Raw genomic sequence first — 72,089 nt, 5'->3', positions numbered from 1 at the left:
TGATAAGATATCTAGAGCTTAACTTACAATTTTACAAATTAATATCTTATCATATGATGAATTGCTATGATTGCTATCCTTCACATTTGAAATATAAGACTTGAAAATGGATGTCATGCCTTGACATCATTTTTAGAATTGCTATATCATGATAGGAATCATGATGAGGGTATTGATAAGTTTAAATGAAATTAACTTATCAATATGTCTCTTGAATTCAAATGGTTTGAATTCAAGAATAACTTATCTCAAGTATGACATATAGATAGGGGGAGTTAAGGTTAACTCCATCATCAATTAATTATCATCATCAAAAAGGGGGAGATTGTTGAATCTTGAATCTTGATGATGAAGTCAATTGTCATTTGTTTATCTAATCTATATGTTGAGATAAGTATGCAGGATTAACTACGATGGCAATAAGACATGCAATAGGTGTTGAGCCGGAGTCAAGACCAAGATCAAATTGGGAGTTCAAGAGTTCGTCGGAAGTCCGAACGTTCATCGGAAGTTTTGCGGGAACCATCCGAGAAGTCTTGGAGCTTGCCAAAGAAGCTCGTCGGAACTCACCAAGAAGATCATCGCAAAGTCCAGGAGCTTACCGGGAGTCCGCCAAAGCATCGCCGAGGGTTCGTCGGATGTTTGCCGGAAGCTCGCCAAAAGAAGCGATTAACGCACCGGAACATGAATTACAGTAATGATGTCTTAATTATCATAGTTAGTGTGTAGATTAAGTTAGGATTGGGAGGTAATCCCACTAACTTAATTAGAGGCCAACTGGGCCCTTAACATACCCAAATTGGGCCGAATGGAATAGTCCATTCGGACCCAGAATTCCTAGCCGGTGGTGGCAGTGCCTAGGAGACTCGGTCTCCTAGGAATTCTAGGTGCTAGTACCACCCCTGTCAAGCGGTGGTATTGTCGACAGTTATTACAGCCAACGGTGGTACTGCCCCTATCAAGCGGTGGTACCGCCTGAGCTCGATCTTCGAGCGCTGTCAAGCGATAGTACTGCCCAAACTGAGCGGTGGTACCACTCAGTGATAGATGACAAGCGGTAGTACCGCCCAGTTATGACGGTGGTATTGCCAGGACCCCGAATATCCGGGAATGGACACTTTTAGGCTCCATTTTCAAACTCATTGGGGTCTATATAAACCCCACCATTTCCTGCATGAAAGTAAACCGAAAACTTACTTTAATCTTGAGTCTTTGAGGCCTTAAAGTGTTGTAAACTAGAGTTCTCCTCCTTCTTTCTTCTAAGTGTTGAGATCATCCAAGAGAGGAGTGAAAACTAGTAAGGGTTGTCTCCTAAGCCCGTCAAAAGGAGAAAAGCTGTAAAAGGGTGGTTGTCCTTCGTCTATTGAAGGAAGGCCTCTAGTGGATACCAATGACCTCGTCGAAGGAGGAAGCCAATAGTGGATATAGGTCATGTTGACCGAACCACTCTAAAATCTTAGTTTACATTTACTTTGAGCATCTTTCCTTTATAAGCAAACTGCCTCTCCTCCTTACTATACTTAACTACGTCTACTTACACTTTGACATAAACATTTTTCGAAATCTGTTTTACTTGTACGAAAGCTTTATGAAACTGACATTTTTTTAGTTGTGTGATTTGTGTTGCTGCAAATCACCTTATTCTTCTCTTGGTATTTCCCGAAAAGTTTCAAGTTCAACGTTTATTCAAAAGGATTGAGTTGAAACTGCTTTTGTTAAATTGATCTTAATCGCAATAAGTCTTTTAAATCGTAAAAGTTTTCCGCTGCACTAATTCACCCCCCCCCCCCCCCCCCCCCCCCTCTTAGTGCGCTCTTGATCCTAATATTTACTACTTTTTAGTGCTCCAAGCCTGGATCCACCTAATACATGCTCATGACACTTAGAGCATTCGTTATATCATACTTGGTATATAGCATGACATACATGATAGACCCTATCACTGAGGCATAATGCATCATTAACCATCCAATATTTCGTGAGTGGATCAATTAATGAACTCATTCTCCAATGAGCACTTGTATTGTATCCCTAGTGTTCCTACACGAGCAGCTATGAGACTAGCTGGCTCTATCATATGGATGGGTATATAGTACATCAGTTGTTAGGATCAAGAGGTCGAGGTCGGCACTAAGAGGGGAGGGATTAATTAGTGTAGTGGTAAAAATTACGTCTTCAAAAATCTTCGTTGTGATAAAACCATTTACGTTGAAAACCGATCTTGGAAATATAAATTGAAAGTATTAATTTATGAACTGAAGGAAGTAAGCACTTAAAGAGGTTTGTAGTAAGGTAGTAGCAACAATAGAAAAGCAAACCATATTTTTAGAGTGGTTCGGTCAACATGACCTACATCCACTTTCAGCTTTCTCCTCTAACAAGGTCACCGGCGTCCACTAGAGGCCTTCCTTTAATATACGAAGGCCAATCACCTTTTACACCCCTCTTCTCCTTTTACCGGATTTAGGAGATAACCCTTACAAGCACTCACTCTCCTCTCTTAACAAGAATCTAAGTTTAAGCTAGAGGAGGGAATACACTTATGATCGCAGCAGCATTTTCTCTCTTTTAATCTTTCTGTGCTTGTGTTCTTTAACCAGGGATGAGGGGGGTATTTATAGGCTTCAAGTTGATTCAAACTTGAAGCCTAAAACATTCCCATCCCGGGTTCCCCGGGCACAGGTGGTACCACCGCCCAGTGTTAGTCTGACTGACACTACCCTGGGCGTTACCACCGCCTAGGGGGTAGTGCCGGGCAGTACCACTGCCCAGATTGACAGTACCATTGCCCAAATTGGTGGTACCATTGCCTGGCACCCTGCTAGGGGCGGTATAACTGCTCAGACTAGCTGTACCATTGCCTAACATAGTCTCGAAGATTGTGTCATGATGGTGAGACTTCTTGGGGCACTGTTTGAGCTTCTTATTGGGCCCAACATAGATCTTACATGGGCCTAGCTGGCCCCTAATTGGGTTGGCCCAAATCTAAGCCCAATTACGTGCTAACTACAAAATCCTAAGATATTTGCTAAGCTAAACAAGTCCCTATGTCTATTCTTCCGACGATCTTCCGGCGAACTTCCGACGATCTCTTGGTAATGTTCCGGCGAACTCCCAGCAAGCTCCTAGACTTCACGACGATCTTCTTAGCGAGTTCCGTTGAGCTTCTCTGGCAAGCTCCGAGACTTCTTGGCTGGTTCCTCTAGAACTTCCGACGAATGCTCGGACTTTCGACGAACTCTCAAACTTCCAATGTAATTGCGTCCTTGACTCCGGGACTTCATTTTGCTTCATGCCTTGCTATCGTAGTTAATCCTGCATATGTAAAAACATACTTCGATCTAGACAATTAATACTAATTTGGCATGTCATTGGTCCCTCGACGTTTCGTCCGATTCTTCGGCGCATCGTCCTCTCTTGCAGCCTATTGCCTAATCAGTCAGTTGACTCTACAACTCCGATATCCTTGGCGTAATATTCACTCTTCTTGGCCCGATGCCTGAATCCATGACCCGAAGCCTTCTGTTGATATGTCGACCGATCCACCGGTCCGACGTCCAATCTTATGACATGTTTTCCCTCGGCACACCATGATTTTTCCTGCTTTAATTGTCTCATCTTGATCGAAGCATCCTGCGTCACTCAAAACATAGATTAAAACATAAACACTTATCAATTGGTTTCATCATCAAAATCCGAGATTCAATAATCTCCCCTTTTTTTATGATGATAACCAATCGACGATGGAGTTAATCTTAACTCCTGGAGTTTAAACAAACTCCCCCTATCAATATGCCTTATTGATAGAAACTCTTGGATTCAAAAATCCAAGCAACATGTCATGATCAAGTCATGCATGACATCAACATACTTCTCCCCCTTTGTCATCAACAAAAAGGAGAAGTTCAAACTATCAAGTGTTTGGAATATAAATTCAAATCATTGCTTTCTAATTTTATCATTATGTAAGTTAGCAAAAATTTTGAATTTTGCAAGTTTGTAAATTTTGCTAGATGTGTAAGTTTAGCATTTTTGCTTCTTGGGATAGGCAAGATAACACTTCTCTGTAATATTCAAGATAGCAAGTTCTACATTATGCAAGCTAGCAAATTAGAGATGTTAAAGAAAGCAACTCTTGCTTCTTGAAATATGCAAGTTGAAAGCTAGCAAATTTTTGCTTCCTTTGCAATGTTTGGGCAAGCAATTTTAAAGATGTGCAAGTTGGCATATTTGCTTTTCTTTGCGATAGGCAAGATAGCACTTTTGCTTCTAAAATATGTAAGTTAGCAATCTTTGCTTCTCTTTTTGAGATGAGCGCGCTAAAATATTTTTGCATCTTTTTGACTTGTGCAAGCTAACAAGTTTGCCTCTTTTCATGATGTGCACGCTAGAAACTCTTGCTCCCCTTTTGTCATTGTCAAAAAGAAGGGAAGACCCATTATATCAATTTTTAAATTATAGCAAAGGTAAATAGCATAGATGAAAATTCAAGTCATGAATGTCAAAATAATTATTTTATCATGAATATTTCATCATTGCATGCATCATTATCATAAGTGTTTCATGCATTCATATCATCACATGAAGAATATCAAAAAGAACTTAGTGGTGAGATATACTTCATAGATTCAAAGAATTTTACATAATAAAATCATATCATAAGAGATAAAATATCAAAGATCATGAAGATAAATCATGAGTATCAAGAGACATATAATGATTCTTTTTTTATAACTCAAATAGTTAAAAGAAAGAATCATAGTAGACAATCTTGATTAATAAAAAAATTTTAAAGTCAAAATTCTGAGAAATCAAGAGAAACCGTGATTCATTTTAACAAATCTCCTCTTAAATAAATAACGTATAGAATTCTTAGGAGATCATGAAAAATCTTGATTCATATAAAAGATTTCATGAGAAATTATAATTTCGATAAAAACTCATTCAAATTCATCCAATCATTTTCATAGTCCAAGAGATTTACAAAAGCATAATATACATGGATTAATTAATCTTTTATCAAAAAATCAATAAGATAGAGATGTTTTATCTTAAATTATTGGTTTCATACAAGTATGTGTTTATCTTTTTATTGCAAATAAAAACTTGCATCAACTTTTATGATCGAAAAATGAATTTCATCGTAAAAACCATCAAGACCAATAAATCACAAAAATTATCATGTATAACTTTAAAATCTCATGCATAAAATCGTCAATCATAGTATCAAAACATTTAATATTTCCATTACATCATTTTTAAAACCGAAAAAGCCACTTTCATTACCATAAAAATCGATAGTCCATAAATCGCAAAAATCATCATGCATTATTTCGAAAGATCAACTCATTAAGCATGATTTCATATTTTTAAACAAAATTATTTTGTTTTTTAACATAAAATATATATTTTTCATGATTATTTTTAAAGTCATTGGAAAGGTAAGCATGATCCAATTTTATTTTTGCATTTTCATTAAACATGCAATTTTCATTATCATTTTCAAAATTACTAGCATGATCATAATTTTTACATTTTCATTTTTAAACATGTAATTTTTAAGAAAAATTAATTCTAAACTAAATTAAAAAAAATACATCATGAAAAGCATTATGTAATTTTGAAGTAAATTAAAGGGGTTTCGATTACCTCATCGTCGAAAGTCGTTAAGGCGTAGTTTGCCACCTTGCTTTTCTTGATTTTCTCTTTGTCTTCGGAGGAGCTCAATTCATCCCAATTTTTGTTCTTCTTCTTGCATTCAAAGCAAGTAGTTGTGTTCTTTTTGTTCTTTAATTTTTGTTTTATGAACTTTTTAAATTTCTTAGTATGTTCAAGTTCACCATCACTTGAGCTTATGCTCGAATGGTCTTCAAATGTTCTAAGTTCGAAATTCTTTCTGTTCTTTGGAATGTGGTTTTCGAGTTCTTCACATACATTGCACATCATTTCATATGTCATCAAAGACCCTATTAGTTCTTCGATCAAAAAAGTATTTAAATTTTTTTATTCTTGAATAACGATTACTTTTGAATCCCAAGTTTTAGAAAATAAGTACAAAATCTTGTTAACAAGTTCAAAATTCAAAAAGCTTTTACCAAGAGCTTTTAAACCATTGACGACATCCGTAAAACGGGTGTACATGTCTCTAATGGTTTCGCTTGGTTTCATGTGAAAAAGCTCGAAATTATGTATTAAAAAATTAATTTTTGAATTTTTAACTTTGCTAGTTCCTTTATGTGTGATTTCAAGAGTGCGCCAAATATCGAAAGTCGTTTCGCACAAAGAAACCCAATTAAACTCCGTTTTATTTAAGGCACAAAATAGAGCATTCATAGCTCTAGCATTTAAAAAAAACGTCTTCTTCTCCAAATCATTCTAATCTTTCATTGGAAGAGAAGACATTTCAAATCCGTTTTCGACTATATGCCATAAATTTAAATCAATCGAAACCAAGAAAACTCTCATTCGAGTTTTTCAATAAGTGTAGTTCGTCCCATTGAAAAAGGAAGGACGATTGAGAGAGTGACCCTCTTGAAAGCAAAAAAGAATCATTTCTATTTGGGTGTTAAACCAAATTAGAAAATCATGGCTCTGATACTACTTATTAGGATCAAGAGGTCGGGGTCAGCACTAAGAGGTGGGGGGGTGAATTAGTGTAGCGATAAAAATTACGTCTTCAAAAATCTTCGTTGTGATAAAACCGTTTACGTTGAAAATCGATCTCGGAAATATAACTTAAAAGCATTTGTTTATGAATTGAAGGTAGTAAGCACTTAAAGAGGTTTACAGTAAGGTAGTAGCAACAATAGAAAAGCAAACCAGATTTTTAGAGTGGTTCGGTCAACGTGACCTACATCCACTTTCAGCTTCCTCCTCTGACGAGGTCACCGGTGTCCACTAGAGGCCTTCCTTCAATCGGCGAAGGCCAATCACCTTTTACACCCCTCTTTTCCTTTTACTAGATTTAGGAGATAACCCTTACAAGCACTCACTCTCCTCTCTTAACAGGAATCTAAGTTTAAGCTAGAGGAGGGAATACACTTATGATCGCAGTAGCGTTTTCTCTCTTTTAATCTTTCTATGCTTGTGTTGTTTAACCAAGGATGAGAGGGGTATTCATAGGCTTCAAGTTGATTCAAACTTGGAGCCTAAAACTTTTCTATCCCGGGTTCCTTGGGCACAAGCGGTACCACCACCAGCGTTGGGCGGTACCACTGCCCAAGTCTGATGGTACTACCACCTGGGGGGTAGTGCTGGGTGGTACCACTGCCCAGACTAGCGGTACCACTGCCTGGCACCTTGCCAGGGATGGTATAACTGCCCAGATTGGCGATACCACCACCTAACATAGTCTCGAAGACTATGCCACGACGGTGAGATTTCTTAGGGCACTGTTTGGGCTTCTTATTGAGCCCAACACAGTTCATATATGGGCCAAGCTGGCCCCTAATTGGGTTGGCTCAAATCCAAGCCCAATTACGTGCTAACTACAAAATCCTAAGACATTTGCTAAGCTAAACAAGTCCCTATGTTTATTCTTCCTGTGAGCTTCCGGCGATCTTCCAGCGAACTTCCGACGATCTCTCGGCAATATTCCGACGGACTCCCAGCAAGCTCCTGAATTTCACGATGATCTTCTTAGCGAGTTCCGATGAGCTTCTCTGGCAAGCTCCGAGACTTCTCGGCTGGTTCCTCCAGAACTTCCGACGAACGTCTGGACTTCCGACGAACTCTCGAATTCCCAATGTAATTGCGTCCTTGACTCCAGGGCTTCATTTTGCTTCATGCCTTGCTATCATAGTTAATCCTGCACATGTAAAAATATACTTCAATCTAGACAATTAATACTACGCATTAATCAAGTTGTTTAGCATGTCATTGGTCCCTCGACATTTCGTCCGATTCTTCAGCACATCGTCCTCTCTTGCAGCCTATTGCCCAATCGGCCAGTTGACTATGCAACTCCGATATCCTTAGCGCAATAACCGCTCTTCTTGGCCCGATACCCAAATCCATGACTCAAAGCCTTCTATCGATATATCAACCGATCCACCAGTCCGACGTCTAATCTTCTGACATGTTTTCCCCCGGCACACCATGATTTTTCCTGCTTTAATTGTCTCATCCTGATCGAAGTATCCTACATCACTCAAAATGCAGATTAAAACATAAACACTTATCGATTGGTTTCATCATCAAAATTCGAGATTCAACATCAGCCTATCCAGTTATCTCGATATCCCTCTCAAGTAACCTATGACTGTGATTATTCAGGGTATGTGTTTAAAGGCGAATCGGTCTCATTATCATGATCTCATCACAATATGATTCTCATTGCACAGATCCATGGACATCACCTTACGAGGGTTATTAAGTATCGATAAAGGATAATTTGCTCTCGGTATCATGAGAGGAATATCTCATGTGTTCTTGCTCAAACAAATCCCTAGCCAAGGTCTTTTTAATTGAGAGAGAAAGAGTTCTCTAGGAGAATCCGATTAGAGCGAGACTCGAAGAGAAACCGTATAGGCCTGACAGCACCATGCCCGGTATACGGTCTCTGGGATATTAGATAGATGAGGGACTATAGGTACATGATAATTGAGAATAGACAGGTCCATTAGATTGGATTCCCTTGTATCGTCTAGGGACTACGGGGTAGTGGTCTAGTATGTTCACAGTCGGTGATTCGAGTGAATTATTATGAAGATAATAATTCACTAAGCTAGAAGGAGTTCTAATATGTATAACTTATGGCTAGCTTGATATTTGGCCTAGAGGATCATACACATATGTAGGTGTTGTGACAAATAAAAGATTAGATATAAGATATCCGTCGAAGCCTTTATCTTATTGAATATCTATTAAGCCCTTGATATTATTGGATCCTATAGATAGGATCCAATAAGAGCCAATGAGATATTATTGGATAGAGATCTACTAATATAAAAGGTTTGGGTAGTTGGATGGAGATCCAATACCCAATAAGGTATGATCTATTAGGGCTAAGTTGATAAGGGGCCTCTATAAATAGGAGAAAACTAAATGGTCATATATGGGCTAGGCTTCTTAGTTGTCATCTCCTATTCTCCTCTCCCCTTCTCTTCCTCAGCCAATAAGTGTGGAGACTTGGGCAGCGATTTGAGGAGTGTCTTCGCAGGCTCTATTGTGTGGATCACCGCTAAAGAGAAGGATGTTTAACCTCCTTCATCCTCTCCCACGGATATACAGGAATTCAGGGATATACGATCTCCCTAGGTAACATAACTATCTCATATGTGGTTTTAAGTTTCGTAGGTTTTTTAGCAACAATCTTCGTACGATGACAAACATCTTTTTTTAGAAATTTAGGGTTTTTGTTTTTTGTTCTTCCACTACGCATCTGATGTCGCCCCTAAATTTTCCTACAATAATAAGCAAAAAAAATACATATCATATCACATGTGTCATCACTTACGTGATTGGCTTACAGGGTACCTATGACTAATAGTAACATAATCAAGCGAGGGATGATCAAGGTGCTAAACTGTTAGGGTGAGGCAGACCATGGTGGGAGTGACGACGAGTCCAATGGCAACGTGCAACACCACCAGCAGTCAACCACCCGGGACAAGGGAGAGGAGCGGAAGCGCAACGTCCCCTAAGCCAAATATGAGAAAGAGGATTGGAGAAATATCTCGCAATGGTCGATGAAGACGAGAACACCGACCTAGGTCATCAGCCATACCTAGAAGTTCTTTATCTGCTAGAACCAGAATAATGTTGGTAAGAGCAGAGACACAAAGAGAAAAAGCATCCATGATATCATATAAACGGCTTCACCTAGGTGTTGATTAGTGATTAGAAATCCAAAAAAATACAAGAAAGGGGATCATATTACATTCATGTATTCTTGCTGATACTAAAAGTTTACAAGTAATTAATTTTTTACCCATTTCATTCATGATAAAATTGATAATGTGAGAAAAATTAAGATTAAATATTTAAATTTCGTAAGTACAGGGATCTCGTAATATATAATTACCCCTACAATGTGAACATCATTTGGCTTCCTTTTGCGGTGCTATTTCTTTAAAATTGCTTTCGCTTGTGTTGGGAGTACATCGTGTGTTGTACCATTGTCTTGGTAATGGAATATAATTCTGCACTCCACAGAGAAAGCGAATGTGTTGTACCATTGTCTTGGTAATGGAATATAATTCTGCACTCCACAGAGAAAGGGAACTGGAGCTCATATAGGAGCAAATCAACATGAAGCAGAGCTTCTGATGCTTATCCGAGACAAAAGGCATAAAGAAGAACCTCCAAGGAAATATAAAGAAAACTCAATCCATCAGGTAAGCAGATCAATGTTTGAATCCATACTCGACTTCTCTTTTGTTTTACCATGTTTACTGATCGATTTCTATCTTGTTATTATTTACATTAGTTAATTACATGAGGCTGGAGGAACTGTGTGTGTAATAAATCTACAAATAATAATGTTGGATTGTACCTAATAAATAGCATAAAGTTATTATCTTTCTTCTTCTTTTTTTTTCTATTATACAGGAGCAGAAAGTAGTGAACCACAAATGATTACTTTATTGTATGCAAGGCTTGTTCATGCTTTTAGTATACACACCCAAACAAGCAATCAACAAATGGGTGTATTATATATAAATGTATGATTATCATAACAATGTTTATTATTTGGCATGACAATAATTGAAAAAGGGCAAATTCGATGTTTATTATTTCTCTTTCTCTCTCTCTCTCTCTCTCTCTCTCTCTCTCTCTCTCTCTCTCTCTCTCTCTCTCTCTCTCTCTCTAATGTAGGATCTCTGCATAGCCTTTCCTCTAATGTGTTTGCTTTTTTCATACAGAAAAAGGATTATAGAGGACCAGCAAGAATTGAACCAGAAAATATCAGTTTCTCCAATGCAAATGTTGTCCAATTCTTTATCTCTATGGTTATGCAAGATTTATCCCTGGTTTTAGTTTTAGCATACACAACCAAACAATTCAAGCAATTAACACATTTATACAAATATATGATGACCATACCTCAATGTTTGCTATTTTCTATGACAACATTAGAAAAGGGGCAACCTTTATATATTCTTCTTTCTTCTTAAACAGGATTACATAGGACCACCAAGAATTGAAAGAATTAGTTTATATTATGCAAAGGTTGTCCAAGACTTACCCATGCTAATTGTATACACAACCTAAGTAAATCAAGCAATGGACATATTCTATAGAACATATGAATTTAATGCTCATTATTTACTATGATAAGAATTAAAAATTTAGTGCACGAGGTTTTTACCAATGTAGAATAGGGAGAGGATCACAACCATACAATGATTATATAATCGAATAACGCAAAGAATGATGATCAATATTTAAACTCATATTTTGGGTTTCACCTATATATCCTTAAAAAGTCTGGACGTAACCAATTTTCTTAAAATTATTAATTAAAATAAATATTACTTCAAATACAATGCACTTTCATTCATGTTTATATTGACACTCATCAAAAAAGAAACTCATGCTGAACTACTATTCACTATGATCATCAACTTAGCAGCTGATTGGAATTAAAAAAACTATAGCCATATAAAATATCTTTAGTGTTATTATCACCAAAACGTTCAATTAATAAGAATATTAATACTAATTAGAGTTTCAACATCCCAACTAATAAGAATATTAATACTTCAAATACAATACTGTTTTATTGTATTGCCTATATATATAATATTCTTTTGTCCCAATTCTCTAGTGGATATATATATATATATATATATATATATATATATATATATATATATTGTCAATCCTAATACATTTCTGGTGAATGGAATATTAGGCGGTTCTTTGCAACCTTAAATACATTTCACGGGCAATGCTTTTTATGCGTGCTGAGGTGGTGATGGGCCCGACGCGATTCGTTCGAGACATCTCCTCTCTCTCTCCCATTTGCTCTTTCGCCGACCGACACCGCCGGCAAGTGCTCCTCCTCCCCTTCTCTTTCCCCCGTCACTCGATCCATTCGCGGATTCCTGCTCTCCCCAATCTCCGATCCACAGTACATGACTTATACGGGAGAATCCAATCACGACGAAGAAGAAGTGGAATCAGCAGCAGCAGCAGCAGCAGTCCGGGAGGAAGCGGGGATTGCAGATGGAGGCAGGGGAGAAAAAGTTTGTGATGATGAAGTGGATGATATGGCAGAGATCGATAATAATAATAATAATAAGAAGAAGAAGAAGAAGAAGAAGAAGAAGAAGGTAAAACAGTTGATACTCCTACCCATTAGACGGTTCGAGAAGCTCCTTAACGAGAACAAGGAGAGGAGAAATAGGAGGAAGTTGTTGATGCCCCCCGCCATCCCGTTCCCTTATGCTTATGATGACCCTGCGGTCGCCAGTGGCTGCTGCTTCCGTCGTCCTCCCCCAATCCCAGACGATTTGCCCATCGGGCCGAACCCCAATCCCACAACCAAGCCTTCCCGCGCTTCTTATCACGGTTTCATGAAGTCTATGTTGGAAAAGAACGATTTTTACTCCCAGGAGTCCATCGTCGTCCATCGAGACATCCGGCCACCAAAGTGGCGGCCAGAAGATACATATTGAATGGGAATTTTTGTTCTCCTCAAGCTTGGGTCTAATAGGAATTTAGCCGAATGAAGATTACACCTCGATTTCTTTGTATGATTATATTGGTTTACTTCAGACTGTTGCTGATCAGGAGACTGTGAATCGACATCTCAGATGATTGAGCACACTCTGGTGGTGTTCGACGTTTTGCTTCTTGTATGATTTAGTTCATGCAAATTTGCTTGATCGTCTAGGATGCTTTTATTGTGTGTAGATTAATCTTATGAATGTTATAGACATGAGGCCAGGTTCTTCTTTCTCCGGGAGATTGATTCTTTCTTTTTTTAATTGTATGTCCTATGACATCCTTTGCCGCTATAGTGGATGGAATTCAATGCACATTGTTATTCTTTCCTCTTTTGCATTTGATTTTTCTTATAATTCTTATTTAAAATTTAAGCCGCATCTATCTATCATACTTTTCAGAATCATTTTATAGCTTGCCCTCTTTCTGAAGAAAACAAATATTCCACCATACTCTTCTTAAAAGAGGTGAGAACTAATCCTCATATGTGCTATGTTCAGAAAACATGAGGACGCAGCCCTCACTGTTTTTTCACCTTGACTAGATATTCAAAGGTCAATAGTTATGATAAGTTTTTTTAGATAAGGTCCGACACAAGTTTGATAAGATCTTCACAGTGTGTTGACTTAAAGAGTGGGCAAACTGTACTTTATCAAATTATGGCTACAATAACTAGAACCTAGAAAATAAATATGGATCCTCTTTCTTACTTTTGGTGCAACTCCAAGGAAAAATCAATGATAATAAATATCTTCATGATGTTGTAAATGCTGAGATGAGTCACATATAAGCAAAACTGCAGAAGCAAAATAAGACAATTGTCATGCATGTTCCAGTAATTACACTGACAAACTTGGTATTAAAATGAAATGTGAGTTCATTGAAAGCTCTTTCATATATGGGTAAGTTATTTTAAATGTTGTAATGAAATGCAATTACAGAGTAAGATTGGTATTTCTACTCCCACTATTTCTTAGGCCTTCAGGTAAGCACCACTGTCTGCACTCTTCCACATGGAGTGGCAAAGTCTTAGTAGAGCTAAAATTTATCAGTTAGCTGTTTTTTTTTTTTTCCGCAAGAATTGGAGAAAAAAACGAGTGTTCTTCACTTTGCATTTATATCAGGTGGTATATGCCACAACAATAATAATGACCTTCCATTTTTCTTGCTCTAGCGTCATCCTGCTGCTGCCAACTTCTCATTGTCTTGTGAAGTTTCTCCATCATTCAAAGACCATAATGATAATATCTCATAGTTGGACTTTCTGTTTCCAGAATAAATATCATGGGCTTACTGATTTTCCTTTCATAAAAGGAAAAGCGAAAAACAAAGGATTTTCGTTGCGTTAGTATCTGGTTGTTGTAATTTTGAATATATATGTCTGGTGGTTTTCCTTTCACAAATGGACAAGTAAAAAGCGAATAAATTTCGTTGCATTAATTTCTGGTGGTTTACAAAAACAAAAAGATTTTCGTTGCATTACTATCTGGTTGTTTTATTTTTGAATATATATGTCATGATGATAATGGTAGTGTTCGTTTCTTTGTGATTACATGTTCTTCTGCTGCCTGTGAACTTTTTAACCTTGAAGTGTTTTCCATCATTCACTCATCCCAAATTAGGCCCTGTCTTTATATTTCCTTTCTTGATAATTCTAAAATTAAGGGTTCATAGTCTGGTGCTTGTTGAGATAATTCTCATGCTATCAAAGGAATGGAGGTATTGAAAAATTTTATATGTATAGTTTCTAATATTCCAGATATTTTTGTTTTTCTATTCTAAAATGATATTAAGGTCATTCTACTTGTTATCACTGCTCATTTTTTTTATAAAATTGGTAAGTTACATATTTTTTGTATTCCTATTATGAAATTTTCAAAAGTTTGCCTATAAGGGTTCTTACATCTGAATGGATGAAACCTATTTGTGTTTCACACTGGTACTAGAAAAGCTTTAAGAAGTTTATGACATACATTCAGCATTTTGTTAACCATATTCAGTAAAAGTTTACTCCCATTGTTACTAGTAAGTTAACTGCATGTTAAATTCAGGGAACCAAGCCATTAGACCTCTGATCTATATCCTGATAGTGCCATTATTCATTAATTTTGGCAAGAAAACTACTGTTCATACTATCTTTTCTCTGTAGTTGTGCTGCATTTTGACTTGAATTACTTGTCTGGATCCAAACAAAACAGGCCAAAGTAAACCCTGGTTTTCATGCCCCCTCCTTAATCAATTCTTCCAACATAAAAATTGCAGAATCCAAAGCCACCACCAACTGTGACCTAGAGAAACAATTAATTGTGTCTCAAGGTTGTCTTTTGGCAAAAAAAAAGATTATCTACAATTTAGTCACTAATGAATAGACATTTTTTTCTAATAGTAAACTTCTCGGTTTACAAAGGGAAGGCAAATTGAAGTGCTAAGGCACAACTATATTTGCAGGGGTGAGGCTATATACATTGACTCAGATTCTACATTGGTGAGAGCCTCACAGTTCATTCTTTTCCTATACAAGGCTCCCTGTTTGATCCAGAATCAGTGAATTGCATTGCATGTGTTTGTTAATGATGCCAATGGACTATAGAACACTTTTATATAGACCATGCTTTTTAAATACCGGTCAGTATGGTTTTCATCAATCAGTACTCAATGGTACGACCAATAATCAATACCAGTTGCTATTATTTATTTTTTTTATTTTTTTTCAGATGGTAAAGGGCAGTATACCAGTATTGTCCTGGTTCAATAGATTATAGAAACTAGTATCTGATTGAGATTTTATTCCTTGATATAAACAACATCAAAATTTTCAATCTCAACTCTCATTGCTTCTGATCATATGTTAATCTTTACCAATGTGACTTCTTACCCATGAACATTGCCGTGGTAGCATTATGTGTGCATGTCAAGTATCATAGAAATTTTTTCTAATGTTTTGTGGGAGCAATATTTTGACACACTTGATTGGTGGCTAACCCATATATGACAATATGGGGCTTGGTTTGCCAATGATGATGATATCTCAGATTTTCACCATAGACTGAAGGATTTCAGTCACTTAACGATTAGATTATGATGTTGAACAATACATTACCTTCTGTAAAGTCACTCCCTGTTGAGTAGCCATGGTTAATAATCTCTTTGTGCTGATGAAAAACCTCTGTACTCTTTAGGAGTCTGGGTTGCATAATAGTTTTTTCTGTCTTGTCTCCCTTCTTTGTGATTCTTCACTCATTGTTATGCTCTATTTTCTTGAAATTTTTGTCTTCTTCCTCTTTTGTTATGTACCTCAGTATGTTCCATGGTAGTTTATAAGTTTGTTTTGTCAGGTAAAGAAGCAGCAAAGGAAGTTTTCTTCAGCTCTGGAGAAAACTCTGCATTTGAAGTTCTTGAGGTTTGTGAAGTACATTTTAGAATATGTAATAAAAATATTAAAACTGCCTTTTATTTTCCTTGAATCCAAATATTGGATGGGCTAACAGTTAGTCAGGGAAAGGCGGTGAGCGGCTGCAATCAGAAGCAGGAAAGGTACTACTTTCGACGAGGGTAATATGCTGGCTGAAGAGGTGTGGAAATAGCACCTTGGAAGATACATAAAAAGCTAAACCATCAGAAGGCATTATCCATGAGATAAGTGGCCTCAAGCAACTTAAGATGTGCAACCTATACAGCAATTGTCCAATTGTATGAAAAGGTACTATTTATTAAGTTTCACATAGCAACTTGTATATACAGTATTTCTTAAGTGTGCATTCATAAAGCCGTTTGAGCAGGGCTCCTTCCTGTTTCCCAGGAAAGATACCACAGCATCTGGTTCTGCAGTGACTCCCTTCAGACTGTCAAGCACTCCGAAAGATGCCACGTCTGGTTCTGCACTGAACTTAGTACCCAAGGAGAATTTCATCTGACTGCTCCTACTTATCGCAGTTAGTAAATGCACTAAATGTAGCTTATGGCATGATGATTCGTCTCAAAATATTTTCCTGGTAAATCCCTTCCATCTTTGCAGGTAATGATGTTTCTTGAATGAAATCTCCTTGTTCTTCAGGAAAAAATGTGACACTCAACATGTGATGTCATTGTTATCGTTTAATGGCTATGATGATAGTGCTCAACCAAATATGCTGTATTTGGTGATTTGTGAACCAGTGGCTCGTTAGATCTCATTGTTCACCGTGAAATGGCATGTTTCATATTGAAGATGGGCAATCGAATGATGCTTCCTGGTGTTTGTGTTTGTTAGATTCCAAACAGCAGAAGTAACTCCTTCTATCATCGGTGTATCGGCGTGGGATGCCTGTGCCATCTCAATTAAATTCTTTGCATGGATTACAAAGCACTGGTGGTTGTTGTCATTCATTTGAGGATTTCACTAGGCAGTTCTTGTTGTGTAATAGTTTGGATATTTTTATCATCTCTGGTGCTGATTGTCAGGTTTGTGAGAGGAATCGAGAAAGTCGAGTCCTGCGACATATACCTAAATTCCATGGACCAATGGAGCTTATTGATAGATTTCAAGCATCCGACACAACAAGCATCATCTTTTATTGTAAGATTCCATGCCTCAGCTTTATATCAGTCAATTCTATCCACCAAGAGTCATTTGGCAGAACCTAAGCATTGATTCCATGCCTCAGCTTTATATCAGTCAATTCTTTCCACCAAGTCATTTGGCCGACCTAAGCATTGATTCCATGAGATCATGTTGCGTTAGCTCCATTATCTTCACATCACAGTAAAACCATGTAGAGCGATCTTGATGGGCATGAATTGATTCCATGAGATCATCTTGATATGGCTGCATTATCTTTCAATCATAGTAAAACTAATATAGAGCAATCTTTAGATTAGCCAACTCTTTTCCATCGAGTCATTTGCCAGACCTATGCATTGATTCCATTAGATCATGTTTCTATAGCAGCATTCATTATCTTTCAATCAACTCACTTATGTCAAACTATCAAATTTATTGATGAAATTGGAGTTTAAGTACAATGAAAAGAATGAAATTGATGAATATACTACTCACTACGTTCTTTCATGTATGAGCACGGAGACGAAAAGCTTAATTTGTTTTCAATATGCTTGTGTTGAATGCGTTTAAAAGAAAAAACAAGCCTTCTCTGATTGATGTTTTTTTCCTTTTCAGGTACGTGATAAAAAATTTTATTTTTGTAGAATCTCTGAATAACATTAATATCTTGTAAGAAAAATCATGATTCTCGTCCAAAATAAAAATAAAATAATATTTTTATTATTCTTGTAGAACCTCCGACATATTTATAATACATAATAAGACTTATGTTAAAAGTGTTAGGAAAAGAGTCAGCACTAAGAGGGGGAGTGAATTTGTGCAGCGGTAAAAATTATGTTTCTAAAAATTCTTCGTACGTTGATTCCGAAAATATGCTTTGATTGAAAGCATACGGAAGAGCGTAGCAGAAGGCAGTTTGCAGTTCAAAGTAAATTGCTCAAAGTAAAGGCAAACCAGATTTTTATAATGGTTTGTCATCGTGACCTACATCCACTCCACCGATTCCTCTTCCGTCAAGGCCACCGGCATCCACTATCAGTCTTCCTTTAATAGGCGAAGACCAACCACCTTTTACCGGGTTTAGAAGATAACCCTTACACCCCCACTTACTCCTCTCTCAAACTATTTTAACACTTGAAACTTTTGAGAGGAGTTTACATAAGATTGCAGCAGTGTTTCTTTTTCTTTTTACTCTCAAGTCTTGTATAGTTTAACTAGGGATGAGAGGGGTATTTATAAGCCTCAAGTTGATTCAAACTTGGAGCCTAAAAACATCTCATCCCGGGTTTCCTGGATTCGGGTGGTACCACTGCTTTGTGTTGGGTGGTACCACTGCTAGTGTCAATTTGACACTGACACTGCACTAGGCGGTACCACCGCCCAGTCTAGCGATACCACCGCCTAACATAGTCTCGAAGACTGTGCCACGACGGTGTCACTTCTTGGGTCATTATTTGGGCCTTTCATTAAGCCCAACACAATCCTTACATAGGCCCAACTGGCCCATAATTGGGTTGGCCCAAATCTAATCCTAATTATGTACTAACTGTTGGGAAATCATAGGGGGGCGACATCATATGCGCAGCGGAAGAACAAGAAAACAAAAATCCCCGATTCCCAAAAAGATGTTCGTCGTCGTGCGAAGATTGGTGCGCAAAAATCCGCAAAACACAAAACTGCGTATAGAGATTGTGTTACCTAGGGAGATCGTATATCCCTGTTTCCTTGCAGATCCTTAGGAGAGGGTGAAGGAGGTCAAGCGTCCTCCTCTCTAGCGGTGATCCACACAGCAGGGTTGCGACGACGCTCCTCAAAACTCCAAGCCTACTCTGAGGTGGAGAGGGAGAGGAGAATAGGAAGGGCAAGCAAAGACTCTAGCCTATGAGGCTGTGAATCCCTCCTATTTATAGAGATCCCGTGTCAAAACCCTAATGAGTCCTTTCCCTAGTGGGTATTGGATCTGCATCCAATAAGACAAGGGCTCCGTCGGATATCTCATATCCGAACCTCTACTCATCGCAATGCCTGCTAGTCATAGGTGCCCAGCAAGCCAATCACGTGAGTGATGGCACGTGTGACTTGATACAGAATCTTTTTGCTTATTATATTTTGGCGTATATCACTTTATAACTATTGCATAAATGCATATATATTGTGATGTCCTTGGATTTGTGCAATGGGAATCGGATCGTGATGAGATCACGATAATGAGATCGATTCACCTTTAAACACATATCCTAAATAATCCCGGTCATAGGTTACTCGAGAGGGACATCGTGATAACCGGATAGACTGGTGTGCTGTATACCCGTCCATATGATGGATGCAGTTGGTCTCATAGCTGCTCGTGTAGGGACACTAGGGATACAGTACAGGTGCTCATTGGAGAATGAGTTCACTGATTGATCCGCTTACGGAATGCTGGATGGTTGATGATGCCTTATTGTCAGACAACGATTCCGTAGTCCTAGTGGTGTATCTGGTTCTTAGACTTGAGACACCAAGGATGTCCTGTATGAGTGCTCCACTCTTTGATACCAGACTTATAGGTTTGGCTGTTCCCAGATCTAGTACAGCTGGTCATTGGGAGTGGTAGTCGACCTTACGAGGGCTATTGAGTGTCGATAGAGGATCATCCACTCTCGGTATCATGAGAGGAATATCCCATGTGATCTTGCTCAGACAAATCCCTCGCCAGGGTCATTCGGGTTGAGAGAGAAAGAGTTCTCCGGGAGAATCCGATTAGAGCGAGACTCGAGTAGAAACCGTATGGGTCTGACAGCACCATGCTCGATATACGGTCTCTGGGATATTAGATGGATGAGGGACTATAGGTACATGGTAACTGAGGACAGACAGGTCCAATGGATTGGATTCCCCTGTATCGTCTGGGGACTACGGCGTAGTGGCCTAGTACTTCCGTAGTCGATGAGTCGAGTGAATTATTACAGAGATAATAATTCACTCAGTCAGAAGGAGTTCTGACAGGTATGACTCACGGCCAGCTCGATATTGGGCCTAGAGGGTCACACACATATGGTAGGCATTGCGATGAGTAGAGGTTCGGATATGAGATATCCGACGGAGCCCTGTCTTATTGGATGCAGATCCAATACCCACTAGGGAAAGGACCCATTAGGGTTTTGACACTGGATCTCTATAAATAGGAGGGATTCACAGCCTCATAGGCTAGAGTCTTTGCTTGCCCTTCCTATTCTCCTCTCCCTCTCTACCTCAGAGTAGGCCTGGAGTTTTGAGGAGCGTCGTCGCAACCCTGCTGTGTGGATCACCGCTAGAGAGGAGGACGCTTGACCTCCTTCACCCTCTCCTAAGGATCTGCAAGGAAACAGGGATATACGATCTCCCTAGGTAACACAATCTCTATACGCAGTTTTGTGTTTTGCGGATTTTTGCGCACCAATCTTCGCACGACGACGAACATCTTTTTGGGAATCGGGGATTTTTGTTTTCTTGTTCTTCCGCTGCGCATATGATGTCGCCCCCCCTATGATTTCCCAACAGTGGTATCAGAGCCAGGTTGTTCGTGCGAATGATTGGTTTTGAACTGCGTGTATTGTGTTTAGGAAGAATATTGACGTCAAAATCGTTGACGCAAAAGCGAGGAAGGGCAGCAACAGTTGCTGCCCTCGATCTGCATGCCTGCAGCCACCTGCAGCGGCAGCCGCAGTCGCAGCCAGGCAGCACAGCGCCGGCGCATGCGCAAGCGCTGTGCCTGCAGCAGCCGGCCGGCGGCCTGCTTGCAGCAGGCTTGCGGCCGGCGGGGCTGGCAGCGCGGGCTGAGGCACCGCAGGGCAGCGCCGCGGGCAGAGGCGCCGCGGGGCAGCAGCGCGGGCTGAGGCACAATATCGAGCTGGCCGTGAGTCATACCTGTCAGAACTCCTTCTGACTGAGTGAATTATTATCTCTGTAATAATTCACTCGACTCATCGACTACGGAAGTACTAGGCCACTACGCCGTAGTCCCCAGACGATACAGGGGAATCCAATCCATTGGACCTGTCTGTCCTCAGTTACCATGTACCTATAGTCCCTCATCCATCTAATATCCCAGAGACCGTATATCGAGCATGGTGCTGTCAGACCCATACGGTTTCTACTCGAGTCTCGCTCTAATCGGATTCTCCCGGAGAACTCTTTCTCTCTCAACCCGAATGACCCTGGCCAGGGATTTGTCTGAGCAAGATCACATGGGATATTCCTCTCATGATACCGAGAGTGGATGATCCTCTATCGACACTCAATAGCCCTCGTAAGGTCGACTACCACTCCCAATGACCAGCTGTACTAGATCTGGGAACAGCCAAACCTATAAGTCTGGTATCAAAGAGTGGAGCACTCATACAGGACATCCTTGGTGTCTCAAGTCTAAGAACCAGATACACCACTAGGACTACGGAATCGTTGTCTGACAATAAGGCATCATCAACCATCCAGCATTCCGTAAGCGGATCAATCAGTGAACTCATTCTCCAATGAGCACCTGTACTGTATCCCTAGTGTCCCTACACGAGCAGCTATGAGACCAGCTGCATCCATCATATGGACGGGTATACAGCACACCAGTCTGTCCGGTTATCACGATGTCCCTCTCGAGTAACCTATGACCGGGATTATTTAGGATATGTGTTTAAAGGTGAATCGATCTCATTATCGTGATCTCATCACGATCCGATTCCCATTGCACAAATCCAAGGACATCACAGTATATATGCATTTATGCAATAGTTATAAAGTGATATACGCCAAAATATAATAAGCAAAAAGATTCTGTATCAAGTCACACGTGCCATCACTCACGTGATTGGCTTGCTGGGCACCTATGACTAGCAATCTCCTACTTGACCTAAAGCCAATCACCTATGTGTCTGATCCCTATCAGACCCTTGTGACGCTCAAAGACAATCTGAGACAACGGCTTTGTTAGTGGATCTGCAATGTTATCTTCGGATGGAACTCTTTCCACTGCTATCTGTATCGACTCCCAAATCTGTGATGAACTTCTTCACCCAGACTCCCTCCTTTGCTGCATCTAATGCGGCAATGTACTCCGCCTCTGTGGTCGAGTCAGCAATGGTATCTTGCTTGGAACTCTTCCAGCACACTGCTCCTCCATTCAAGGTGTACACATACCCTGAATTCGACTTGCTATCATCGACATCAGACTGAAAACTTGAGTCAGTGTAGCCTTCAACCTTAAGGCTATTACCTCCATATACTAGTAAAAGATCCTTAGTCCTTCTCAAGTACTTAAGGATACACTTTACTGCTTTCCAGTGCTCCAAGCCTGGATCCGCCTGATACCTGCTCGTGACACTCAGAGCATGCGCTATATCAGGCCTAGTACATAGCATGGCATACATGATAGACCCTATTGCTGAGGCATAAGGTATCATATCCATGTTCGCCCTTTGGAATTTTCCATACCAAACCTTTTGACAATGGTTTCTATGTACCTGGACTGGGACAAGCCAAGCATCCTCTTGGATCTATCTCTATAGATTCTAATCCCCAAGATATAGGATGCTTCTCCTAAGTCCTTAATGGAGAAGTGTCTAGATAACAATGTCTTTACTGTGGATAGCATTCCTATGTCATTCCCAATGATGAGGATGTCATCCACATATAACACCAAAAAGGTGATAGCGCTCCCACTTACCTTCCTGTACACACAAGGCTCATCTTCGTTCTTAACGAAGTCATAAGATCTGATTGCCTCATCAAATCTTATGTTCCAACTTCGGGAAGCTTGCTTTAGTCCATAAATGGATCTAAGCAACCTACACACCTTATCTGGGCAGTTCTTGGACACGAATCCCTCAGGTTTCATCATATACACCTCCTCCTCGAGGTTCCCGTTGAGGAATGCGGTTTTCACATCCATCTGCCAGATCTCATAATCATAGTGTGCTGCAATAGCCAATAGAATTCTGATGGATTTTAGCATTGCTACGGGTGAGAAAGTTTCGTCGTAGTCAACACCTTGCCTTTGACGATACCCCTTAGCCACTAGCCTTGCTTTATAGGTCTCTACCTTTCCATCTACTCCGATCTTTTTCTTAAAGATCCACTTGCAACCGATGGGTACAATACCTTCGGGTGCATCAACTAGGTTCCAAACCTTATTGGAGTACATAGAATCCATCTCAGAATTCATGGCTTCTTTCCACTTCCCGGAGTCTATACTCATAATAGCCTCCTCGTAGGTCTGAGGATCAATATCCTCTACATCCTCTGCTCTAATATGTCCCACATATCTCTCAGGAGGATGGGATACTCTATCAGACCTGCGTAAAGTTGATACTTGTGTATTAGGTACCTGAACAGACTCGGGCTGTAGAGTGGTGATTGAGCTTGGTTCCCTAACTTCGCTCAACTCTATCATTCTCCCACTGTCTCTGCCAAGAATGTGTTCCTTCTCAAGGAACACTGCTCTCTTAGCTACAAAGACCTTTTGGTCCTGAGGTGATAGAAATAATACCCACAAGTTTCCTTGGGGTATCCCACAAATTTGCATCGCTCTGTCCTTGATTCTAACTTATCGGGGTTGTGTCTTTTAACATGGGCAGAACAGCCCCAAATCTTAACAACCTTAAGATCAGGCTTCTTCCCTTTCCATATCTCATATGGTGTAGACACTACCGACTTAGTTGGAACTCTGTTCAGAAGGTAAGATGCGGTTTCTAGGGCATATCCCCAGAATGAGATGGGTAGGTCAGCGAAACTCATCATGGACCGTACCATATCTAATAATGTACGATTTCTCCTTTCAGAGACACCATTGAGCTGAGGTGTATAAGGAGGTGTCCATTGGGATAATATCCCATGGTCCTTGAGGAAGTGAGTAAACTCTGTACTTAAGTACTCACCTCCTCGATCTGATCGAAGAGTTTTGATACTCTTTCCAGTCTGGTTCTCCACCTCATTCTTATACTCTCTGAATTTCTCAAAGGCCTCGGACTTGTACTTCATTAAGTACACATATCCATACCTTGAGAAATCATCAGTAAATGTAATGAAGTAGGAGTAACCTCCAATGGCATGAGTTGACATGGGTCCACATACATCACTATGTATGAGTTCCAACAACTCAGTGGCTCTCTCTCCAGTTCCACTAAATGGAGAGTTGGTCAGTTTTCCACGAATGCAAGGCTCACAAGTTGCATATGACACATAGTCGAATGGATCTAGATATCCATCATTTAGCAACTTTTGAATCCTTCTTTCATGGATGTGACCTAGCCTACAATGCCACAGGTATGCACTGTTCAACCTATCTCGTTTCCTTTTGGACACATTTACATTCATGATATGTGGAGTGATGTCTAACATAAATAAACCATTATGCAATGTTCCTTTCGTGATGATCTTATCATCTAATAATATCGAACAACCATTGTTCAAAAACAAATTTATATCCACTAACTGTTAAACATGAAATGGAAATAATGTTTTTGATAATAGAAGGAACAAAATAACATGCATCTAATGCAATAAAAGCTCCACTAGGCAGATGTAGAGCGACCTCGCCAACAGCTAATACAGCAACTTTTGCTCCATTACCCATCTTTAGGTCCATCTCGCCTCTCTCTAGTCTCCTAGGCCTTGCCAGAACCTGCAACGAATTGCATATATGATAAGCACTACCGGTATCTAATACCCATGTGTTATCATAAGAGTCTGACAAATGGAGACTGATCATGAATGTACCTGAAGCTTCATCAAGCTTTTGTTTCGCCCTTTCTGCAAGGTACTCTTTGCAGTTTCTCTTCCAGTGCCCATCTTTACCACAGTGGAAGCACCGGCCTTTGTCCTTTGTTGGGTCTTTCTTAGCAACCTTTGCTTTACCTTGTTTGCCCTTACCCTTTCCCTTCTTAAGGGACCTTTCTGCTTTCCTTTTCTTTCTGGTCTCACCAGTGTAGAGAACTGGCTTCTCTTTCTTAATAGTACTCTCTGCCTCCCTCAACATATTGAGGAGCTCTGGGAGAGTCACCTCAAGCTTGTTCATATTAAAATTCATTATGAACTGTGAAAAGGAATCTGGTAGGGACTGAAGCACAATGTCCACACACAAGTTATCCTCTAGGACCATTCCTAGACCTGTGAGTTTCTCTATCCACTCAATCATCTTTAGGACATGGTTCTGAACCGGTGTCCCCTCAGTCATCCTAGCGCGGAAAAGGCTCTTGGATATCTCATATCGTTGAGTCCTTCCCTGTTCCTCAAACAATTTACGGACATGTAGGAGAATGGATCTGGCATCCATCTTTTCATGTTGTCTCTGTAACTCTGGAGTCATAGAGCCCAACATATAGCACTGAGCAAGAGTGGAGTCATCAATGTACTTCACGTAGCGAGCGATCTCATCCTCGCTTGCCCCTTCTTCGGGCGTAGGCATCACTGTATCAAGGACGTACACGATTTTCTCCGCTGTGAGAACAATTCTCAAGTTACGGAGCCAATCCGTATAATTTGGACCAGTGAGGCGGTTGACATCAAGTATGCCACGTAAGGGATTTGAAAGCGACATTTTCTGAAAATAAAGATGTAGCAAAAATGAATAACATGCAGATTTTGCAAGAAATAAACTATCAAGATATGGACTTCTATCTTAATATACTCCCACTATTTTACTATCGAGTCACGCGACACCCTCAGCACGTAAAACGGAAGTCTCCGGCAGACTTCTAGTGGGGATCAGGATCCAATCAGCGTCTTAGTGTAACCTCGAGGGACTCGACCAATCACACTAAGCCTAAAAGGTAGGCAACTCTTGCCGATCACAACTCCTTGTGATTCCCGTCCTGTTCGGCCTCCGAATCACCATGGCCTCGAGGGACTCGACCAACCATGATGCTCGGTTAAGTCAACACCTTCGTTACAAGATGAGTCTGATTTGATGATATACCCTCGAGGGACTCGACCAAGCATACCATGTCCTCAGGTCACCGGTGACATCTCTATGTCGTAAGCAAGATAGCGAATCGCGATATAGGTGAGTCTCGAGGGACTCGACCAACTCAACCTACACCGGGAATCGGTTCCTACTCATAACGATGGAAGGCCACGTGGGTCAATCTAATTGCCTCACGTTTACCGACTTAATATTATCGAGAGATGTTTCTATAATTTGGTCTCCTAATATGACATGTCACACATATACATATTTAATATATATCTACATCGCATGCAAATATATATACATATCTAGTATGTGTATAAGCAATCACATCAGATGATCATGGACCACAACCTAATATGATTAGGCCCGAGCCAGTAGGCCTAATCACTCACATCAAGATCTATGTGTGCAACGGTGCATCTCCATGCCCTGTGATCGTCCATCTCGTTCTCGTCGGTTTCGTCGACATCTTGATGCATCTCCATGCATCACGATCGTCCGTCTCGTGGGTCCCGCTATCGCATCCACGCTCTCGCTGCGCCTCCTCATGTGATTACAACTTAATCATAGGCACGCAGGCCCGACAATAAACGAGAAATATAATGGAGGTTCGCAGACCTCAATAATAATAATCACAAGTACACACATCACACGGTCCATGATCATCCGTCCACACATCATACATCACATGTATAAATAATCATCATCATGTAGGACTACTAGATAATAATAAAAATAATAATCAACTAAACTTTTTAATTAATTAATATTTTTCTGAAATCAGGGACATGTAGGGAATTTCTCAATTCCTAAGGGTATTTTCGTAATTTAGACAAAAGACAGAAACTGGAATTTCTCAAATTCCGAGGGGCAAAACTGTCTTTTGCCCAGAAAACCCTAATGTCCTTTCTCCCTTTCGCTGCTGCCGCCGCCGCCACCCTGCCGGCGGCAGCCTGTGCGGCGGGGCGAGGGCACTGCCCTCGCCTGCAGGCGGCACGCCCGCTGGCGGCGATGCCGCTGCGGGTGGGCGCCCCTTTCGGGCGCCACTGCCTCCGCAGACGGTGCTGTACCGCCGGGCGGCCGCCCCTGTGGGGGGTTTCGCCCGCGGGAGCAGCGGCGGCAGGCGCCGCTTCCTTTCGGCGGCAGGCGCCGCTGCCCTGCGGCGCCTCTGCCCGTGGGTTGCCAGCCCCGCCAGCAGCAAGCCTGCTGCAAGCAGACCGCCGGCCGGCTGCTGCAGGCACAGCGCTTGCGCATGCGCCGGCGCTGTGCTGCCTGGCTGCGGCTGCAGCTGCGGCTGCCGCTGCAGATGGCTGCAGGTACGCAGATCGAGGGCAGCAACTGTTGCTGCCCTTCCTCGCTTCTGCGTCAACGATTTTGACGTCAATATTCTTCCTAAACACAACACACGCAGTTCAAAACCAATCATTCGCACGAACAACCTGGCTCTGATACCACTGTTGGGAAATCATAGGGGGGCGACATCATATGCGCAGCGGAAGAACAAGAAAACAAAAATCCCCGATTCCCAAAAAGATGTTCGTCGTCGTGCGAAGATTGGTGCGCAAAAATCCGCAAAACACAAAACTGCGTATAGAGATTGTGTTACCTAGGGAGATCGTATATCCCTGTTTCCTTGCAGATCCTTAGGAGAGGGTGAAGGAGGTCAAGCGTCCTCCTCTCTAGCGGTGATCCACACAGCAGGGTTGCGACGACGCTCCTCAAAACTCCAGGCCTACTCTGAGGTGGAGAGGGAGAGGAGAATAGGAAGGGCAAGCAAAGACTCTAGCCTATGAGGCTGTGAATCCCTCCTATTTATAGAGATCCCGTGTCAAAACCCTAATGAGTCCTTTCCCTAGTGGGTATTGGATCTGCATCCAATAAGACAAGGGCTCCGTCGGATATCTCATATCCGAACCTCTACTCATCGCAATGCCTACCATATGTGTGTGACCCTCTAGGCCCAATATCGAGCTGGCCGTGAGTCATACCTGTCAGAACTCCTTCTGACTGAGTGAATTATTATCTCTGTAATAATTCACTCGACTCATCGACTACGGAAGTACTAGGCCACTACGCCGTAGTCCCCAGACGATACAGGGGAATCCAATCCATTGGACCTGTCTGTCCTCAGTTACCATGTACCTATAGTCCCTCATCCATCTAATATCCCAGAGACCGTATATCGAGCATGGTGCTGTCAGACCCATACGGTTTCTACTCGAGTCTCGCTCTAATCGGATTCTCCCGGAGAACTCTTTCTCTCTCAACCCGAATGACCCTGGCCAGGGATTTGTCTGAGCAAGATCACATGGGATATTCCTCTCATGATACCGAGAGTGGATGATCCTCTATCGACACTCAATAGCCCTCGTAAGGTCGACTACCACTCCCAATGACCAGCTGTACTAGATCTGGGAACAGCCAAACCTATAAGTCTGGTATCAAAGAGTGGAGCACTCATACAGGACATCCTTGGTGTCTCAAGTCTAAGAACCAGATACACCACTAGGACTACGGAATCGTTGTCTGACAATAAGGCATCATCAACCATCCAGCATTCCGTAAGCGGATCAATCAGTGAACTCATTCTCCAATGAGCACCTGTACTGTATCCCTAGTGTCCCTACACGAGCAGCTATGAGACCAGCTGCATCCATCATATGGACGGGTATACAGCACACCAGTCTGTCCGGTTATCACGATGTCCCTCTCGAGTAACCTATGACCGGGATTATTTAGGATATGTGTTTAAAGGTGAATCGATCTCATTATCGTGATCTCATCACGATCCGATTCCCATTGCACAAATCCAAGGACATCACAATATATATGCATTTATGCAATAGTTATAAAGTGATATACGCCAAAATATAATAAGCAAAAAGATTCTGTATCAAGTCACACGTGCCATCACTCACGTGATTGGCTTGCTGGGCACCTATGACTAGCACTAACTACGAAATTGAAGGCATACATAAGCTAAACTAGTCCCTAGGTCTTGGTTTCTTCCGATGAGCTTCCGGTGATCTTCTGGCGAACTTCCGACGATCTCTCGACAATGTTCTAACGGACTTCCAGCAAGCTCCTAGACTTCACAACGATCTTCTTAGTGAGTTTCGACGAGCTTCTTTTGGCAAGCTCCTGGACTTCTCGGCTAGTTCCTGTAGAACTTCCGATGAACGTCTGGACTTCCGACGAACTCTTAAACTCCCAACAAAATCGCGTCTTTGACTCTAGGACTTCATTTTGCTTCATGCTTTGCTATTGTAGTTAATCCTGCACATACAAAAACACATTTCAATCTAGACAATTATTACTAAGCAGGAATCATGTTGTTCGGTATGTCATTAATCAATCGACACTTCGTCTGATTCTTCGACGTATCGTCCTCTCTTGCGGCCTATTGCCCAATCGGCTAGTTGACCTCTGCAACTCCGATATCCTTAGCGTAATATCCGCTCTTCTTGGCTCGATACCCGTTTTTCTTTGGCCCAACATGATTCTTCCTGCTTTAATTGTCTCTCCCAGATCGAAGCATCCTACGTCATTCAAAATGTAGATTAAATCATAAACACTTATCAATTGGTTTCATCATCAAAATCTGAGATTCAACAATCTCCCCTTTTTTTATGATGACAACCAATTGATGACAGAGTTAACCTTAACTCCTAGAGTTTAAATGAACTCCCCCTATTAATATGCCATATTGATAGAACCTTGAATTCAAGCTGAATTCAAGTCATTATAAATTTAATCATGAATATTTGTAACACGTCATCATGTATAACATGATCATACTTCTCCCCCTTTGTCATCAACAAAAAGGAGAAGTTTCAACTATTAAGTGTTTGAGATATAAGTTCAAATTATTGCATGAAAAACATAATATCAAGTTTTATCATCATGCAATTTGTAAGATTTAGCAAGTGTTACATCATACAAGCTATCAAGTTTTAGATATGCAAGGTAGTAAGATAGCAAGTTTATAAGTTTATAATATACAAGCTAACAAAAATTTCGAAAGCAAATGAAAGATAGCGATGTTCAAGATAGAAAGCTCTTTCTTCTCTTTTGAGAAGTGTCATTTGTGCTTCCTTTGTAAAGTACAAGCTAGCAAAATTTTACAATATTTAAAAAATGAAGCTAGCAACATTTGAGATGTTCAAGAAAGCAACTTTTGCTTCTTGAAATATACAAGTTAGCAATCCTTGCTTCTCTTTTGAGATGAGCAAGCTAGCATGTTTTTGTAACTTTTTGAATTGTGCAAGCTAGCAAATCTTTCTCTTTTGAGATGTGCACACTAGCAATTCTTTATCCCCCTTTGTCATTGGCAAAAAGAAGAGAATAACAATATAATGGTACAATTCATTTCCTTTTATTTCAATTTACACATCATGAGAATAATAAATTTGTATTATAAACAATCTCATGTTTTATCATTCAAGCTAGCATATATATATTTTTGTTCTCTTTTGCAATGTGCAAGCTAATAATTTTATTTTTCTTTTACACCAATGATTCAATCATATCATGTGATATACAAATCATAAATTCTCATTTGTATGCATCAACATAATATCATGAGTATTTCATGCATAATTTCATATCATCACATGAAGAATATCAAAAAAAATTAATTGGGTGATGAAATAAACATTTCATGAATACAATGAATTGTATAAAAATCATATCATGAAAGATAAGATCATGTGAATGCCAAAAGGCATGATTTCTTTTGAAAAACCTCTTCTTAAATAATCGAAAGAAAATCTTAGGAGATCAAATAATAAAAGATATTCAAAAAAAACTTTAAGTCAAATTTTGAAAAAGATATTCTCTTTAGTAAATCATAAAAGAAACTTAGGGGAAAATTTTTTTTCAATTCATGCATATAAAATCTTGATTTAAGCATAAGAAATCTCAAGTTATAAATTTGAAAAAATCAAGATAAAACTCATTCAAATTCAAATCATCAAATCAAAATCATTTTCAAGAGATTCTAAGAATAAAGATGTGTTCATTAGTCTCTCCTTTTTTAAAAATCGATAAAGTAGAGAAAATATTTTAAGGAGAAAGCTTTCTTTTTTTTAGTGGTTCAATTCATAAGATTGATTTCATATAAGTATACTCAAGTTTTTCGTATGAAAACTATATATCAACGTTTAAAATGGAAAGATAAAAAAGTATAACACATAATTCAAAACATATAATTTCAAATCATTATTTCAAGTCCTCATATATAAAAATCATTAAGCATGATGCAAATATTTATTTTCAAAACATTCATCACAATAAGGCAAGTCAAAGAAAACATAAAGCATATTCATCTATCATGGTTTCACTAAGCATAAGGCATTTTCAAACAAAATCAAAAATCATCAAGATACACATTATTTATTCTTAAAAAATATACATAGGATTATCATTAGATTTAAATCTAACATTTTATTTCTTTATCATAAAATATGTAATTTTCATTATCATTTTCAAAATTACTAACATGATAAGCATGATCCTATTTTATTTTTGTATTTTTATTAAACATACAATTTTCAAGAAAAATAATTAGTCTAAACTAAATTAAAAGTAACTCATTAAAAGTATTATGTAATTTTAAAATAATTAAGGGCATTTTGATTACCTCATTGTCGAAAGTCGTTAAGGCATAGTTTGCCACCTCGTCTTTGTTGATTTTCTCCTCATCTTCAAAGGAGCTCGATTCATCCCAAAGTTCTTCCCTCTTCTTGCATTCATAGTAAGTAGTTACGTTCTTTTTGTTCTTTAATTTTTATTTCATTAACTTTTTAAATTTCATAGTGATGAGTTCAAGTTCACCATCACTTGAGCTTATGCTCGAGTGGTCTTCAATTATTCTTAGTCCGAAATCCTTCCTGCTCTTTGGAAGGTGGTTCTCAAGTTCTTTACGTGCATTGCACGTTATTTCATAGGTCATTAGAGACCCGATAAGTTCTTCGATCAGAAAAGTATTCAAATTTTTTGATTCTTGTATAGCCGTTATTTTCAAATCTCAATTCTTAGAAAGTGATCGTAAAATCTTGTTAACGAGTTCAAAATTAGAAAAGCATTTGCCAATAGCTTTTAAACCATTGATGATATCCGTAAAACGGGTGTACATGTCAACAATGGTTTTGCTCGGCTTCATTCAAAAAAGTTCAAAATCATGCATTAAAAGATTGACTTTAGAATCTTTAACTCTAGTTGTGTCTTCGTGTGTGATTTCAAGAGTGTGCCAAATATCGAAAGCCATTTTGCACATAAAAATACGATTAAACTCAGTTTTATCCAAAGTGTTAAATAAAGCATGCGTAGCTCTAGCATTTAAGGAAAACGTTTTCTTCTCCAAATCATTTCATTCTTTTATTGGAGTATAAGACCTTCGAAAACCATTTTCAACAATGTTCCATAAGTTTAAATCCAAAAAAAGCAAGAAAACTCTCATTCGAATATTCCAATATGTATAGTCCATCCCATTGAAAAAGGGAGGACGAATGAGAGAGTGACCCTCTTGAAAGCCGAAAAGAGCCATTTCTCTTGGGTGTTAAACCAAATGAGAAATACAAGGTGGCTCTGATACCAACTGTTAGGAAAAGAGTCAGCACTAAGAGGGGGGGTGAATTAGTACAGCGGTAAAAATTATATTTTTGAAAATTCTTCGTACATTGAAAACTGATTCTAAAAATATGCTTAGATTGAAAGCGTACGGAAGAGCGTAGCAAGTAATGAGAATGCAATTTGCGGTTTAAAGTAAATTGCTCAAAGTAAAGGCAAACCATATTTTTATAGTGATTCGGTCGTTGTGACCTACATCCACTCCACTGATTCCTCTTTCGTCGATGCCACCGACATCAACTATCAGTCTTCCTTCAATAGGCGAAGACCAACCACCTTTTACAACTCGATTCTCTTTTTACCGGGTTTAGGAGATAACCCTTACACCACCACTTACTCCTCTTTCAAACTATTCTAACACTAAGAACTTTTGAGAAAGAACTTTTGAGAGGAGTTCATATAAGATTGTAGCAGCGTTTCTTTCTATTTTTACTCTCAAGTCTTATGTAGTTTAACCAAGGATGAGAGGGGTATTTATAGGCCTCAAGTTGATTCAAACTCGGAGCCTAAAAATATCTCATTTCAAGTTTCTTGGGTTCAGACGATACCACCGCCAGTATCAGTCTAACACTAACACTGCATTAGGCGGTACCACCGCCTAGACTGGCGATACCACCGCTTGACACAATATCGAAGATTGTGCCATGATGGTGCCACTTTTTGGGTCATTGTTTGGTTCTTTCATTGAGCCCAACACAGTCCTTACATGGGCCCAATTGGCCCATAATTGGGTTGGCCCAAATCCAATCCTAATTATGTGATAACTACGAAATCTAAGACATACGTAAGCTAAACAAGTCCCTAGGTCTTGGTTTCTTCCGGCGAACTTCCGAGAGTTCCAATGAGCTTCTTCCAGCAAGCTCTTGGATTTCTCTATTGGTTCCTACAGAACTTCCGACGAACGTCTGGACTTTCGACGAACTCTCGAACTCACAACGAAATCGTATCCTTGACTCCGGGACTTCATTTTGCTTCATGCCTTGTTATCGTAGTTAATCCTGCACACACAAAAGCACACTTCGATCTAGACAATTATTACTAAGCATGAATCATGTTGTCCGGCATGTCATTGATTCATTGACGCTTTGTCCGATTCTTCGTCGCATCGTCCTCTCTTGCAACATGTTGACCTCCACAACTCCGATATCCTTGGCACAATATCCGCTCTGCTTGGCTCGATGCCCGAATCCATGGCCCGAAGCCTCTTGTCAATACGTCGACCGATCCTTCGGCCCGACGTCCAATCTTCTGACACGTTTTCCTCCGACCCAACATGATTCTTCCTGCTTTAATTATCTCTCCCAGATCAAAGCATCCTATGTCACTCAAAACGCAGATTAAATCATAAACACTTATCAATTGATTTCATTATCAAAATTCGAGATTCAATAAAAAGTAAAAGAAATTTGCTTATCTTTACATTTAAAAAAGTGTATATGGAATATCAATTTTCTTCTCAAATACCTGATAATTATTTTGTTTTTATAAAATATATCACTAATATGTATACGATCAATAATTGGATTGGGGGTGGTACATCGATCGATCATTATCAGACATATATATATATATATATCAGTATGATTAAGAATAATTGTAATAGATATCTACATATTGGAGTCTTTCTTTGGTAATTACTGTACTGAGATTTGAATCCGTTAGATTTGGTGCCATGTGATCTTGGACCGTCCAAATAAAACTGTAGACCCGTCCACCAAATCCCGACGCCTATTCTCACCCATTCGTGTCTCTTCCTCCAATCGCCCGACAACTGCGACGCTGCCCTCTCGGTCGCAGCCTCCGTCGGAACCACAGCCGTCGTCAAGCCGGGTAAGCCCTGTTTTCTTTTTACCATCTTTTCTTCCCCCCCACGCCAGGAACTGCTGATTTCAAGTCTTCTCTTTGCTGTTTATGTTGTGCTGAACCTACGTTATCGACATTGAGTTTCCGATTGCGTCCGATTTTTTTCTTTTGATCTCTTATGCTATAAGTGTCTTGTGGTTTTAGATGTGAGATTATCATTTTTTGTTAGTTGAGCTTAAGTTGTGATCAGATTATTGATAACACGTTCAAGATTATGAAGAAAGTTGACATTTTTATGCGAGTATTGACCTAATATAAGATTAAGCTCTCAATTTCAAGCATCGACTGCTTGGGGGAAAGAGGAAAGGTTGGGATTGATGGCAACATCGACATCGTCATCGTATCCGCCGCCTCCGCCGTATTACTACCTTTACAACCACCCCTTTTTTATTATTCTCGTTCCATGACCCATCTTTCGAAAATACCAAAAATACCTTTCAGAAAGTTGTGACAAATGTTTCCTATCGATTGTGGGAGCCAGCACCAGTCCATTGGGTGTACCCGTCCATATGGATGGACCAATGTCCATGGTTTAGCCGTGAACACTGTTTAGTTCAACTTCCTTCTTTTCCATCTTTTGCTTCAAAAAAATCAATCAAATCAATTCTTGCTCTCCTCCCTGGTTTGGAGCTGTGATAGGGTGTCTTCCCACAAAGAAATCATGGTGCTTTTAGCTAAGACAATGTTTGAGGTAAGTGATCTTCCATATATTGTGTTTTCTCCGCCCCTTTTTTTTTTTCATTCTTTGAAAGTGTCTTTCACTTGTGTTTATAGTGTTGTGGGTTTTTATCCCCTCCGATCCAAGAGTCTTATATTGTTAGAGATGTAAATATATTTAACCTATTTCATCTTTATTTGTTTGAAGATCTTTAAAAAGACGTGTATGTTGAATGACTAAGCTTTTACAGTGTTTTTGTATTTAGTTTACGATGTTTTCTGAATAAGAAGGGAAACTCAGTAAAGTTTAAAATAGAAACCGTAAAGGCTAAATCATTAATTCATTTCCTAAGTATATTTTATGTAATCAACAACAGTTGGACATACTTGTCATCATTTATTAATATATAAACCGGAATGAAAGTATATGTAGACTCATGAACTGTAATTGTTTAGATGTTATGTAGAGTCACGAACTGAAATGAAATTTTACAGTGTTTTTGTGTTTGACGCTTTATAAGAACACTATAACGATATACTTGAATCGCATTGTTAGAATCCCAGATGCAAATGATATCCAAGTGCAGTTGTGTATATGCTAGGTATTGTAAATACTAGAAGAATTAAGGAAAGATTGTCTATATAGTGTTTTTATGTGATATTTACAGTGTTTTAGAAATACAAATAAAAACACAGTAAACATTTTATAAAAACACTATAACAAAAAGACCAACTGTGTGCTCGCAGAGCGTCTCTTGTTATGTGAAAAGATTAATTTATCCATACCACCGTCAAACCCATTGTCATCTCTACTCAGTACCACCTTTGCACCACCTCTACCATCGCCTCACCTCCCCTCTGTCCTATCAAACCTACTATTACCTTCATGGCCCTCGCTGGGCTCGCCTCGTCCTTGCACAAGGAAGAAAGGGGCAGGGTAGCGGCCCTCGCCATCCTTGCCCATGACCCTTACACGTTGGGGAGGGTCCGACGGGGCCCGTCAAGGCGACGATGGTCCTTGCATGACGAAGGAGGAGGCACAACGATTTCAACCCTCACTGCCCTTGCACGAGGAAGTAGGAGGCGTGGTGGCAGCCCTTGCGTGTATGGGAGGGTCCAGTGTGGTCACCATCATCGCTTGTTGCATAGGAGTGCAGGCAATGGGACCGATGGAGGCAAACCCTCGTGAGATGAAGGAGGGGGGCGCAGTCGCGATGACCCTCATCGCCCTCACACGCAAGGGAGGATCCAGTAGGGTGACTGTCATCGCCTATTGTACAAGGGTGCAGGTGACAAGTTTGGCAAGGACCAAGGGCAAAGATAGAGGGGAGGGGAGGCTAGTCTAATGGGAGCTAGGGGCATAATGATTATTTATGAAAAAAATAGTCTATAAAATTTTTTGAAAATTGGGACGCTTTACAAGAATTTCTCAAAGATAGAGGCTTTTTCCAAGATTAAAAGTACCTAGTTCAACTCAATATAAGGATGAATCAGAGCCCTATATAGCAATACTAAACAGAACATGGAATAAGCATGCCTCTTTAATTATATATTAGAGAGCCAAGAAAAAAAAAGGGACCATCTTAATAAAAAGAAAATGAAAAACTGCTGTCGAATATTCATATTTTGCCTAAACTTTCAGTCTCTAGAATCGTGTCATACAATTATCATGCCTAGTATTCGATTGAGATGATTGAAGACTGAAGCTTGAGTTACTTGAATGGTTACTTTGATAGGTGACTTCAAGGCTCATGAGCATATGAAAATTTCCTGTCCATAGATCAGACATTTCTCTGGAGGGCCAGATCCTGGTCAAAGGAATGACAAAAAATGGCTGATGCAAATTGGTGATCAATTGGCACAAAAAAATCGTGGCGGATAACGTGCTGCATCAAGGTTCCATTACAGACTGCATGAACTACTTCCAACTTGGGTCAGAAAGTATGGTGAAAGAACAAAAGAGCTTAATCAGATGTCAGTCTCTCTCTATTGGGAAATGCATAAAAGACCACCCTTTTGATGGCTTGATGATGCTCTTTATGAATAAAGCCCACATTTGAAGTAAAGTGTTCTTATGATGGTTGTCTGAGCCCTTTCTTCTGGGATGGCCCGAGGGTAACTTAATGTAAACGCCAGGTTTGTGGTGGGGATTCACAACAAGAATCCCAGGTTTTTGTCCTTCCGTTCCATCCCAGCTTTTGATTGCTTATTAAATACTTGTAGGTTCTTCCTGTGAACTGGTATATCTCTGTTCTTGATGTTATCAGTATGCCGGAATTTATAGGAATTTTGTTTCTGGAATAATCATCTCAGAAGGGAAAGAGAAATGTCATTTATCTGATGATTGAATGAACAATAAACAAACATTAGTGCGTTCCATCCGAATGACAGAAAAGTAATGTCAAACAAGTTTTGATCGATGATAAGTTAAAGCAGGAAGTGGCAGTAAACCCAGCTGACTTCATCTCTTGCTTTTACTTCCCAGGTGCGAGGCGGCTTTTGATCTTTTCCACCTCCTTGGATCCGATCTGGAAGGCCCGGGCGAGGACGTGGTCGGGCACCGGCGGGGTAGCTGCGAAGAGTGCAACGGCGATGGACTGGGTGCCAGGAAGCTGGCTGTTGAAGGCGGCGATGACGGCGGCAGGAGCGGCACCGTTGTTCTTCTGGAAGTGAACGAGCCCCCTGGGAAAGACGAACACCTCGCCCTTGGTAATGGTCTTGGCTATCAGCTTGTTGGCAGTGGTGATGAAGCCGACGTCGAGGGTGCCGTCGAGGACGAAGACGACCTCGGTGGCACGAGGGTGGGTGTGGGGCGGGTTCAGCCCGCCGGGGGCGTAGTCAACGCGCGATAGGGAGACGCCGAGCGTGTTCAGCCCGGGGATCTTCTCGACGTTGGCGGCCGTCACCAGGGTGCCCATGGTGTTGTTGGTGGCGCCGGCCGTCGCCAGCCCCTTGAAGAAGAAGTCCGCCTCTGTGACTTTTGCCGCAGGCTTGCATGCGAAGCCAAACAACTTGACGTCTGCAGTAGCGATCAGCTTATAAGAGCAGGAACACGCCATGATCATACACGAGAAGAGATCATGAAAGGGGGACGAAGTGTGATGTTACCCGAGTTAAGATCTGCTACGCAGATGTCTTGGAGCTGGTCAGGATCTGCGACAAGGCAGGGAGGGAGGACGAGGAAGAGGGAGAAGAGGATGAGGAGGGAAAACGTGGCCATAGCTGGTGACTTGAGTTTTAGGCTGTGGTGGGTAAATAGATGGGTGTAGAAGGCACGAGAAGGGTGACAAGGGAGATGGTATTTATAGGAAGAGGGTTGAAGTGGTACTGAAGGAATGAAATGGTCCTTGGCAAGCTGTGATGGTATGATACCGAAGGCATGAAATGAGCCTCGAACGAAAAAAAGAAAAAGGGAGGTGGTGGCAATTAAATAAGCAACGAAGAAATCCAAAAAATATTAATAGGAAGAGGCACTATGGGACTGTGCTAGACCACCATCTAATAATGGTTTAATGATCATCTTGGATTAAGAGGGTTGGGGATTTTTTTTTTTTTTTTACTTTAAGGATAAGTGATTAGGATCAGATTTGTTTAAAGATGATAGTATTATTGTGTCACGTTCTTTGTTAGGATTGTCTTTAAGGCATCCAAACGATACCTGCATGTAAAGGGTCAATGTAGAATTTAACCTTGTGTAGTCTAACAAGGGTCTGAACATTATATTGAAAAACAAAGTGAGTCAAAACAAAAAGAGACGAGAAAATTAACATTGTAAGCGAAAAAATAAAATAAAAAATAAAAAAAATTTTAGGTTACGAGCCAAACTTAAATATGTATAATCCGATTTAGTTATATGGGGTTGTACTCTCACCTATCTCTTATTATCTCACCAATTAAAAGTTTTTTTTTATTTTATTTTCAATTGAAAGTCGTCAAATAGATCAAGCTAAACGTGACTCAGCAGCAAACTAGGATTAATTTGATTAGCCAAAAGAGAAAGAAGGTGTTATTCATGGATTATTTCGCAAATCGATCCATGTCATTTAGCGATTTACACAAGGCAATCATAGAGCTTTACATTTAGCGTCTCAGGTCAAGGTTGGTCTCATAGCAACGTGGCTTCTCATGACCTGGGTTATTAGCAAAGGTCTCTTACTGATCCAACTCTGATTTGGTAGCGACCCTTATTGATGGGTGTGATATGCTATTTTCTGCTGTAAATGGTTCGCGTGTATATGCAAATTCAAATTTTAGTTCCATATGGGAATTAAGCAACGACTTGAATTAATTTGTAAAGAGTATTACTCTTGATTTGGGCTTAAGCGTTTTATAAAGAGTATTATTGTTGAATTGTTTTGCATCAAATTTCTTGTATAATAAGAATTTAAGTATATAAAAACTTATTGTGAGAAACTCACGTTTTTTTGTTTTCGTTTTAATTCTATATGAATCATATATTGTTGGGAGGGTTATGATTTCTTATAGATTAACATCTAACCATCGTAAACTCTTTCAGTCTTTATTAACAAATTTTACACAAATTGTCTCTCAAATAAGAAATAGACTAGATTATCCTTTCTCGCATAAGGAAAAATTATACTTACATCTACGTGCTTTTAAACTTTTCTCAACCGGTCTCTTATGGTATTTGGATTCAAGCTAGAAATTCTCAATTTTTTCAAGTAATCGCATTTGAAAACTATCCTAGTTCCGATGTGATAAAATAAGCCACAAAATCAATAGTTGGGAGTTCTCCCTATCCCCTCGGCCTTCATTGAACCTAGGGTTTCCACCAAGATAATGAAGGTTGAGAATGACCTTCTTTATAGGCCTTAGATTTGGATTCAAAGGCATGCTAAACCCAAACCAGTTAACACCAACCAACATCTCCAAGACTAAGATAAAAAGGTCTCTTTTAACCCATTAAGTCATACCCCTCCTCCAAGATGGGTTAAGCTAGTTCATACCCATCCTATATGACCCAAGCTCTGGTCAAGAAGTGACCTAGGTCCCACAACTTATTTCCAATACGATATCCTTTTCAAGAAAATTTTTTAATGCAGCCAGCTCCTTTGTTGCCCTGCTTGCCACTTCTCTATTGATGCTAGGCCATTGAGGGTCAGGCCGACAAATTAATGTCGCCACTCTCTCAAGCCTCCCAACATGCAACTCATACTTGGGAATAGCCTCAGTCAGGCAAATCCCATCCTACTTCCCTGCTTCCTTTCTCGAGAAACCTTAATCACTTGTTCACTAATCTTGTGACCCTAACCACCTCTTGGGCCAACCCTTTTAAGGAGACGATGGAAATAAAGATAGGCAACTTGATGTTACTAAAGGTCACATTTTCAAGATCTAACAATAACTGAATCTAAAGGTTGATATGGACATCGAAGAGGTTTCCTTAGCCTATGAGGAACAATAGAGTAGCTTGTATGGTAAGTTCCTAAGTAAGATTCCTCTTCTAGACTTGTTTAAGTCCCTTCTCCCAAAAATCTAGGGTTTACTAGTGGTATAAGAGGTTTTTGATATGGACACAGGGTTTTTTTACTTACGTTTTAATTTCATATAAGAGATTAATCATATAATGTTGGGAGGGCTATGGTTCCTTAGAGATCAACATCTAACTCTCATCTCTAGGAAACTCTAATTTTAGCCACTATTAGAAAAAAATGAGTCCATTCCCCATCTCTCTCTAGAGTTCCTTCGACTAAGTCATTAGACACAAATTACCTCTCAAATAAGTATATTCCTGAAATAGACCAGGTTATTGTCTGTTGCATAAGAGAAAAGTAGTTTATTATCTCTTGCATCTATATACTTCTAAATATTTCTCGATCGGTCTCGTAGGATATTTATTTGGATTCAAGTTGAATATTCTTATTTTTTTTTAAATAATCACATTCGAAAATCACCCCAATATGAGTTTCCAATATGACAAAGTAGGCCACATAACTAGTAGTTATAAGTTCTCTCCATCCCCTCTGACTTCCTTGTCATCCCAGACAGAACCTAGGGTATCTATCGAGATGCTTAAGGTTGGGTATGATCTCCTTTGTAGGCTTTAACTTCGGATTCAAAGGTGTGTTAAACCCAAACCAGTTAAGACTAATTGACATCTCTAAGATAAAGGTAAAAATGTCTCTTTAAACCTACCAAGTCACACCCTCTAGTCAGGTTCAATCAGTTCATACCCATCTCATGTCTAACCCAAGCCCAGGTGACCTAGGTCCCATTAGTTATTTCCAAAAATTATCTTTTTCAAGAAAGATTTTTAATGCAACCAGCTTTTATGTTGTCTTTCCTACCACTCCTCTACCAATGTTTGCCGATGTGTCGTTGGTGATTTCATATGTCGTTGAGGGTCAAGCTGACAAGTTATTGTTGTCACTCTCTTAGGCCTCCTAGCATGTCATGTGTGCCTAGGGGTCACCTAGGCGAGGCAAATCTCGCTCTACTTCCTTAATTTCTTCCTCAATAGATCTTAATTATCCATTGATTGCTACTGCGACACTACCTATCACTTAAGCCAACCTTTACAAGAAGATGACAAAAAACAAGGATGAGCAACCAATGCTACTATAAAAGATCACATTTTCAAGATCCAACGATAATTGACTCTGTAGATTAATTTGGACATCAAGGCATATTCTTGAAAATAAATTATTTTACCCTCTCTCACACAATTGGAAAGTATTTCTACATCTATGTGCTTCTAAACCTTTCTCAACTAGTCCCTCAGGGCATTTGGATTCAAGTTGGATATTCTCAATTTTTTCAAACAATCACTTTCTAAAATCTCCCCAATATTAGCTTCCGATATGACCAAGTGAGCTACAAAACTAGTAATTGTTAGTTCTCTCTCATCCCCTTGGCCTTACTCATTATTCTCACTAGAACTTAGGGTTTCCACTAAGATGTTAAAGGTTAGGTATGACCTCCTTTATGGGCCTTCCATTCGAGTTCAAAGGCGTACTAAACCCAAACATATTAAGACCAACCCACAACTCTAAAATAAAGGTAAAAATATTTTTTTCAACCCATCAAATCACACCCCTCCACTTGTTTAGCTCATCCAATTCATATTTGTCCTATATTCGACCCAAGCCCTAGTCAAGAGGCGACTCAAGTCCCACCTCTTGTTTCCAATGCAGTGTTCTCTTCAAGGAAAGTTTTTAATCCAACAAGTTCCTTTGTTGCCTTAGCTACTATTTCTCGATCGATGGCTTCCACTCTATCATTAGTGAGATCGAAGGTTGTTGAGGTTAGGCCGGTAAGTTAATGTCATAACTCTTTCATGCCTTCCAGCATCCCATGTGTGCATGAGAGTTGCCTTGGTGAGGCCAATCCCACCCCACTTCCCTTCCTCCTTCCTTAGAAAACCATAATCATCCTTCGATTACTACTATGACTCTACCCATCTCCTAAAATAACCTTTTCAAAAAGGCAATAGGAAATAAGGATGGACAACTTGATGCTGCCATAGAAGGTCAACTAATCAAGATCCAATGATAATCGAATCTGAATATTAACTTAGATATCAAAAAGGTTTCCTCAGGAGGAAGGGCAAACTAGCCTCTATGGTAAGTTCCTAAGTAGGATTCTTTCTTTGGACTTGCTTAAGTCCTTTCTTCTAAAAATCTGCGCTTTATTAGCAGGGTATAAGATTATTGACATGGTTGAAGGGTTTTATTGCTTTCATTTCAATTCTATAAAGGAGATGAATCATGTACTATTGGGAGGGCTATGGTTCCTTAGAGGTTGTCCTCTAGCCCTCAATTCTTGGAAATCCTCATTTTTAGTTGTTATTAAAAAATTTGAATTCATTCCAACATAGCTATAATTCTCTGTCTTCCCTAGGAGCTCCTTTAACTTAGTCTCCTTACACAAATTGCCTCCTAAATAAGTACATTCATGAAAATTGACTAGGTTATCTTCTCTCAAATAAGAAGAAAGTATGCATGCATCTATGTACTTCTAAACCTTTCTTAATCGGCCCCTTAGAGGATTTGGATTCAACTTGGATATTCTTAATTTTTTCAAACAACCACATTTAAAAATCTCACAAATATTTACTTTCAATGTAGTAAAATGGACCCTAAAATCAGTAGTTATGAGTTATCCTCATCCTCGTCGGATGTAGGGTTTTCACCAAGATGCTAAAGGTTAGGGATGGCCTCCTCTATAGTCATTAGGTCCAGGTTGAAAGGCATGCTAAACCCAAACCCATTAAGACTAACCCATATCTTCAAAACAAAGGTTAAAAGTTCTCTTTCAACCTACCAAGTCACATCTCTTCTCTTGGTCGAGTTCAACCCATCGCTTATTCAACCCAAGCCCTAGTTAGGAGGCAACCTTGGTCTCACTGCTTGTTCCCAAGATGATGTCTACTTAAAGTAGGTTTTTAATCCAATCATCTCCTCTATTACCTCATTTACCACTCCTTTACCGATGCTTACCACTATGTCATTGGTGAGCTTGAAGACTATTGAGGTTCAGGCTGGCAAGTTAATGTCACAACTCTCTTATACCTTATCAATGTACTTGGGAGTGGCCTTAGTGAGGCAAATCCCATCTCACTTTCTCACATCTTTCTTGGAAAACCCTAGTCATCTGTTTACCACTATTACGATCCTACCCTCTTCCTAGGCTAACCTTTTGAAGAAGACAATAGGAAATAAGAATGAGTAACTTGATGCTATCATATAAAATCATCTTTTCAAGATCCAAATACAATCGAATCTGAAGATTAATATAGACAATAAAGAGGTTTTTTCAGTCTATGAGAAGGCATATTAGCCTCTACAGAAAATCAAAATTTATTGGTAGGGCATGAGGTTATTAACATGATCAGAGGACTTTTTTTTTTTTTTTTTGCTTCTTTTTAACATGAGATTATTGATGAGATTATTGACTCGCTGTATAAGCTATAGCGAGTCCCATTTAAGACTAAGGCTTCAATGCACATTTTAGTAGTAGTTGTTGAGGTTGACCGTGAGATGATCTTAGACAATAGGCACAAGCTTAGCTACTTACCCCGTTTGACTTCTTATTTCTGTGATTGGATTTGAGCAAGTTGCTTCCCCTATTGAATTGTTCTTCTGATTAACTTTTGGTTGATCCCAAAAATACTCAATGAGTACGAGTCCGAAACGATCATTGGCATTAGGAGAACTACTTTAATTGGACACTAATTTCTACCACATGGAAAAGCTCTTTAATTTGCACACACAGTCTCATCGTTTACTACAGGGGATGACTTGGGTTTTGATCGAATCAAGCGGCACAGCCCTTAGGATTACTAGTATATATATATATATATATATATATATATATATATATATATATATATATATATATATATAGAGAGAGAGAGAGAGAGAGAGAGAGAGAGAGAGAGAGAGAGAGAGGTGGTTCGACTGCAGTGGATGAAGCTGGGCTACAATATGATGAAGGTTGGTTGGTGGCTAAACCATCCCCATGCATGCCAAAGAACGCGGATCGATCGATCTGTGTTTTCTTTTGGTCTCATAATGATTTGGAATCCAATGCAGAAGTTCGTGTTGAGGATGAGCATCATGTGCAGCAAGTGCAGGATCTGCATCATGTCCACCATCTCCAAGTTCGACGGTAAGCAGCGAGACGTACGCCATGGAAGCAAACTACTTAACACCAAGGTTCTGTTTCCTTGTCGATCCATTGCCTAATTACTCTGGGGGGTGTGTTTCCAAGGGTTGTGTCGGTAGCCATGGACGCGGAGAAGAGCACGGTGACGGTGGTGGGGGACGTCGATGTGGTGCTCGTCGTGAAGGCCCTGAGGAAGGCGAAGAGGCCGGTGGCGGTCGTGAACCCGACAAGGAGGAGAAGAAGGAGGAGGAGGATAAGCAGGAGGAAAGCAAACCTTTGCCTGCATGTTGCAGCACTTGCAATTCTGTGGTTGTGTGGTATGATGAGCCAAATGTGTGCAGGATTCTCTAAAGAGCAACTGCAGAAGTTGACCTTCCTGCTGATTCTGCTTGTGTATTTCAATTTCCACCTAAATGTCCGATGTTAAGGTGTTGAATTCGTGCTTCGTTGTAGATGCATACCACTACAGATTTGAGCAAATACAATGCTATGTTATCATCTTAGAGAAGCAGAATTTACAGCAAACTAATGCATGTAATATGATTTCGGCTTCTCTGTGCATGGATGGATTTCATGATCACTGCAGTCATCTACCTCTAAACAGAAGCATTTAATTAGCAAGGTTTGTAATATGAGAATGGAAAGCAAAGGACTAAACTTGTCTTGACCTAACAACAATAGCAAGAGAAGAAGACGAGAGTACCTGAGGAACCTAAAGGAGTCTCTTGGAATAAATTGGAGATATTTTTTTTTTTACTTTCGCACTTTACTTGACATGTTCTAATGGTCAACGCCCATGTGATGAGAGGTGATAACATTATCTATATACGTAACATGATTCTTCCATCAAGATCTAATTTCTATATATTTTCTATATACTTGGGAGTATAATCTTAGTGCCCATGGTCTTGTTAGCCTGAGAAAATATCAATATATTCTATTTCTTTGATTTGTAGCTGATCCTTTAGCTGCTCAATTTATAGACTTAAAATTCTCTTACACACAAATATTTCTAAAAGAGAAAGTACAATGATTTATGGAGGGATATTCTACAAATTAGAGAGAATAATCATGTCTCATTTATAGGAATCATATAAACAAAAAGTCATTTAAAAGAATTTGATTGTGAAGTAATCATATAGTAAGAGATTAAAAGGAAAAGAGATCTATCTCATAATTCATCTTCCAATCTTAGTTCTGCTCTTTTATTTTTTTTCGTTCATTATCTTGAAGTTTGTGAGAACACAGGTGAAAAAAAAAAGAAGAAGGAACTACTTCTTCCATCATAGTTTGACAAAGTCCAGCCCAGACTACTGCCTATGCGAAGTAAGTGCCGAGCAAGACGATAATAAATGTCGCATCTAATACAATAGTCAACTTGCTCACCTCCCTCTCACCTCTGACTTTTTATTAGTTCATTGGTGTGTCGAAGTCAAATGCAAAAAAAAAAAGGCCTTCTTATATTTGAGTTTAAGCTGCTTTGTGTCTTGATCCGCTCTGATAAGATAAATGAGACATTAATTTTTGAGTCTAAACCAATGATTCAAAATGCTTAAGTGTAACTTAATGATAATAAATCTAATTTAATTCTCATCCACTGTAAATGCACTGTATCAAGTCTCATCCACTATCAATGACTTGGTCATTTGAGAGCCTAAGTGCCTGGGGGCAGCATCCGCTCCAAAAGGCCATTTGTTAGATTGTAGCAAAATGAGTCAACCATTAGAGCCAGTTCTGTGCTTAGTCTTCTCCGGTTGAAGTAGTTGTTACTTGATTTTGAAGTCAATTATCACCCGCAGCAAAAAATAGTCAACCTTTACAGGCAGCTTAGTGCTTCCTCTTCTCTGTTTCAGTGATTCTTTGGGCTCCAAAGTCAACCCATTGGCTGCCTTCTTCTCCAATTATTTTGGTCGAGGTCATGGATTCAGAAAATATGACATTATACTCTGATCTGTATGAACTAGAAAAATACGCATAACATATATCTTACAGACATCTAAACTTATATCGAATTTACCTTCTTTTTTCTATTTGAATTAGGCTTGGAATTGAATTTGGGTGGGCATCAATTCGATGCTAACCCAAATAAGATTGGGTCCAGCTTGAAAATAATGTCATATTGGAATTGGTCAAACTTATCCCTTTGCAATCTCCAGTTAAGGCTTCATTTCAAGCTACATGAGTGTAGGGCAGTAGCTAACGTCAATATGCAGTAGCTAAATATAATACTCTCAGAAACATACCTTAACCCAGCAAACAACTGCTGCTTTTCTACTGTTTCAAGTTGATTTCTGATGGACTTCTATTGTGTTATTGCTGACAATCATTATTCTGAATATTAATGTTTGCACCTGTCACTAGAATATGTTATTACCCATATGAATAATAATTATCATGAATCTTGGCATCTGCTGATCATTACGCTGTTATTTTCATCTCTTGGGGACTATCTATTTATGCTCTCCTACCAAAGACTCCAGCAATGGTGATTTGTTCTCTTCCTGCTACCATAATTCATGGTGCACATGGTTTTTGCTATCCTGCACGTCATTAGAAATGTTTCTGGACTTGCAATTTGGGTCTATTCTTCTAGATGAGGGGATGAGAAAGATAGCAGGTTTACATCTCTTTCATTGAAATATACCAAGCAGAAGTCATCCCAAAATGTAGAGTTTGAGTTCTGTGCATCTTACTTCCTTTTGTCTAAGCGTTCATAGAATCTCGAGTACAAATCAAATCATATGTTGGTAAATGTCAATCCCTTGCATGAAGCGTTTCATATGTAGATTCCAATTTACTGGCCACAAGTCAGCAAATGTCTCCATGAGTATATTGTGAAGATGGAACAAACCTTGCACTGAGTTGTGGTTTTTCCTTAAATTGTTTGATTTTTGATGATCTTGTCGTTAGCTTTGTAAAAGGAGAAAAAACTATATATCATTACATCGGACCAATGATTAAATTAGATTTTTAAAAAAAGTTCAAATTAGCATCCCTGTTAGATCTATCTATAAGTTGGCCATTTTTGGACCGCAAAACCAACTGCAACATAAACAAAATCAACAAAGTCAAAAATATCAAAGTTTGAGGTCTTTCTTTTATCTCTTCTCGGATCGCTAACATTAATTATTTCATAGGGTAAGTTCAAAATTTATCTTTTTCTCTCGTTAACTTGCCATTGCAATCTTAAGTAGTTGATAGGCACTCTGCTAATGTTGTTGCAGTTCTTGACTGTTTATGGAAGAGGATCATAGTTAGTTATCATCTTTTCAACAGGGCTTTACATTCTAAGATTACTCTCACTAAGACATTTATCTATCGCTTATCTTTACGGGAGAAGAAGAATATGAAGATAACTGGTTCGTGTCCCAGTATGGATTACAATTTCAAGAACTCATGCTAACTACTACTCTTACTCGTCATCATCACCTCATCATGCCATTATCAATGCCTTTGAGCTTCTACTAAGCTGCATGCTATGTTGTGTTTGCATTAGGACACAGGAGCAATCCTCTACTTGATCCTTAATTTCTGCAGGTTTTATTCCTGTCATGGGCTATGTTACTCATCTGTCTCCTCTCTCCCTCTCTCTCTCTCTGTTCTTCATGATGTCCCCAATGCAGCCTCTCTCCAGATGTTGAACATGTTTAATTACATGACTCGGAAGAAAGGAAGAAAGCTGGAAATGTTGGAAGGAGCCTTAGGAGGCTTTACCTTTGTGGAAGAATAGAATCCTCTGTCCTCTACCTCTCAATTCTCTTCTTCCTTTTGCTTTTGCTCTAACTTGAACATGTGCAAGGGAATACACACATCAAAAGAGCTATCAAAAGTGGGAAACAAAAGAAAGGTCATGACTTTTGCACACTGCAACAAAAGGTATCAGCATCAGGAGGAGCCCATGCATTAAAGAGACACCCACACCAATGGCCTCTCAAACCACCAGCTACAAATCATGTCTGCAGAGATACAAGCCTTTTGCATCTCTGAGAGTGACTGACATTGAGATAGGAAAAGCAGACCGAAACAGTAAACTAGGAGTAGAAATCTTACTCGATATGTGATGACATACACACACGAGTCACTGTCTCTAAATTTCTTCTTTCTGAGTTGGGATTAGACGATCTAAAGTTGGCCAGAACCCATCTGCATCATCTAGAAATCCTTGTCATGGATGTCTGAAAGCAGAAACTGTTGCTGGTTCTGGTTCTGGTGCCAAGCACCAAGCACCAAACTGTTGGGTTTGGGTTTGGGATGCTGATGGTGTTGGGAAGACGCCTTGAAGGTATTCCGACCATTTGAGGTCTTCTGACTCCCCTTCGAGGTGGAGCTGTGCATCCGTGTCCGGGGCCAACTCTGACCAAGGGAGGATGCCACCGTCGAAGGAGCAGCTGCTCTGTAACTCCACTCCATTAGCTTTGCTCATGCTGCTCCGACTACTATCGATCACTGTGCTGCAATGGGGACTGTCGTCAGGGCGAAAGCTCAACTGTGCGAGGGAGAAGACAGCCATTGGATCGGATAGGCAGGTCGACGCCATTGAATTCTCGGCCACTGCACGGTTGAAGCTCTCCGGGGTCGCAGTTGGCATCTTGAAGTCGCCGAGAGGCTGGTGACTGTTGGGGTCGATGCCTCGCTGCCGGAGCTTCTTCTTGATGCAGGAGTTCCACGAGTTCTTGATCTCGTTGTCGGTCCTACCCGGCAACCGAGCTGCGATCTGCGACCACCTGGAGATGTCGTCGTCGATTAGCTCAGTAGGTCAGCGAGTGCGGGTGACACTTGAGATCTTATCGAGACGATCGAGAGGGGGGTGGGGGGATGGCGGGAGGGAATTCTATTCTACCTGTTTCCCAGCACTGCATGGAGCTCAATGATGAGGCTCTCCTCCTGCTCCGAGAACGTCCCTCGCTTGAGATCAGGCCGTAGGTAGTTTATCCACCTCAACCTGCAGCTCTTCCCACACCTCTGCAGACCTGATGAGCAAGAGAGACAACAATGGCGAGGTCACTGTTCGTGATGCGTTGAGCTCGTGGGTGGCAAAGTTGCAGTACCTGCTTGCTTAGGGACGGAGCTCCAACACCCATGGCCATGTTCTGTTATGTGCTTCACCAGCTTCTCATCTTCCTCGGGAGACCACAGCCCCTTCCTCACCTTCTGCTTGTAGCAGCATGAGTGCCTCCCCATGTCTAAGGAATCGACAGCTCAAGACTGTGGAGGAAAGTGATCCAAGCTGCTAAGGGTAGAGATACAGAGAGAGGTCAGAGTCAAGTGCTGATATGTATCGAACCTGAGATGGTCTCATGCTTGCTGGTTAACTGCAAGGTCAAGGCAGTAGAAGTAGCAAGTTAATATACATGCATTTGGGGAATGACATGCACTCTGAGGTAGCTAAGCATGTTAGAACAAGGACAAGTGGTGCAGTTGGAAAGGTGTGTGATGGCTACATTTGCCCTTGATTAATCACAAAGACTGTCTGCTAAATTAGTGTACCTTTCTTCCATCACACACAAGTTAGAAGATAAGAACTTGTATTCCAATTCCATATGATATTGTGCCAGAGAGGGAAAAAGACTTTGTAAGGCTTCACAATTGGGTAGAAAGAACAAATACTACATCTTCCTTTATTTTGACAATTTCATTGTTCCATGGGGAACTTCTTGGACTAACTGATGTTCTTGGATATAAAGAACATATTTTCCTTTTTTTCCCCCCAAAAAATTAAGGATGAATTATATTGTTCTGCTCCTCTGGACACAGAATTACCTACAACTTATTTCATAGATCCATCATCAGAGCTGAGAGATAATCCTAAGCACATTTTTGCTTTCCTATATATATATATATATATATATATATATATATATATATATATATATATATATATATATATATATATATATTTATCATGTGGAAATATAGAGATTGTTTAAGATCAGCAAGTAATTAGCTGATATATAGATGTAGATGCATATTATGTTTCTCGGAAATTAATGAATCTTAGCTTATGTTTCCTTTGAGAGCAGTCATACTGATCCAAAGTTCAACAGTGACATTACTGTCCTTTAACATACATATTAATCAGAAAAGAAGATCATGGATTTCACTTTAAGACAGTTCAATGGGTACTGTTTCATGGTTCTCATAGTGTTGCAACTCGATGACAGATATCCAAGGCCATTGGAAGTCTACTATGTTAAACCAATTCTAACGTTTTAAACGATTAAAAATTATTTTTTTTCAAAGGATAAGCGTTTATCTGAGAAAGTTTTTGTCAATCTCATTAGCTAACACCTTCAAATATTGAAAGTTCAGTTTTTGATAAATATAAATGTGTGTAGTACATCATCTTCATACTAATTTTTAGGACACAAAATTTATTAAATAAGATTTTCAACCATCAATATTTATTAAGTGAATCTAATATATTATCACTATATCAATATACTAAGTTGCTAATTCTAACTAAAATTGATTTAAGGAAAATGGTAATATTTTTAAAAATATTAACCTATACAGTAAATATAAATTGTTCAGGAAAATTGGAGTAAAATATTTTTTTATTTAGTTTTGAATCGTTAGAAAACTAGTTCCCTTTCAAAAGGGTCAATGAATAGTAACTTTTTTTTTTTTCTAAAAGAGCTAAGGAGCTCTTTAGGTTTGTTATAAACAAAATTATTCTTAATAACATATATTGTATAAATAAGAAAATATTATAACACCCCTAAAAAATGAGCAAGATTAAGATTGACGGATCTGATAAGTGTATTAGTATTGATTTCAACTTAAATATTTTAACCGGTAGTTTAGGTAAAACGAAGTTGATGAATTAATTAGTCTATCAAGCTCGGTTCATAACATTTCGTATCAAATGTTATTTGGACATAATTAGGGGGTTTGAGTAGAAACAGATTATTACTATGGAGTTCGAAAAATCGTTCCGACATGAAGTCATTCCTAGACGATGCCTCATATGAATCATATTAGGGTTTGATTTGGACTATACTAGACCTTAACGAGGATGTGAAGCTATTAAGTAATGAAAATTATAGCATTATGATTAGTCTAATATTGAACGAGACTAATATTGACTTATAAAGATCGAATAAGTATATTATTATTAATTTTAATTTAAGTATTTTGACAAGTAATTTATTTCAAATGAAATTAATGGCTTAGATTGCTTCGGGCTTAGGTAGCCTCGATATTTTGTGTTAGAGTCGATTAGAACTTAAATAACGAGTATACTGTAACTATTGATGATAGATTGTATTATTATCTTAAAAATATTAAAATCTACAAAAATGCATATCAATAATATAAAAAATAAATCACCTGAATGATAGATAATCCAAGATTTGCATGGTGTCTTAGCTATTTAATTTGAGTTCCCCCATCAATTGCTACAATTGAACTATTCCAAGGATTTAGCTAAGTCCATGCGAAAGAAATGGTAACTTAATTGCATGACATTTGATGACAATTTTATGGTTGGTGCCACATTAAATTCATTTGATTGATGGAAGACATCTCTTCCATTAATGCAGTGTCTATTAGCATTTTGTATCCTTGCTGTTTCCAGCCAATATTATGGACCCTTCCATCCATTAATCAGGAAAAGTTTTTTTTTCTTTTGCATATATAACCCGACATGGGAAAATTAGCTCCAAATCTTCTTGCATATATAAATTAGTACAAAGACATGAAATGTAACTAATAGTCTCCTTTCATACTAAAATTTGAGATCACTTAAAATTGTACATACATATATTTCATCCAAAATCCATGTATGTTTTGAATTTATATATACACACACGTAGAAATTCTATCGGAAATGCGAAGAGAAAAATCATGTGATTGTTAATATTTTGATTAAATAATTAAATAATTATTTTTTTGATAAAATCATCATCAAAGTTCTTTAATTCTTTGCCTTGTATCCGATGGCAATTCCCGACAAAGATCCAACCATGTATTATCATGCACATGTCTTTCTTCCTCGAATACCTATGGGCATGAGATTTGATAGGCTCAAAATTAATAGAAGATGGAGATGTGTAGGGCACCTGTTGGGGGGGGGGGGGGGGGAGGGTTCGACAGTAACTCCATGCCCCACAAATGGACCACTTCCTCCTATGTATGCCTCTCTTCAGGTCCCTACTCAACACTTATCTTGTCAAGGTTTGATGAAATGGGTTGGTTGTGAGTAACCTAAAGCATGATAAAAGGAAGCTTTTCCCATGCAAATTGCCTTTGTCTTTAGGACATATATAATAAACAACCCACTCTTGCACTAGCCAATGTGTCATAAATAAATATTATGTTGAGGACATTCATTTTTTCAAAGGCTAATCATCTTAGTTACTTACAAGATGGGAATAATAATGTTGTAAATTATATTCAACCAATTACTCCAAAGATATATATATATATATATGAAAATTCTTTCCTTTTTCTTCCAAAGGAATCTTTCGTTTTTTAGATGACTTGTGAACAAAGCTACATAACACAATCAAGCATTATGTGGTCGTTTAACCACTGTTAATAAACCTTCCTATAAGCTTAACTCCCAGAGAAAAAAAAAGTAAAGTTGTTTCGCTTTTGATCCATGAAAAGAATGTCACAGAGAGACACGAGTGATGGCAATCCACCCTTGCAACATGAGAAAGAAGAAAAGCTTACGAGTGTTGTTACATCTCTTCTCACCAATCACACTCTTCTCTTCCTCAGTGGAAAAATGATGTGCATCTTTCGTCACAGCTTGGATCATCATCTTAGAGCTTGCAAAACCATCAAACGCCATGGCTCAAAGATATCATTCTTCTTCCCTACATGATTGTTACAGACATGTAGTGGAGTCTGATTAATTGCCCATCTTAAAGGCTTTGGGTGGAAAAGGCAGATGAGACTAATGATGCTTTAGATCATGGTGATGGAGACTAAATGTGTGCCAAAGAAAAAAGGGCATCGATACAGTTCAGATATGGCCTAATTCATGTCATCATCTTATGTCCACGACAAATATGAAGAAATAAATTGAGAGGGATATCTTAAAAGAAGGAAAGAGGAGGGAGATATGAAGCAAACAGAAGAAACACAAAGAGCTAAGAAAGGGATGGAAACTGACATGGCTGCCATGAAGAACAAACTATCGTTTGCTAATAATATTCTCAGACAAGTTATGTCTACATATCTGAGCAAATCTCATGCTGCAATCTGGGTTGTTCTTATGTCAACTCTCCTAGTCATAGTCTTTTAATCAGCTCCATAAAATGGGATCAGATAGAACTTATTATCTCTTTCTACAAGATCACTGCATCAATACCCTACACAAAGCCAACATCTTTATTGAAATGAGAGACTTGACATTGAAGTAAGGTCTTTTCGAGGCTTGATTCATAGCGTTGGCAGGGGAAGTGGCGTTCATGGTCTTGTCACTCGAGAATACTTGTGGGCTATCACCCCCATTAGCCAATACCAGTTAAAGAACCTAACAATGTGCTTCATGGAATCCCCCATTCACATTCCTTTGCCTCCTATTCATATTTTTTTTGTGCAACATAAAGCTATAGTCTCTTAGCTTCATCATTCCTATCTTCTGTGACAAACAAGCCATTGGAGGACATAGAGTGATTCCTCTTCTTCTTCTTCCGTGGACAGCAGCAGCCACCCTGCTCTCTGCTCTACATTTTATATCTCTCAGCCAAGGAGAAACATCCTCTCTTCTACATGAGAGCTCTGCTAAAGAAAGATAGACATCTAAACAAACCACTAAGTTTGTTTCTCCTTTTAAGTCTATACTATCAAAACATAGCATAAGAATTTTGGATCAATGATTCAAACATTATCTCATTAACTCGGACCATGAGAAATGGAAGATTATTAGTCAGAAAGAGCCACCACTTAGATGAGTCTCATACGGATGATGCTAGCATTTGTCATGACACTCTGGTTTCATCCTACATTTGTCAAATACCATGCCTTTTCCATTTGCTTTCATTCTATCCCCTTTTTTTGGTGATAATACTGAACACAAAGTTTCCTTCCTCATCCACTTCTAATGAATTGTGTCCAGTGTAGATTCTGTTGGCACTCAAACTTCTGCTCTGTTCTCTTCAACACCTTCTTAGGGACCAACCATCCCACTGGCCACCGATCAGACCACTTTTTAGGAGCACACTTGAGGAGGACGCGAAGCTTCTTCAAAGTCTTTCAGAGACATTCTTTGTGAAGGTTTACATGGAGGGAGCTGCAATTGGCACGAAACTTTGACTCGTTTAAGACGGTCAAGTTTAAGACCCCAATCATATGTAAGAGCTGATTGAATCCACTTCTTACATGCAGTATCAATCTAACTATTTGTTTGCTAAACATCCTTACGATTAAATTGGTGTGATCCATGCTCTCATGTTCTCCCAAATGCCTTCAGAGAAGACTCACCTACTGACCTATGAAGACAGAGACGAAGACTGGATGATAACTGGAGATGATCCGTGGGAGTGAGAAAGCCTATCAGTTTGTCTGATTAATAACATCAGTTTCTTTTCTTTCCTCCAACTCAAAATAATTACTTGCCTGCATCTACGGTCAGGATCGACTTGATCACTATAATACGGTGCCCCGCGAATCAGCACACCGAGAACAACATGTATAAGGGCTCTCCTTCACGGAGGAGGCCCAAGCCCTAACCCTTCTCTGCGCGTCTGCGTCGGAGGCCGAACTCCAACGCTAGCAGCCGCTGCGGTGGCGGAAAGATGCAGATCTTCGTGAAGACCCTCACCGGGAAGACGATTACCCTCGAGGTGGAGTCATCGGACACCATCGACAACGTCAAGGCCAAGATCCAGGACAAGGAAGGGATTCCTCAGGACCAGCAGCGGCTCATCTTCGCCGGGAAGCAGCTCGAGGACGGCCGCACCCTCGCCGACTACAACATCCAGAAGGAGTCCACCCTCCACCTCGTCCTCCGCCTGCGCGGCGGCGCCAAGAAGCGCAAGAAGAAGACCTACACCAAGCCCAAGAAGATCAAGCACAAGAAGAAGAAGGTGAAGCTCGCCGTGCTCCAGTTCTACAAGGTCGACGACGCCACCGGCAAGGTCACCAGGCTCCGGAAGGAGTGCCCCAACGCGGAGTGCGGCGCCGGTACCTTCATGGCCAACCACTTCGACCGCCATTATTGCGGTAAATGCGGCCTCACATACGTCTACCAGAAGGCGCAAGGTGAGTGAGCCGCTGCTCTTCCGCATCAAAAAACATCTTTTTATCTACTTTTAGTCTTTTTTCTGAATGATTTTGTCGAAATGTCTGACGTCAAAATAATCAGGACTGACCTGATTCCAAGATGTCATCTTTAGATTGTTCCTGCGAAATGGATGGATGTATGATGACAAATCGGTAATCTTCTGTTACCGTTTGAGATGTTTCAGTTTTGTGTTCATTACTTTTTTGCTTGGTAATAATAGGTGGTTTAAGTTCTTCAGATGGCAATACATTCTTGTTCTTCTTGTTTAGCAGATTGGATGGTAATGCGGTTTGTTCCATAATTTAGTGCTTTATTTTGCTATTGATTTAGTTGATTCAAGAGGAATTAATGTAACAAATTTTAGTTTTTTTTTTTATTCTTTTTTTGTGATGGGTTTTTGCTCTTGTCATGGACATGCTATTTTATGCTTGAAATGCACTTGTTGTTATTGAATAAGGTCAATTGCTTGATCTTTTTGGCTATGATTGCCAATGTGAAACATTTTGAATCATTGTACGAGTACTATTCCATGTCTAATTTTCACCTATGTAGAGCCTTCTGTGATTGACAAAAAAAAATTACATGATCATTGGGTCCTTGACATGTATGGTTTCAAATATTTATGATTTAGGATGCTATGACACCAAGTAGTTGCAGTCATTTTACTCTTCATCATGACTCAAACTCATGATCCCTTAATTGTGCACATTGATCCTAAATCATTAGCATGTCTTCTTGAATCATGATTTAGGCTTCAGGGAAAGAATGATGCACCTGCTTCAGTTATATATCTTTTAATTCTAATTGCATTTTATAGAAAGGAAACAAGTAGGTTGGGTACATCAAAATTCAGCTATTTATCCCTTTCATGTCCTCTCTCTGCCATTTCCTTGTTCTCATTTGCTCAATTCGTGGATTGTGGCTGAAGTGACCTTAAGATCATGTATCGTTTCTTGCACAAGTTATGCATGATAGATTGCACTTCATCAACGGGTTGACCCACCAAATTATTCAAGATTATGTAGCTTTCCAGTTTTCTTGAGAGAACCCTTTGTGGTATTTTTGTGGTTGATAAACCTTTTTGACTTTGTTCTACAAGGCCATGGTATGCTACATACTTAATGGGCCAAGATAATTTCTAAATCCTATTTCTTGATAAAATTATTAGTTCTAAATCAATTAGGAGTCTATTTCAAATGAATTGGAACTCTTATATCAAATCATATTCTGTTTCTAATCCGATTAGGACAATTATGCATTTGATTCCCATCTCTAATCGAACTCCATGCCTCACCCAATTAGAAAAATCATCCTCTCTAATTCCCTACTTTAGAACTCTATTAATTAGTTCTAAATCAAAATTCAATAATAAAATCCCCAAAATATCCTAGCCCTAATTCTGGGTATAACATGTTAATTCTCCCTATCTTCACAGTTATACGAGCTATTTTTATCATAGTCCTGTGATCTCTCTAAACTGGATTGACATCAATTTCTTTAACATTTTTGTAATTTTCAATCAATATTTGGAGATCTCATCTCTCATCTGCTATAATTACATAATTCCCTGCTATGATGTCTCCCTATAACTACATAATCCAACCATAAACCTTAAGCGCATGCTTCCTCCTCGTATTGAACTCTCCATATTAGATTTTTTTGGGTCACTTATGGAAAGAAAAACACCCTAGAAAATTTGGGGTAACATATTGAAAAAAGATCTTAATAATGGGTTTTTATCATATGATGTCCCATATTTGGTTTTTATTAGATGGATATTTTTTTCTAGGTTTTGATCAAAATATTTTTATTTGATTTGTAAAAAAATAATGATTGTCCTTTCATTATTAAGTTTGACTCAGTTTTTAATGATCGAATTGGATTTTTTGAGATTAACAGGATCAATTCAATTAAATTTTAATTATTTAATTTGATTGAATTAAGTTATATATTATTCTTCAAATTATCTCTGCTCTTGCTGCCTCGCCTACTACCTCCTCGGCTTTCTTTCACTCTTAACTGTACCTCCATCTTCGTTCACTGATCCTTTCATCTATCTCTCTCATCATCTTCTTTTTTTCTTCTACTCTTTCCTCTTTTTCTTCTCTTTCTACTCCTCACAATTTACTTAGAAAAATTATTATACTCAAGTTCCATGAGAATATATTAATTTTTTATATTAATTTATTTTGATTTTATAATAAATTTAAAAATCTTAAATTATCTTTTAAAAAAACGTTCAAGTGAAAATTAAATATGAGAGTGTCATATGATAAAATTATATATATATATATATATATATATTGAAAACTCGCTTGCTAATTTAGAGATCGGTGGGATCCTACCTTGACCAATTTTACGGGATTAAAGGAACAATTTGACCGAAACGCAGTTGCGTTAATGTGCCAAAATGAGATCGAATAAAGCTGAAACAATATCCATAGCGAGTGAATGTTCGAGGTACGGTGACATGAGCAGAAGGAAACAAAGTAATTTGATACTTGGAAGCGACTAATGTAGAAGATATATTTGAAGAAATAATGATTTGCCAAGCAGGAAAACTTTTATTTGACAATGACGGATGACAAAGCGGTTCTTTTACGTAGCAAAAAGAAGTAATTAATGTACACCATCATCATCATCCTGATACACCATGCCACCTTCAATATTACTTACAGACAACCGCTCTTCCCCCCTTCTTCCCATAAGAACAATGCATGAAACACCATGCCACAAAAACTGCTCGTCTCCTCTCTCTACCCAGCCGAAGTTAAGAATTAATGGAGGTTTCTTTATCATAGTTTTTAGTTATCTTCAACAATCCTTGCTCAAAACTCAATTATAGCCATCTTTATCCAACCAGCTCTTCAGGTTGCACAGAGCATCCACCGATAAGCTTTTCCGACTTCCGAACCTGAGGGTGGGTGAAGAATTACGAGATTCATCGGAGAAGCAGACCACGATGACTGTGAGGTTGTCGAATGTCTCGAGCCTCAGCGCCTCCAGCACGAGCTCTCTAGCACATTGCTCGGGGTTGTCGTGCCGCCCGAGCCCCCTGCGCACGATGCCAACGGCATGCTGGCTCGACATCACATCCCATATCCCATCACAAGCAATGATTAAGAATTCATCGTCCTCAGTAAGCATGACTCGCTTGAACTCAGGTTCTGCAATCAGAGGCGACAGCGAGTCTCGAGATGTTTTGATGTCCCAATCTCCCAAGGCACGGGTGACTGATAGCACCCCGTTGAGATAACCATCATCAATGTAGCCTCCGGAAGCCTCAACCCTCAGGCGTTCCCCAGCATAGATGGGTCGGTGATCCTGTGACATTTCCACTGCTTCACCTTTCCTACATAGGACAGCTCGGCAATCCCCAGCATTGGCAACCACAAGATGCCTGTACAAATTCGACAAAATGGATCAACACAAGTCACGTAAAAAGGAATAAAACTCAGTGACAACTAACTAGGAGTTGTAGGAGGATTCCATCAAAGACCCATTTATAATTGCACAATTAATTGGTGATCCAGAACTCTTGGGAAGCACAAATTATACAACTCCTTCAGCAAACACCGCTAATACCAAAGATCTGAGACCCAAGTGTGTCTTTTATCTTCAACTGAGCACCCGATTAGAAATTAACAGAAGCAAAAAGAATATCTCCTAAGCAAACAATAATGAGACCATAAATCTGAGATCTAAGGTGGTCTTCCATGATTCCATAAGAACTCTTGAATGAAGATCCAACAAAGTAAAACAACAACCAATGTTATCATAAATCTATGATCCGGGGCAATTTCATTTGATGACTACATGCTTCCCAGACAGACACCAAGTGCTGTGAGTTCTCCGTGTTTCGGTAAGAACTGTTACATGAAGGTCCAACAAAGCAAGAGAACAACCAAAATCGACAAGCAGTGTTATCATAGATCTACGACCAAGGGCAATTTCATTTGATGATTACAAACCTCGATGATTCAGTAAGAACTCTTAAATGAAGATCCAACAGAACAAGATAACAACCAACCAAAATCGACAAGCAATGTTGTCATGAATCTATGATCCAAGGCAATTTCATTTGATGATTACATACCTCCCAAACACAAGTGCTGTGAGTGCCGTAGTCCCGGAAGAGCTGCTAATAGTGGAATCATCACCCAAGGCAAGATCAGCAGCAAGGTATGACATCTTCACAGAGTCCTCAACTGAGTTCAAGAAATCTCTGTTGGGTTCAAATGCCTGTGGGAACTCTGCATCTTCAAATAAAAACCTTATGGCATGCCTTTTGAAGAAAGCTGCTGCATCCGGACCTCCATGGCCATCGAAAACCTGTGAACCAATGTCGGAAATCCTGGTTATCAAATCAGCTTCGCACAACAGACAGAATTAATTTACCATGTCATATACTAGTTAATTACCCCGTAGAAAGCGCTCGGTGTCGGGCACCTAAGCATGGAGCCCAAGTGCGTTGAAAGATCATCGATGCGGATGTGTTCATCTTCCATATATCTCCTAGGGCCAATGTCAGCAAAGCTACCAGAACGAATGCTAGGAACAAAATGAAGTTGTTCCACAGCCCCACTTGGAATTGCTTCTGATGATCTCATGTCCTGAATCAAATTTGAGAAAAAATAAAAATCAACATCCAATTTCAGAAAATTCCATTCAAGCAACATACAAGCAAAGACTAGATCTACAAAGGATCTTATCACAAAAGGGCCAAAATCCCAATCTAACTGCCCAGAGATAACACAATATTCATTATTAGGCAACCAATCAAATCAATTACGCAACACTTCAACTTTGTCTATAAATACTTCTAAGTGAGATTTTAGCAAACCCACACAGTATCAGTAATTGCAGTATCCATCTGAAAAGCAGATTATATCATATCAAAATTTTACTTTTACTTAACCAAACAATTCCTAGTTGCATCTATTATCTGTTTGTTCAAAACCACCAGACCAGCTTCGTATCAATTTTAAAGTAAATTAGGAGTCCTAAAAACAAAATGAATAATAGTTCATGGCAGAACTTGAGAAAGGGAAAACCACATATACTTCCATGATACAACCATCATCGTCAATTGTTCAAAACGGTGAATTTTCAGCCCAAAATCAACCAATCAACCTCTTAAATCACCAAGAACTGCATCCTACAAGAACCTGCATAATTTCCAAGAAATGGCCATGATAGCCATAATATCTAATTCATCTTGAGCCAAAAGAAACAACAAAGGGCCAATTATTGCTTCTCTGTCAATTATAAAAGGGAATCCAAATCACACAAGAAACTGAAAGAACACGACTGATTCGTAAATCACGCAAGAAATTGAAGGGATCTAACTCAGTAACAAAACAAAGGGAAAAAAATCGCGCAAGAAAGTAAAGGAACATACTTAATCCTACAAATCACGCAAGAAACTACAGGGATCCCAAGAACAGCGCAACAATTTAGGGATTTGCCAAGGCTTTCCCCTCTCTCTCTCTCTCTCTCTCTCTCTCAAGATTGAACTTTTGGTGTGGCTTCAGGAATTTCTCTGGGCAAAACTAAGAGCGAAGCCTCGCTCCGAAGCAGTATTAATAGGAGAAGTCGAGGGGACACCGGCGGCACCCGGTTGGGCGGGAGCCGCCACGGGCACGTGTGGGTCGCCAGCTCCGTCGCCCGCACGCGAGCGTGTGGCGCGCGTGCGAAAACGTGGCCGTAGTTTCACCGGACGCCCGCATCTACTTAAAATGACTGAAACGCCCTTACATTGCGCACGTGAGTGCTTTAAGAGTAGTGCCAATGGGGACACGGTCGACGAGTCGTCGAATCGAAGCCGCACGATGAAGGGGAATCACGGTCGGATCTGTTCCGAGGGTTGCCGACATCTTCCGGAAGGAGATATCGACCGTTGGATCGAGGAGTATCTCATTGTAATCTGACAAGGGGTAATTGGGAATTGAGTGTTCGGAGCGAGGTTAAGTCGATCCGAGGACTGCGGCTCGGATTCTTGGATCCTTTAGTTGACGAAACTACCATTGGATAAGGCGGCCACATACCAATCCACTGAGGGGTAATCTGGGAACAAAAGATTACAGCGGGAGATAAGGATCGACCCATTTGCGGGGCTACAGGCTCAGATTCTCTTATCCACTTTGACGAAAATACCCTTGAGTGAGCGTTTATAAGAGAGGTGAGGACCGATCGGGTTGACCAACTTGGGTAGTAGTTGCTTCATACGCCAATGCAACGAAGCATTTATGTCCTCAACATCATGAAATATTTTCAGACAAAATAAAATTTATTTTATTTATCAAAATTTATCCCACAGTTATTTGTGATCATCTCATTGCAGAGACAAGTAAAGGGGGAGCAGTGTGATGTACAACAAGATTCCATGCTAAATATTTATTTATTATTTTTTAAAATTAAGATCCTATATAATTTTGCTTTATGTAGGTGGTATCAAATTGGTCCTTGCGGTATAAACAAATTTAATGATAAATTGGGATTCGATATATGAAATCCAATGACTAATTGGAGTCATAAGAGTTCATTACAATAATGTTTGGGGCCTATAAAATTTAGTCTAATGAGTAGGATAATAATTTGGCATCACCTAAGTATCCATAATAATCAATATACTATCTGAAAAGAATTATTTCTCACCAGTTTGAGGCTTATAAAAGGAAGATATCTCGAGGTATATGATCTCACCTTTGGAACTCATACCAAACTAAACTCTCTGAGCTCCTTGCTACCTCGATAATCATCCAAAAAAACTCGTCGAGTATCTTAACATTTTTTTTTTTGTAGGATCTTGTTTTTCTCAATGTATCCTTTTTAACTTGGAAGAAATATGTACTCAAATAGATGAGAAGAGAAGAAACAACTAGTTTATACATTATCAAGAGACATCTAATTTCTAAATATTCATGATAGCTTTTAATAAGTGGGACAAGTCAATTCAACTTCATAGTATTGGATTAATAAGTGGGACAGGTCTACCATTTGTGACAATAACACATTGATAGTTTGATATAAAAAAAAGTATTTATTTAATCATGAAATTATAAAATAAGTTATTTTAATAAAAATTATATAAACCATAAAACTAATTGAAACAACATGTTATTGAAAACATTTGCAAATTTTGAAGTTTCTTTTTTTTTATTCTTTTTTTGGTGGGAAGCAAAAGTGTATATTCCATAGCTTGTTAAGAGAGAAGCGTCACTGTCATGCAAGATGGACTATGTTCTTGACTTTGCCACAAAATAAATAAATAAAAATTTTCATATGGAAAGAATAATTTAAATTTTCACCATATAAGAAAAATAAGAGGACGAATCTACATGTGACCTATCTGGATTAATTAATAAGGATAGCTCTTCATCTCTAAATGTGACATGCTGACCCTTCCATTCTACCAAGAACCAACTCATAATCACAACAACAATAATTATTAGATAGAGAGGGAGGAAACTTCGTTGATAACAATGTGACAAACGAAGTACTTATTTGGGTGCAAAAGACCTATATATTTAATAGTTGTATATAAATATATTGTCTTTTAACATTTTCTCATAGAGATACGACGAATGGATTTTGGATAATGTTTGGACTTAAACGATCTAGAATGGGTTATATATCCTAATGAGTTCACACAACCAAAATAATATTATGGGGTTTGAATTTCCTTTCTAAGAAAAACTAATGAAGTTAGACTTGAGTCTGATTACAAAGATTGATACATTTTTCATAACCCATAAATAAGTGAATTCTCAAATAAATATCAAGCAAAATGAGGTAAATTCAAAGATCTAATGTTAGGAATCTCTAACCAATCTGATTGCCCTTTCTCATTCAGTTTCATGTCATAAGATCATTTGTCAACCACACTTAATAGGGATCCCTAAAATTTAAGATATTTTCATTAGTTTCAATATATGATATTATGTATCTTATGTAAAGAACCTACAAATTTCTTCATTTTCAAATTAAATTCATATATAACATTGAGCTTATTTTACACAAACTATAGCCATTCATTTGGTTTTGATTAGATCGATTCTCACTCTTTCTAAAATTCACCCAACACAAAAGTACCCAAATTGCAACTACTGTCTTCGTGTATAGCAAAACCATCTATTCCTTTAGATTTCAGATAGAACAGCATATATCTTGCTAAGTCACCCAATTAAATATTTGACTTGACTTTGGAAAGATTGCACAAAAACATGTAAATGTGGAAAAGATTAATTAACTTTCAACTGATGCAACATATGATAACCATTGAAAGGGACTTAAAAGGTGTTCATGCATGCAACACAAGCTACACTTTCACCAGATTCAACATACAATAAAAACAATTGAAAGGGGCCTAAAAGAAGCTATTCTTGCATGGAACACAAGCTAACTTGTTCTCTTAGGGTATAATAAATTACTTCAAGTGGAAGGTGGGACATCTTCCATCTGTGTCTTGTGACAGCTATCTAATGATATGAAAAGAGTATCAGATGATCAACATATAAATTCATGATAGTTCATGTATCCTAATTGTACATCTATCTTTTTTGTCAGATATAGATGACATTTCATATCCTGCAAGGATAAACAATGACATTAAAGCTTCACATAAATAGATATATCAGTCACCTCCTTTAGTAATAATATAGAAAGCCTTACCTTATGTCTTCCAATTTATAGCACAAGTTTTAGAAGCAATGCTATATTTCATGTGTGTGTGTTTATATATATATATATACATGAAATTTTTAGAAATACTCAAATATTAATGAAGAATTTAAATTAAGATTCAAACAACAAAGTCTTGCTTTCCACAGCACACCATCACTCTGGTTGGTTGAATTGCCACAGAAATCTTAATCATGTCAAAGGTTGCATCATCTTTATGATGATCCCGTTTTTTGTATGTGAGAAAAGAAAACACCATACTTAACAAGAATATCATCATATGTGCCTGTGCATAATAATAAATGGAGGAGATGCAGTGTGTTAGATGAACTTGTCCATTTGGATAGGCTTTAAGCAAGTTGTAGGACTAGAGGTAGTAGGTGCAGGTAATGGAACTACCGAATTGATGTCTACGTTCCGATCATGATTTCTGCAAAGGTAATGTTCCAAAGAATTAAATTGTTCTTTGTGCATCAGCATCATCATCCAAAGTTCCTGATGACTTGAACCACTGGTGTTTTATGTGTCTTGAGTCTTGCGTGGTCTGTAATCAGCTTTGTTGATAAAATAATTGATCTATAAAGATGTGGATCAAAAACTTAGATTTAGAATATTTTTTTATTCATCTCTATCCTACTGCTGATGCAGCATTCTTGGATGCTCTATTTCCATATTTGTCTCTTTCTTAGCCTCTCAGGAAGGGAGGATTATTTATCTTCACTTTCTTTCATCCTATGCCTTCCTAATCCAAGTCCACTTACTTTAAAGCAGGCATTGATGTCATGCTTTTCACAGCTAAAGCATGTGAAGCTTTGCCTACTTTGAATCTACTAATTATATTATCTGTGGTTTGGGTATCCGTGGAACAAATGTTTTAATAGGAAGGGAACATTTAAGAACTGAGAGACCATTATTCACCCCATTCCATTTTATCTGAGTTTGGTCTTTGATGTCATTTTAAAGAAAACAAAAGGAAACGAGGGCAACAAAAACAAGAATGAAATGAAATTAATTCCATCCAGCTTACTGTTTGATAGCCAGATTTAAGAATCAAATCTCATCCTCAATCACTTATATTTTTGTTTGTCACGTAAAAAAGTTCCACTTGTGTAGAATATCTCATATATTTTAGAATCTGAATGCTTATTGTTTAGCTTCTCGTGCAAAGAATTATAAATCTAATCCGATCGGGAGATTTAACCGGATATATAATCTATTTTATGCTCTAGTGAGCATAACCTTGAATGTATTAGAAATTTAAATTAGAATGTATTTTAGGGAATAAAGTAAAATAAAATAAAATTAGAACAGCCATCACAACATCGGAAGCATAGGCATCTTTTCAAGTCGGCCTCTTGCAGAGCATCAATCTGGATTGAGCTTTGAATGACTCTTTCTTACTTACTACTGCTAGGGAAAGAGACACTGTTGATGCTTTCAATACCTAAAAGACTCATTGCTGGTGTTGGAAATGGTTGAAGAATAAGATATGTAACTATTTGGATGATGCTTCCAAAGATGGGTGATGACCTGAAAACATGGTTTGCAAGTTGGAAGTGAACAGATCATTTTGTCCACTTGCTCTGTCATTTTCACCTAAAGAAGAATTGACCACACCAGATTCTTTCATTTCAAACTGTAGCTAACTGGTCTCTCTCTTTTGTCCTCTTCTTCCTCTTTTCTCTTTGAATGTTCACTTCTTTTGCTTGTTGTGTATGTATCACTTGCATGATGTCTCCCTTTCTTTCCTTCTATGCAGGTTGTACCCATCCATGAATGGTTCTCTACACAAAGGTTTCCTGTGCCAATTGCATCCTATCCATGCCGGAGAAGAGTTTTATTCTTAGGAATATATATATATATATATATATATATATATATATATATATATATATATATATATATATATATCGTTAGATAATCGATCATAAATCAAATGATTGACAGACAGATTGTACTTATCTATTGTATCTTTATTACATTAATCATCCTAATTTATGAGTATGATTGGATGACAATCAAATTCTTCTCAATCTGTATAAATTTTTAGTATCATTCATCAAAGAATATTACACATCCTACTCACAATATCATAGCCTTCTTGCTTAAGCAAGTATAAACTATTCTCTCCAACACCAACGCCTCCTCCTTCTCCCACCACAGGCCACCGCAGACCACGTAGGCGGCCACTTCTCCTTCCACTGCAGGCGGCCTCCCGATTGCCTCTTCTCCCACCGCAGACAGCCACTCTTCTTATCTGACTCACAGCCCAACTCGCGTTTATCCTCGTTGGAAGCCGCGTCTTCCACACAGGACAGGTTGTCCTCCTCCGCTCCTGCCCTTACACCGTCACATACCAACTTTGGTCCTTCACTGTAGCCTGCCTATCTACTCTAATGACACCTTTTTTGTACCTGACTTTACAGAAATTTATTTTAACTTTACACCAAAGACTGAACATGAATTTTACACCAAAAAAAAAACCATCAGTCCTATCGTCAAATATATGATAATTTAATTTATCTTAGGTTTGATTACTACTCAAATTAACACAAACAACAATAAAATATTAACAATATTTTTACGAGGGACTTCGACAAATGTCTTACACAGTTTTAATTCAAGGGTACTTTTATTTAGTTTGATTATTCGTTTTGAACCTAACCAAATCAATTTTAATTTAAGAGATATCAATTCGATTGAGTTTACTATTCTAAATGTTTAACTGATTCAGATTAATCAAATTATTAATGATATGGACTTAATTTTGTAAATTTTATCATATTACCCGGTTGAATCAAGAATCTGATTCCATTCAATTGAATTAAATAGATTCATTAAATATATATATTTTTAAATTACTTAAATTATAAATTGATTAACTAAACCGGATTAGTTGGTTTCAAATCGATTTGATTAGGTAGCTTTCAATTAATTTATATTTGGAGTACCTTAATTTAATCGAATCGAACTAAAAAAATAATAATTTGGTAAGCAATTGATGGATCAGTTGTACATTAAAGATCTATAGTCACTATAAAATCTATTTACATCTATTAATCTTTTTCTTTTTTAAAAGAAGTACATTACTCTTTATCAAATATAAAGATAAATATATAGTTCACTAAAGAGGATGTCATCTAATTAACTTTACTTAAATGAGTCACTCAAATTATATGATGATAAATTTACTATAGACTTCACATAATATCGATAAATACTTGGTTCTCTAACTTATTTATCTCTTGCTCATCTAGATATTTCATTTATAGCTAACAAAATATTATAATTCATATATTGGTCTTGTACTAATTGATCTGCAGTAAAATATCATATAACAATTTAAAGGATACTTAATCATGATCTTCTCATTCAAAAATAATCATCATTTTCTCGTCTTCTCTGTGTTAATTAGAACTCTAATAAAGAAAAACTAGTTGGACACTCTATCACTAAATAAAGAAAAACTAGTTCGACACTCTATCACTAAAGTATGTCATTAGTATCATTATTATAAAACTTAATTTGATCACTAACTTGCTTGACATTGTTAGGATCAAGAGCACTAAGAGGAGGGGGGGGGTTAATTAGTGCAGCGAAAAATTTTCGTCGGTTCAAAAAGACTTCGTACGAAAACCATTTTGGAAAAATCTTTAACTTGAGAGCAAACGGAAGTATAGTTGATGTAAAGCAACGGAGGCAATTTGTAGTTAAGATAAAGAGCAAAATGTAAATACAAACCGAGATTTAGAGTGGTTCGATCAATCTTGACCTACATCCACTTTTGGCTTCCTCCTCCGACGAGGTCGTCGACGTCCACTAGAGGCCTTCCTTCAATAGGCGAAGGCCAACCACTCTTTTACAGTTTTCCTCCTTTTGATGGGCTTAGGAGATAACCCTTATAAGTTTTCATTCATCTCTTGAATGAAGACTTAGAAAGAAAAGAGGGAGAGGAACTCTAGCCTTTTACAATACTTTTAAGCTCTCAAATACTCAGAATAAAAGCAAGTTTTCAGTGCCCTTTCATGTAGGAAGGGGTGGGGTTTATATAGGTCCCAATTAGTTTGAAATTGGAGCTCAAAAGTGTTCATTCTCAGATTTCCAGAGTCTTGGCGGTACCACCGCCATAACTGGGTGGTATACCGCCTGTCATCTATCACTAAGCGATACTACCGCTCAGTCTGGGCGGTACTACCGCCTGACATTGCTCGGAGACCGAGCTTAGGCAGTACCATCGCCTGACAAGGGCGGTACCATCGCTGGCAGTAATAACTGCCGGCAGTGCCACCGTCTGACAGGGGCGGTACTACCGCTCAGAACTCTTGGGAGACCGAGTCTCCTGGGTAGTGCCACCGCCGGCCAGGAATTCTAGGTCCGAATGGGCTGATCCATTCGGCCCAATTTGGGTCTACCAAGGGCACAATTGGCCCCAGATTAAGTTAATGATATCACCTCCCAATCCTAACTTAATCTACATATTAACTACGACAATTAAAACATCAATACTGCAGATCATGTTCCGGTGCATCAATCGCTTCTTTCGGCGAACATCCGACGAACCCTTGACGATTATCTGGCGGACTCCCAGCAAACTCCTGGACTTGCGACGTTCCTCTTAGCGAATTCCGACGAGCTTCTTTGGCAAGCTCCTGGACTTCTTGGATTGTTCCCTCAAAACCTCCGATGATCGTTCGGACTTCTGACGAACTCTCGAACCCTCAACGTGATCTTGGTCTTGACTCCGGCTTAACACTTGCTGCATGTCTTACTACCATCGTAATTAATCCTGCACACTTATCTCAACATACGGATTAGATAACCAAATGACAATTGACTTCATCATCAAAATCCGAGATTCAACAATCTCCTCCTTTTTGATGATGACAATCAATTGATGACAAAGTTAACCTTAACCCCCCCTCTATATGCCATACTTGAGATAAGTCATTCTTGAATTCAAAGCCTTTGAATTCAAGAGACATATTGATAAGTTAAGTTCATTTAAATATATCAATACCCCCATCATGATTCCTCTCATGATGTATCTTTGTGGAAATGATGTCAAGGCTTGACATCCATTTTCAAGTCTTATATTTCATATGTGAAAGATAACAATCGTAGCAATTTATCACATAGCAAGATATCAATTTGTAAGATTGCGATGTAAGCTCTAGATATCTTAACATGATGCAAATATGGCAATCATAGTAATTCATCATATGGTAAGATATCAATATTGTAAAATTACAATGTAAGCTCTAGATATCTTATCATTAATACAAATATGACAATCATAGCAATTCATTCTATCATCAATTTACCATATTTTTCTCCCCCTTTGTCATCAACAAAAAGGAGAACGATTCAAGCATATTTCAAGCATAGTAATAAGTGTGGTAAAGATTCATGTTATTTTTCAACCATAAGATACCATTCATATAAATTATTTTTCAAGCAATCATGACATGGTATCATTCAAAAGTCCATTAAGGAGATAGCTTTCATTACTTCTTCCTTATTTGTCATTAATTTTTTACATGAAGGAGAAAAGCCATTGTGAACTAACTTTGAATGAAGTAAAAAATGACAGAGATTAAATCATGCTTCATTTTTACAAGAATTAAGATATACATGTGAAATTAAATTCTTGCAAGTGTTCATTAAAAAAAAGTCTTCCTTCATCAAGAAGGAATTCATTTCATCAAATCCATTTCTCGATTAAAAATTATTTTTCACAAGGTAAATCCATGAGAGATGCATTTGTTAATCAATTCCATATGTCAAAAATCATGGAGCATTGATATGAAATAAACTTGATATGACATAGGCTCATGAAAGCTCTATTCAAGAAATACATTTAATCTGGAAGAGAAATACAGAATCATGCATTATTAGGATCAAGAAAGTCCAAAAATAAAGTTTAATAAATTCATGCATTCGGACAAAGTTTTGCCACAGCTTTTCAAACACAATTATGAAGGTAAAACATGCTTATCATCATGGAAATAAAGACACACAATTTCCAATATGTTATTGAAGCATATAGTCATGTAAAATTCATATCATAAGATTTTCAGCATTAAGTGATTGATCGTATAATCAAGAAAGTCCAAAAAACCAATTTAATAAGTTCACACATTCGAATAAATCAACATTCCTAATTCTCTTATAATGAAATCAAATTGTTCTTCACTTAAAGGCCTTGTAAAAATATTAGCTAGTTGATGTTTAATATCAATGAACTCTATAATTACATCATGATTAGTGACATGATCTCATATAAAGTGATATCTAATATCAATATGCTTTGTTCTTCAGTGTTGAATTGGGATTCTTTGTTAAGGATATTGCACTTGTGTTATCACATTTAATGGGAATAATTTTAAGATGAACTTTATAATTTTCTAAGATGTTTTTCATCCATACAACTTATACACAGCATGCACTAGCTGCAATATATTCAGCTTCGGTTGTTGATAGTGTAACCGAGTTTTGTTTCTTAGATGATTAGGAAACAAGGGCATATCCTAAAAATTGATATGTTCTTGATGTGTTTTTTTTATCTAGTCTACACCCAGCAAAATCCGCATCAGCATAAACAATTAGCTCAAAATTCTCATATTTTGGATACCATAATCCTAGATTTGTAGTACCTTTAAGATATCTAAGTATTATTTTAACTGCTTTGAGATGAGATATCTTAGGATTCGATTGAAACCTAGCACAAAGTCCTACACTGAACATGATATCTGGTCTAGTTGTAGTGAGGTAAAGTAAACTTCCTATCATACCCCTATAAGTTTTTTGATCAAAACTTTTTCTACTTTCATCAATTTCTAACTTAGTGGAGGTGCTCATAGGAGTGTTGATAGTTTTTGAGCTATCCATATTAAATCTTTTTAGCAAATATAAAGCGTATTTAATTTGAATAATAAAGATGTCATTGCTTAGTTGTTTAATTTGTAAGCCTAAAAAGAAGATTAATTCTCCCATCAAACTCATTTCAAACTCAAGGCTCATAGTTTTAGCAAAAGATTCACAAAGAGATTCATTCGTAGAACCGAAGATAATATCATCAACATAAATTTGAACAATGAAAAAATTATTTTCAAAATTTTTGATAAACAATATAGTATCGACCTTGCCTTTAGAGAAATTATTTCCAATAAGAAATGAACTAAGTCTCTCATACCAAGCCCTTGGGGCTTGTTTTAAATCATAGAGAGCTTTAGTTAATCTAAACACATGATTAGAGAGACTAT

General features: G+C 38.6%; 4 protein-coding genes and 1 long non-coding RNA gene across 6 annotated transcripts; 2 read left to right on the top strand and 3 right to left on the bottom strand.

Annotated features, from left to right (window-relative positions):
• The first annotated feature begins 34,495 nt into the window (after nt 1-34,495).
• LOC108951854 (uncharacterized) lies at nt 34,496-38,988 on the top strand. 2 transcript variants are annotated; one of them, XR_010481153.1, is made up of 3 exons: nt 34,496-34,592; nt 37,019-37,418; nt 37,768-38,988. It is a non-coding gene; the product is annotated as an uncharacterized LOC108951854 (long non-coding RNA). The 2 variants fall into 2 exon arrangements; XR_010481154.1 differs by having other exon boundaries at nt 37,019-37,451.
• Nucleotides 37,595-38,524, bottom strand: LOC135597203 (germin-like protein 5-1). Its single transcript, XM_065089840.1, has 2 exons — nt 38,391-38,524; nt 37,595-38,301 (listed from the first exon to the last, which is right to left on the bottom strand). The coding sequence occupies exons 1-2, from the start codon at nt 38,500-38,502 to the stop codon at nt 37,757-37,759; spliced, it is 657 nt and encodes a 218-aa protein (XP_064945912.1). The 5' UTR covers nt 38,503-38,524; the 3' UTR covers nt 37,595-37,756.
• Nucleotides 38,989-48,774: 9,786 nt separating the features above from the next.
• On the bottom strand, nt 48,775-50,374 carry LOC103972786 (transcription factor MYB61-like). Its single transcript, XM_009387149.3, has 3 exons — nt 49,958-50,374; nt 49,750-49,879; nt 48,775-49,633 (listed from the first exon to the last, which is right to left on the bottom strand). Exons 1-3 carry the CDS (start codon nt 50,088-50,090, stop codon nt 49,075-49,077), a joined length of 822 nt encoding a protein of 273 aa, XP_009385424.2. The 5' UTR covers nt 50,091-50,374; the 3' UTR covers nt 48,775-49,074.
• A 5,195-nt stretch (nt 50,375-55,569) lies between these two features.
• Nucleotides 55,570-56,382, top strand: LOC103972754 (ubiquitin-ribosomal protein eS31 fusion protein). Its single transcript, XM_018821114.2, has one exon. The coding sequence runs from the start codon at nt 55,658-55,660 to the stop codon at nt 56,129-56,131; it is 474 nt and encodes a 157-aa protein (XP_018676659.2). The 5' UTR covers nt 55,570-55,657; the 3' UTR covers nt 56,132-56,382.
• A 2,345-nt stretch (nt 56,383-58,727) lies between these two features.
• Nucleotides 58,728-61,693, bottom strand: LOC103972753 (probable protein phosphatase 2C 47). The gene is made up of 4 exons (XM_009387099.3): nt 61,547-61,693; nt 60,567-60,758; nt 60,242-60,477; nt 58,728-59,545 (listed from the first exon to the last, which is right to left on the bottom strand). Exons 2-4 carry the CDS (start codon nt 60,753-60,755, stop codon nt 58,981-58,983), a joined length of 990 nt encoding a protein of 329 aa, XP_009385374.2. The 5' UTR covers nt 60,756-60,758; nt 61,547-61,693; the 3' UTR covers nt 58,728-58,980.
• Between the last annotated feature and the right edge of the window lie 10,396 nt (nt 61,694-72,089).

The sequence above is a fragment of the Musa acuminata genome, chromosome BXJ1-11 (genome assembly GCF_036884655.1).
Source record: "Musa acuminata AAA Group cultivar baxijiao chromosome BXJ1-11, Cavendish_Baxijiao_AAA, whole genome shotgun sequence".
In the NCBI taxonomy this organism is placed as follows: domain Eukaryota; kingdom Viridiplantae; phylum Streptophyta; class Magnoliopsida; order Zingiberales; family Musaceae; genus Musa; species Musa acuminata.
The sequence above is the reverse complement of the archived record's forward strand: the minus strand, read 5'-3'. Positions and strand labels throughout refer to the sequence as shown.

What these genes read in the sequence shown, in the direction of transcription:
- LOC135597203 (XM_065089840.1), bottom strand. Translation starts at nt 38,502, where the DNA reads ATGGCCACGTTTTCCCTCCTCATCCTCTTCTCCCTCTTCCTCGTCCTC. An exon ending in CGTAGCAGATCTTAACTCGG is followed by an intron (nt 38,302 to 38,390) that starts GTAACATCACAC and finishes TCGCTACTGCAG; the next exon opens with ACGTCAAGTTGTTTGGCTTC.
- LOC103972786 (XM_009387149.3), bottom strand. Translation starts at nt 50,090, where the DNA reads ATGGGGAGGCACTCATGCTGCTACAAGCAGAAGGTGAGGAAGGGGCTG. An exon ending in CTCCGTCCCTAAGCAAGCAG is followed by an intron (nt 49,880 to 49,957) that starts GTACTGCAACTT and finishes CTTGCTCATCAG; the next exon opens with GTCTGCAGAGGTGTGGGAAG. An exon ending in CATGCAGTGCTGGGAAACAG is followed by an intron (nt 49,634 to 49,749) that starts GTAGAATAGAAT and finishes CGACATCTCCAG; the next exon opens with GTGGTCGCAGATCGCAGCTC.
- LOC103972754 (XM_018821114.2), top strand. Translation starts at nt 55,658, where the DNA reads ATGCAGATCTTCGTGAAGACCCTCACCGGGAAGACGATTACCCTCGAG.
- LOC103972753 (XM_009387099.3), bottom strand. Translation starts at nt 60,755, where the DNA reads ATGAGATCATCAGAAGCAATTCCAAGTGGGGCTGTGGAACAACTTCAT. An exon ending in CACCGAGCGCTTTCTACGGG is followed by an intron (nt 60,478 to 60,566) that starts GTAATTAACTAG and finishes ATTGGTTCACAG; the next exon opens with GTTTTCGATGGCCATGGAGG. An exon ending in ACAGCACTTGTGTTTGGGAG is followed by an intron (nt 59,546 to 60,241) that starts GTATGTAATCAT and finishes GAATTTGTACAG; the next exon opens with GCATCTTGTGGTTGCCAATG.